We start from the raw sequence: 72,089 nt of genomic DNA on the forward strand, positions 1-72,089 counted from the left end.
TGTCAGTAGCACCCCTGCCAGGCACAGGTACTGTATTCGTGGCCAGAGACGGTGATCTGTATAGCCTCCCAGGTACAGTCTGTGGCTGTCCCACAAATACCCGTATATGGAGGCCACATGGTGGAACTGTGTGCATGCAGACCCACACACACATAATCCAGACACCTAGGGCTAACACATACCCACACACATTACATCAACATTGGCCCATTGCAGTATTCTTGCCCCCCACACACACACACACACATACATGCCGATTGGATGGTTCACTGTAGACCTCTGGAAAACCACAAACACACCCTGTGCATATGATGAAACCTGTGCTACCACCTGTCATCTGTAACATTGATGCAGGAACAGGCTACCATGGTGCTGATGCACAGGGTGTCTTTATAGCAGTATAGCAATGTTAGCATGTTGTCAGCAGTAGAGTGTAATGATATGCTTGAAGGTGTAGCTGAGCAGACACGATGCATTAAAGCTATGATTGTCATTGTAGTGTTGTTCACACCAGTGTTAGTTCCAATAGTGTATTGTCCACCCACGTGCCACTTGGCTGATGTGTGCAGTATTGGCAGCATGTGTTAGAGAGTGGACAGTATGTGTGGGATGTGTGTAGCACAGATTTGCAGGTGTACAGTTGTGAACATGGTGGAGGTGCACTGTCTGCATGTACATGCATAGTGGACACATGGGCAGGGTGACATGCTCTGTATTACACAGTAACACTCCCTAGTTTCTATTGGTGGCCATTATGCATTGTACTACACACATTTTGGAACCTGACTACACATGTGTGTATGACATGGTTTGACACTGTGCTGTGGGTGATACTGTTACTATCTGTCATTGTTTTGCGTTCTGGTAGTATACATAACTTCAACAGCCTGACCATAAACAATCGTTAGATGATGTCTTGACAACTGACACACAGATGTAGGACACACAGCAACATTTGGATCCTTCAGGTACTATACTATGCCAGTAACCAGTGGTATTCACCTGCACCCATTACTGAGACCACTCCTGTTTGGCATATAGCTCTCTTAGGTACAAGCAATCCCAGTAGGGATATGTCCGTCCACGTCTGATAATGCATACTGTGGCCTATAATGCATTCTCCAGGTGACACACACATCCTCCACAAGGGTATCATACAGACAGATACCTGTTGTCAAACCCATGCTGTAAAGCTATAAGCCAAACTAAGCATAGTCATCTACCTTTACGGAACATAGTATCCCCACAGTACCACATAGGTAGTAGCCACCAACATGATGAATAGGTACCGATGTGTACATGAAACCTAGTGTTACGTCATCTCTCCTTTGATAATTACATTTCCTAAGGTATTTTGAAATCCCTTGGTGGATCACATAAGCAATAAGGGGTCTGCATGCATATCCACAAAGGTTGTTGTACACCTATAATGAATAGTCATCATTGACAGACTTTGCTGTGTTTGAACAGGTCTGACATATACTTCGGTCATAAACCCTCACTCACACAATTCAATAGAAACCGTAATGAGTGTGTGTGACATGGATGACCTAGGCCAGGGATCACTGCAGTGGCTGGCCTTGTCACAAGCATACAGATGTGACCTAAGGTCTGGGAAGCAGCAGCACAGTATGGCAAAGATGACAGCTGTGTTCTTGGATAAAGCAGGGTTCCCACACATGCAATAATTGAGGTAACATGTACGTATATGTATTTGCCACACCACTACCTCACATGTGCAATGCATACTGATATGTCATACAGTAGTAAAAGCAAAACCCACAACACATTGCCCAACAGTGTCACACACATACAGCACACACACTCACCAAGTGCAGGATTCAAACCCCTACCTATTTTATGATACTAGAAGAATATGCATTAACATGATGCACTATACACATTACTGGGAGGATTGTTTTCCACAGGTATATTTGTAGGATGGTGACATCATCAGACTTGACAAAGATAAGTATACCACTTGTAAGGTGTTCTACTACTCTACAAAAAGGTTGCTTCTCTCCAAAGTCGTTACACACACAGTTGTCAAGTGCAGGATTCAAACCCCTACTTAATTACTTCATGATACTGGAAAAGTACGCATTAACATGATGCGCTATACACGTTACTGGGAGTTCTCTTTTCCACAGGTATATTTGTAGGATGGTGACATCATCACACTTTACATAGATATGCATGCCACTTTTAAGGTCTTCTACTCCTCTCCAAAAAGGTTGCTTCTCTACAAGGTCATTACACACAAACACACACTTGTCAAGTGCAGGATTCAACCCCCTATCTAACTACTTCAAGATACTAGAGAAATACGCATTAACATGTCATGCTATACACATTACTGGGAGCTCTCTTTTCAACAGGTATATTTGTAGGATGGTGACATCATCAGACTTGACAATGATTAGAATACAACTTTTAAGGTGTTTTACTACATTCAAAAAAGGTTGCTCTTTCCCAAGGAGACCACACACAAACACACACTTGTCAAGTGCAGGATTCAAACCCCTATTTAACTACTTTACGATACTACAGGAGTACACATTCACACGACATGCTATGCACATTACTGTGAGCTCTTTTTTCCACAGGTATATTTGTAGGATGGTGACATCATCAGACTATACAAAGTGGGTTACATTAGGTGACATTAGGTGGGCTACATAGAAGGAATGTCTAAACACTTTGGCCATGTGACCATCAAAGGGGAGTTTGCTATCTACCTGTATCCACAGGGCCATAATGACTTTCTCCGTACATACTGGATTACCACCTATGTGGTAATTTGTGTGCACATTGTTTTACCCAAAGGTGATGACTATGCATTCATTGGCATTCAGCTTGAGGGCATTGTTTTCACATCAGGTATCAGTCTCTGTAAGACACTTCTGGAGGATGTCTGTGTCAGCCATAGAGTCGATTATGGACCACAGTTAGCAGTCATCTGCAAACCTGTTCAGCCATACAACTCCCATGCTTGCCTGTACCTCTGAGCAGTATCTACTGAACAGGTGGGGTCCCAGGACCAAGACCTGTGGGATGTCATTTGTGACTGGCTTAGAGTCGGACATAGCACCCACAACTCTGAACATGTGTGTTTGATCTGTGAGCCACTTGGCCACCCATCCTGTGGCATAGCTGTTAATGTTCAAGCTGATACGCTTGTCCATGATGACAGAGTGGGGAATGGTGTAGAAAGTCCTTATTGAGGTCCAGGTGGGCTGTGTGGACTACTTTCACCTCCATCTATGTCCTTGATAACTGTTTGAAATAAGTTAACTAGGTGTAGGAGACAGGATCTGCCTTTAACAAGGCTAAGATGTGTAGAGTCCAGTGTCTGGAGGTCTCCAATGTCTCTGTTTATGGGTTCCATAACAATTTGCTCAATAGCTTTGTAGACCAGGCTGAGTAGACATATAGAGCAATGGTTTCCAAGTTCTGTTGTGGCACCCCCTTTGTGGAGCTGGATGACTGTTAGTGTATGCCATTATTTGGGTACATAGCCTGTGGTACGCTTGAGTTTGGACAGTGGATGTAGGTGAGGGTGTAGTTCCTTTTGGGTCTAGTGTAAGACGCAGCCTGCGACACCATCCAGTCCCATTGATGCTGTGTTCTTAGCTTTGAAGAGGGCTGTCTTTACCTGCATGTCCATGACGTCTGGGGCTCAGCATCCTTCTCTGATGGACACAGGGCCATTTGGGGGTGATGGGGGGAAGTTTACACTGAACTTGTCCTCCTGGATGTGGGCAATGAAAGTTGATTCAGTGTATTTCTTTCCATTTTTCAGTAGCTGACAGCATATTTGGAAGTTGACACCTACATGTCTGGTATAGCTACGGAAGGCTTTGTGGTTGTTATTCTTACATTCCTTGGCTATTTGTCTTTAGAAACAGTCCTTGGATTATTTTATGAATGATCATTGTTTCTTCCTAATAATGATCAGTGATGTCTTTCCTTTAGTGAAGTTGGCTGTATCATGTGTTCGTGTCCTCCTTCTGTTGTCTAGCTTATTTATGGGCAGCAACCACCTGATTTTTGTCTTATTTTTGGAGGAGTGCATCTTGGATTTATTTGTGTTGTCTCGTTCCATGCATCCCTGTAGATGCTCATAGGATGCACTTGTAAATTATTCGGCAGATTGTATACCATTATCCTATAGCAAGTGGTCTTTGGAACATTACAATTTGGTCATGGGAAGTGTGCAGTTTGCTTTGGAATATATCTTTACAGTGGTTTCATTGATTGGGTGGGGGGTGGGATGTGAATGTCCAGTGTGATTACTTTATGATCTGATATTACCAGCGAGGGGTTTATTTCTGTTGTGGAACACTGGTACCCCATGTTGGTGATGATCATGTCCAGTATGTTGTCACCTCTAGTGGGCATGGTGACCAGCTGTTCCAGGGTGTTAGAGTTTATAAACTCTAACTGGGCAAAGGACATTGTACACTAGTAATTCTCCCACTCAATGTTTGGGTAATTTTAATCCCCTCATATAATGGTGTTTGACAGGACCTTTGTATTTTCCACTGTTTTCAGGAATACTGAGTGAGGTTCCTGAGACAAGGTACATGATCTGTAGCAGGCTACAATCTCATGAGCAGCTTTGCCCAATGTTAGTTGCACTTGCATGGTCAACAAGGCCTCATACAGTGCCACTAACCTGAAGGTGTGGGTATCCATAAGGTAAATGGGTACACCCCTTCCTTTTGTATTTCACTCATGGTTTTGGGTCCGAAGGTCAGAGGAATTATGAGTGTTTTACATGGAGCATGTCCAACAGCTCTGTGCTTGACGTAGCTTTGTATGTTAGGCAGTGAACACCTCTGAGTAGGCGATATGCAAGGGAGTATGTATGGAGCATTTTGAGATGGTCTGTGTATGGCATGTATTTCAGGCTGCTAATGCTCTTTGTGAGGTATTGCTGCAGGCTTTCTAGTTGTTTTGGTTGTCTTGTGAGGTACTTAGCAAAAGTGGTGTTGTAATCTATTATAGTTCTAGTGAGTGACGAGTAGAGGGGAACAACGTCCTCTTCTGTTCTGCATGAGACACATTTTGTGATGAGGTGTGCCACATAGGAGGGTTTCCTGACTACTGTGGGAATGTGATTATCACAGTTGTGTCCACTGTCCACCTGTGACCCAAGGTCTCTTGTCACACTTTCATTGTGAAGTATACTACCACCCATGTTGTAGTTCTTGGCTATAGAGTTTTTAACAAAGGGGATGACAATGCACCTTTTGGCATGGAGCTAGAGCCCATGGCTTTGACAACAGCCATCTGTCTCAGTGAGGCCCTTTTGTAGGATGTCCACATCTTTAGTGTTTACAATTATGGCTCCTAGTTTGCAGTCCTCTGGAAACTTCAGTAGCCACAGATCTTCCATGTTAAATTTTACTTCAGGGAAGTAGATGCTACACAGCCTTGGATGTTATCTGGTCCCATGGCTGCTGTGATACTGGCTTTGGAGAGTGTTATTTACCTGTGCAGCCGTGATGACAGCAACTTTGCAGTCTTCCATTATAGAGATGTGCTCTTTCATGGGTGAGAGGGGGGTAAAGTTAACACTGATCCTATCTGCCAGGATGTTGGCAATATCAGTTGGCTCTGTACATTTAGTGCCATTGAGCTGTAACTCAGAACAGATCTGAGTGTAGCCATGACATGGACCTGTCTGTTGGGCAGAGATCTCCTGAGTAGACAGTATGCAACAGAGTACAGATTGGGTTACATTCAGTCTTGTTGCATGGGGCAACTATATGAGGCCAGTAATCCTCTTGTTAAGGTACTTCAGTGGTCTTTCTGGCTGCTGAACATGCCTATTCAGATTCATCACAACTGTGTTGTGGTACTCTCTCACGGGTCTGATGACCGCTGAGTAGTGGGAACCTCCTTTGACCTACATGCACAGACCTTGGCAGTTTGTGTGAACACATAGCATGATTTTCTGACCACTTTGTGTATGTGTTTCTGGAAGTAGAGATGACTATCCACATTTGTCCATAGCTCCCTTATTATCACATCCGTATTTAGCCTAAGTGTGTGAGCATGCCCATTATGAACTTTCAGTATGTTGCTGCCTGACATTTGCTTTGTTTCTTTAAGTGTGTGAGCATGCCCAGTATGACCTTTCAGTATGTTGTTGCCTGACATTTGCTTCGTTTATTAAAGTGTGTGGGCATGCCCAGTATAACCTTTCAGTGTGATGCTGAATGAAATCCACTACATTTGTTGGAGTGTGTGAGCACACCCAGTATAGGCATTTATATTATATGTGTATGGCAAATCAAGTTGTATTTTTACAGCAGGGCTCACCTTTGTGTCATAGATCAACAGAGATCATGCTGTGCCTGCAGGGCTTCCATGAGACACTTTGCATAGACTTATCAACATTTCTACATACAGGGGGGACAGCTATTCTTTGTACATTTCTACCTGGGGACACACCTGATTGTTACTGTGGGTGTACATAGGATGAGGGTTTCACCTGACACTTATACACATTTGCTATGCCTGCACTGCTATGTACAATACACCATTTCAGTCTGTACTGTTGCCTATCGTACTGGCTTGAGGCATACTACTGTGCTACAGATCCTAGTGTCCAATGTCACGTATATTAGATTGCAACTTCATAGCCTACGCAACCCACATCACACCGCCTGGCCTGATGTTCTCTGTCTGCATAAGCCTGTGGGGGAGGTTACCCATATGCCTCTTTAGGGGCATGATACAGCATTTCTTTGTGTTTGCATTAGTGTACAATTGTCCTGCTATGTCAGTGCCACTGAAATGCTATCATGGCTTAGTGGTTCAGTACTGTGACTATAGTGCACAGTATCCTGGGTTCAAGCCCTGTCACTGATTTTTATTTTCATGCTGGGCAGACCAGACTGCTTAAGGAACAGTAAAGCAAATATGAGCATGTTTACCTGACTTTGCTCAACTTTGCACGACTTTGCCCAACCTTGCCCAACATTGCTCAACATTGCCCAAAAATTGCGCTAGTTAACACGGGCAATTTTGTTTACATATAGTAAATATTGGTAAATGCTGGTTAGCACTGCTTTATATTGCTTAAAACATGGCAATCATGCCTCAGGTGGTGCTGCAGGGCTACCTATGTTGGATGCACATACTACACTCCCTATACATGTTTGGAAACAGGCAGTGTCAAGTCAAGCATCCCTTTTATTTTATGTGCGAGTCAGAGAGAGGTATCATTTCCAGGGTTCCTACTGAGCCAGTGTATGTGCTATGCATTGCCTCTTTGCCAAGGCCAAGGCATACTGGGCACACCTCCTTCTGCCTACTGGGGCAGGCTCAGGTTGTTCCTCCTCTGAGTCACGCTGTGGCTGTGCAGGCCTTGGCAATGGTGGGGGGCTGTTTGGCCCTGTCCCATGCTGTTCCTGCTGCAGCTGTTTTCGCAGGAACATATTGTGTAGCATGGCACACACCATGACAATTTGGGTACATGTAGTTGGTGAGTCCTGCAAGGCTCCACCAGATGTGTCCAGGCACTGGAACTGTGACATGAGCATCCCGAACACACGCTCAATTACATTTCTTGTTTGTGCGTGTACCTCATTATGGAGTTCTTGTTCAGGTGTGTGTGCATTTCTGATGTGTGCTATCAGCCACGGCTCCAGTGTATATCCAGCATCCCCCACTAGCTGACCGTCAGGGATGTCCCCATTGGCAAATGTCTGGTACAGCTATATCAGATGCCAGATATGGGAATCATGGTAGCTTCCAGGGCAGCCAGCACACACATTCAGTATTATGCCCTGGGCATCGCACACGACCTGCCAGTTGATGGAGTGGAAGCCCTTGCGGTTGATGTAGGCCGTACCCCGCTCACCGGCTGGTGATTTGATGTGTATGTTGGTGCAGTCAATTGCACCCACTACCTCAGGGTATTCCGCTATTTGCTGGAAGAGACACATATTGCTGGCCAGTAGCTCACAGGAATTGGGGAAATATACATGATCACCGACATGTGCTGACATGGCATTCAGGAACTGGTGCAGTACCCTGGATGCTGATGCCTGTGAAATCCCCATCATATCACCAGTTGGTCTCTGGAAGGTACCTGTTGTTAGTATTCTTAGGCCAATGCATACCTTGGTTTCCACTGGGATGGGTTCCCCTCTGTTGGTTCTGTGTGTGAGGCGTGGCCTGCACAGCTCAACTATTTGCTGCAGGAGGTGTCTGTCCACTCTATAACGCTCCACTATCTCCAGCTCATGTAGCCCTTGGTGGGTTACCCAGGGTCTGTACACTCTTCTCCGTCTCCTCACTGTGGGTTGCTCAGCAGCATTTGCAATGGCACTACCCTCAGCATCTTGCACATGTTGCCTTATAATAGCAATGGCAGCCCCTAATATTTTTTTGTCTCAGTTAAGCTTTTTAAGTTTTCACTTCTCTTTGTAGACTGCAGTGTTGCAGTGTTTCTGAGAAAAACATGGGGGAATGTTGTTTGCAGAGTTTTAAGTGCTGGGCTGGGCTAGGCTAATGTACTGCCTGTGTAACTGGCTGATTCTGATTGATTTCACCTGGCAGCTCTGCTAGTTCTCCTTGGTTTACTTCCTACTACTTATTTTCCTTCCATTTCCCTTTCTGTTTCCACAGGGGGCAGCATCGTGCAAACAAGCGCAATCACGCACACACGCTCGCACACAGGCTTACACAGACTTATATGGGCTTACACAGGCTTAGGCGGGTGCACATGCACGCACACAGGCTTAAACAGCCTTACACAGGCTTACACGGGTGCACACAGACTTAGACGGGTTTACAGGTTCGCACACAGTGTAAGCATCTTTGCAAGAAACTTTAGTGATTGCCACGGCGTACACCTTCAGTTTCTGGGTTTCAGTTCAGACAACTGTAGACACGCCTCTTCCAGTCGTGAGTAACTCACAGCAAACACATGCCACTCTGCTCCAATAAGCTTACAGTCTTTGATACATACCCCCCTCATGATGTCACCTATCTTCTACTCTGTTACTTCCCTAATCCTACTCTTACACTCTAGGGACATGGTTCACATTGCAGGGAAAACTGGGATTCACTATCCTTATACTCATTTGCATAGGATTGCCTACTAATGCTTGGTTACATCTCTCAGACTGAGCTTCCCCCCTTAGCAACCACTACTCAGTAGCCATGTTGTCTTCAGCCTGCCATTCACCTGCATGGCAGATGAATATATTTAATAAAATGCCTATTTTTAGATTTTTTTCCCTGGTTTTTAGAGTGCCGCACATTTGCGGAGAGCTGCGCTACACTTAAACATCGGAGATCCGGAGGAAAAAATGTTTTTTATTATTTTGCAGCACATAATAATGCCAATGGCCTTATATTTGGCCATTGGCATGCTTTGTCAACTGGTTGCATCCTTTATTTGGAGCTGTCATAGCTCTGTTTTTCTATTTGCAGAACGGTACTCACTTACCAATGGAGTACATTTCTGCAAATAACACTACTCTTACTTGGACAGGTTAGTGTTTCCTGGATCGCAAATTTACCTCATTTGCATAGCTTTCAGCAGCAAATGAGGTAATTTGCATATCCTAACACCTGTCCGTGCAAGAGTCGTTTTAGGAGCTCTCATGCATGCCCCTGCCGGCTGTACCTGGATTGCTCAGCAGACATATTGGCTGTCTGGAGTCTTACTCTACTCTTAGACTCCGTGCAAGCCTTCATGAATCTGGCCCGTTATCTTTGCAGTTTCCTCACACTCTGTACAAACTCACTTGGTAACTGATAGCTATTCATTTAAAATATCAGTTTAAATATTAAATGTGCCCTTGAAATGCTATTGATATTTTGACAAAATATAATCTGAACTGTAAAATGAATGACTTGAAAGAAGTGACGTAATGCATGAATTTCAAAGACAGTTCTTGACACTACAGTAAAAGAAAAAAATATATATTTACAATGAAGTATTGAAATGTTTTAGTCTTCCAGATAAAATAGCTTACTGTCAACATTATGCGATATCAGAAAGTTTGAAGAGATAGGAAATTACTATTCTTTGTCTTTATAATGATTATTAGACAGATGTTAGACTCTGCTTTGTTTAATGAATTGTGGCATATGTTTATGAGGAAAAGTGGATTCAATTACTCACATTGGACTACACATTCTTGGAAACTCAACTGAAATGTCCCCAAATTACTTGTGAATTTAAATGAAACTGCCTGATTTATAAGCATAATTTACTTTAACAACCTGAATCCATAAGCTATCTGCTCTATATATGCTACATTATATATGTCACTTGCATATGACAGTCTCTAGAACACACAAAAAATACATATTATTTTTGCAACATGCTACGTTTGCACTTACCATAAATTCTAAACTTACTCAATTGACAACTGACAATTTATTTATTTGAAACATCAGTCTAAATATTAATTGTGCCCTTGAAATATTATTGCTGTTTTGACAAAACAAAACCTGAACTGAAAAAGGAATGATTTGAAGAAGTGAAGTATTGTACAGATTTCAAAGACAGCTATTGACACTACAATATAAGTAGAAATATATACATGCAAGGAAAATTTGAAATGCTTTATACTTTTAGTTAAAATAGCTTATTGTTAACTTTTTGCTTTATCAGAAAATTTAAAGAGTTATGAAATTATTTCTAATTTGTCTTTATGTTTATTAAAGTGATGTTAGTCATTGACTTGTTTAATGGATTGCAAGTTATGTACAAGATGGACTACTGAATGCTATTTCTGTTTACCTATGTTTGCTGAATTTCTTTTATTAGGACTGATTTAAAACAAGGGAAAGAAAGGGAAGGGAAATATCTGTTATTTGTCAAGGGAGGAGAGGCGTAAGAGTATTCTAACTGCTCCAAGAACTGTCTAAGATGCTCTAAATACTATTTGATTAATACTTACCTAAGGTAAGTCTTATTACCATATAGGTACCTTCACATTCTTTCTAGACCTGATGTGATTACCCATTCTGGAAACAGAAGGTGCCCTATGCAGGATGGGATTTGTCAGGGTGATCATAGTTCATTCTTAGACTCTGCTTTGTAAATCTATAAATATATAAAAGCACTGTACACTAGAATGTAGGGCGCCTCTACTCAGAGTCAGGATACCACTGATAAGCCATGTCTTTTCATAAGTGTAAGTTGAAGTTGGTGAGCTGAAGAGTGGGAAAGTAAAGGAAGACAGTACAACTACAGTAAATTCATATTTCATTGGTAATCACTCATTGTCTCCTGAAGAATCCTTTTAGTCAAATTATTTTAGTAATAATCTGTTTATTGTTGGCTTATTTAGTGTATGCTCCCCTGTTGCATTTAATTTATCAAAAATGACATATCTGACATGTTTGGGATCTCTTAAGGGTAAATAAATATTGGATATTTTCTAAGTCAACATAACAATTGTTTACACTACTAACATTCAATCCTGATATATAAAATACTATAGAACAATAATATAATAATATAGAATGTCATATCTCTTTTAAGAAAATTCTCCATATAATAATTTAACATATGGAGCTCAGATTATATTGTTGGTTAAAGGTATGACTGATAATCCAATAGATCTATCTTTATCTATTGGATTAGAATGACTTTCATTCCATGTTTAATGGAAAATTCATATTTACTTGTATTTGATACTTTAGAATGAATGTTTTATAGAAGTACTTTTTTAAAGCTTGACCATAATTTTACCCTACTTGTATTTAAAGAAGAAAGAACATTAAATTTCACTCCCAAGTTTACACACATAAAAATAACATTCAATGTTATCAGATAATATGGTATAATTATTATAATCAAAATAAAAAAAGAAGCAAAAAGTTTCTTCCAACAATAACTTGAAATGGATTTAACATTCTTATCATTAAATACTAATGACTTAAATAATGCAAATAAAAGATCAAACTTACAAAAATATTTAAATCTAAATAAGGCACAAGTAGTATTTCTCCAGGAAACACATTTTAAGACTAATGATAGCTTTATTTGGAACCCTAAGGACTATACAGTCTTAGCTCAATCCTCCTATAGAACAAAGGCAAAAGGAGTATCAATTCTCTGGAAGAAAAACATAATCACTCCAAACGTTATTTATAAATATGAAGACAAAGGAGGTCTACTAGCTTTTGTTATAATTAAATTTAATAACAGAATATGGACCTTAGCTAATCTATATTGGTTCCCAGGAATTGGAGCAGGAATGGTTAAAAACACCTAGATTTTATTTCCAACAATTATAAATTAAATCTTATACTGGGAGGAGACTTTAATTGTACCTTAAAAGCTTCTGAAACCACCAAAAAGTGTCTTTTTGCATAGCAACTATTTCAAAATCCTTAAAAAATGGATTGATTCATTTAATTTAATAGGCACTTTTAAAGTAAAAGATGATACATCCTTATTATTTTCCCATAAAGACCATAGATTTGGAACACAAACCAGAACAAATTATTCTTAGTCCAAGATTTACAATCAAAAATCCTCAACTTCTCAATAGTTCCATGCCCTTTCTCAGATCATGACTCTCTGATAATGAAGCTCCAAATAGAGTTTAACCCTTTAATCCTCTCAACTAGAATTCCATCATATATCATGAAAATTAAAAAATTCACACCCTGGATGTTGTCAGAACTACAATTATTTCTTGAAGTTAATAATACAACAGAAATCAGTAGAGTCATGGTTTGGGACTCATTAAAAGTGTATTTATTTGGTAAGACCCTTAGCTGGTACAAAAACAAAGTTATAGAGTGGGAAACTGAATCATTAGACTTGCAAACCAGACTCTTGACAGCAAAATCTAAAAAAAAAATCAGAATTGTCCAGACGTCAAAAAAGAAATAGAGGAGTTAAATAAAAAATATAATGAAATTCTAACACACAAAACTTATCTAGCCTTGGAAAAATTAAAAATAAACTAATTAGCCACCTCCCCCAGATATCTACATAACTTATCTACAAGAATTAAAATACAATCTAAAGCAAATAACATTGGTAGTATATATCATGAAAAGAAAGGTAAAAAAGCATCAGATATAGGAGACATCCTTGAAGCATTTCAGTTCCATTATATGGAACACTTCAAAGAAGAAGATTTAGATACCAACCAAATAAACTTAGATACAAACCTTATCAATATAAAAAAAAATTCCCAAAAACTTAAAACTAGACCTACAAAAACCTATATCCTACAAAGAAATTGTCGACAAGATAAAAGAAAGTAAATCTAACAAAGCTCCAGAGATAAATGGTATAATTAAGGAAATTTACAATCTTTTCCCTTCAACAGTAATCTCCCTTTTTCATAAAACTTTGCTAGAAGTCCAGTCAGAAGCAAAAATACCACCCTCATGCAAAATATTATCTCATAACACCAATATAAAAGATAATAAACCATCAGACCTTTGCACCTCATACAGATCTATATCATTACTGAATAATGATTACAGAGTATTAATGTCAATCCTAGCTAACAGAAAGACAATTAATAATGATCAAACTGGATTTTTATATAACAGGCACACACATGATAATATTAAAAGGATACATACTCTTATAGATTATATGAATAAAGAAGATAGAGAAATACTTGTAATCAGATTAGACATAGAAAAAGCCTTTGATTCCCTCAACTGGGAATATCTATTTAAAACTTTAGCATTATTTGAATTTCCTCCTCCCTTCATCTTATTACTAAAAACATATATATTAATAACTTAGCCTACATTAAATTAGGTCCTTTCACCTCAGAATCTAGCCATATAATGAAAGGTACTAAACAAGGATGCCATTTTCTCCTATTTTATTTGCTTTGGCTACAGACATACTTGCAGAAATAATATGCAATAATCCAAGAATAAAAGGAATGGAAGTCTATGACCAGTACATATCTAAAATAATGCTTTTGCTGGTGATATTTTATTAACCATATCAAACTGCAAAGAGTCATTAGGAGAGCTAGAAGAAGTAATGGAGAAATTTTATAAGATTTCAGGTTTACACTTTAATAGATCAAAATCAAAATTTCTATTTTTAAATAAGAAAAAAGAGCTACAAGTTACAGGTAAATCCATCACAGGAAAACAAGGACTTGCACTAAATTATTTATGAATAGTGTTATGCAAAAATATAAACAAAACAATATTAATAAATTATAAAAACATTATTGAAGCAATAAAAATATATATAGAAAAGTGGAATAAAATTATATTAACTGTTGAAGACAGATAGCAATTAATAAAAATGGTTTTATTGCCATAAATACTACATGTAGCATTAGCAATACAGGTAATTCTTGAAAGATGCATTCATAAAGAAATAAACTCATGTTTAATAAAATTTTTATGGTATCCCAAAGCATAGAGTAGCTCTAACTCATCACATTAGACCCAGGAAACAAGGAAGATTGAACTTCCGAGAAATATAAACATATAAAAGCATCTGTGCTTAAAATTACAATAGACTGGGCAAACCCAAATTATTTTGCCAACTGGAAAGAATTAACAATGGCTATATTAACAAATGAATTTAATGTGTTAAAAAAATTTTAATAGTAGACAAATCAAACAAACCCTGGTACATACTATGCATAAGTATACAATATAATATAACAAAACCTTCTAAAACAACACTGATTAATCATTACATCAGTTCCTTTAGGAAACTTATCAATGCAAACATAGATCTAAAACTTTGGTTTGACCTTTTAACTCCATTTACCATCACTAAGAACTTCCCTCACAAAATATATAGGGAAACGATAACCTCCAGGGAACAAAATGGATTCTTATGCTGGTTTCAATGTGTAAATAAATTAAATGTTTTAGATATACATATGATAAAAACTGCTTACAATATTCCAACATAGGACTGATTAACCTTACAAAGCATTCTAATGTACACTCAAGATTTATGCAGATTAATTAATAATTCCTCATTTAAAGATATTCCAAATCTAATAAGTTTTATGTATGAATGCATATATAATAGTTGTGAAAAGAAAATTTCCATTTCAAATCTATATAAAGAGTTAATAACTTATAAAACAATTCCCAAACCATCATACTGGCAGTTCTTAACAAAAGGTCAGTCACTGCAGTTAACAGAAGAAATCAAAACTAACATCTTACTATCAGTTAATTATACCTCTAACACACAGTACTGGAAAAATATTTAACTAGAAATACTTACATAGAGCATTTTTAACACCAGATAGAATTAAAATTATCAGTAGTACTACTACTACACATGGTTTTTACTGGAGGTGTGAAAAGTCAGATAAAGCAGACTGGATTCATATTTTTTATGAATATAATAAAATTAAATCATATTGGAATGGAATCAATCATTTTTTACAAACTCTATTTAATGAATCCTTTACCTTAACTAAAGTATTGATTATACTAAATGTAAATGAAGGGCCCTACCTGAATAAGACAAATATGTATTTGTTATGGACAATACTTGCTATATCTAGGAAATGCATAGCCAGAAGGTGGAATTCAAATACACCCCCAACCTTGGAAGGATTCTACACTTTACTGAAGACAACTGCATCGATGGAAATAAAAATCAAAGAACTACGAATCTATCCCAGGCCATTGGTAAATAATCCTTGGAAGAAAGTTATATCTTTGTTGGACACTCTGCAATAATCAATATTGTATCTCTAATAACTGATCTGTTAATTCTATATTTAATAATATACAGTGTATATAACTGAAAGTCAGGCTATTGTAAATATTCAATATAGTTGTTTAAAATGATGTTTAAAAATATTATGTAAATATTATTTTAATTGAAAATAAAAAAAAATGTTTCAGGAAAGAATGTTTTTTAAAAATGTTATGTTAAAAAATATTTATGGCAACAATGAACAGACAGATGTAAAGGGGTATAATAAGCCTAGCAACTTTATTCCACAAACCAATGTGACACTTGATGTATTTTTAAAGGTGTGTGAGGCAGATGTCATTGCTCAGTTTAATAAACCTAGACACCACTTTCACAATTTGAGCTGAGAAGAAAGACAGGCTCTTAAAACACTATGGTCTGAGCCAGCACTGGTACTTAGTACAGCTGATAAAGGGTTGTTATGAACAGATTGGACTATCTTTTGAAGATGTACAATATGTTGAGTGATGTGACTACATATAAACTGATTAATCAAATCAGAGTTAAAAAATGCTAAAAGATATCAAAGATGTGTTATATGAATTATTAGTAACACATACAATAAATGAATCTCTCAATTAATATTTTCAAGTTGCTCATCCAGTGATACCCATCATCAAAGGCCTTCCGAAGATCCACAAGGCCATTCAAAATCCACCTTCATGACCTATTGTAGCAGGTGATGGATGGGTAACAGAACCTTTATCTATCTTTATAGAAAAGGAATTGAAGAAGTCTATTCCTTTTGTCTCTAGTGTCTTAAAGGACACTAAAGACTTTCTGGAAAGTTTGTGAGCCTGTATAGCTATGCAGAAAGATTTGAAACATATATACATGGCACCATTGGATGTAAATAGCCTATTTACTGTTATACTGAATGACTATGGTGTTTCAGCAATAAAGACATTCCTGCTTGAGATGATGATTTTTTTTCCAAAGAAAAGGTTGACCTGCTACTTCAGTTGCTGTACATTGTTTTGGAGAATAACATCTTTTTATTTGAGAACAATATATATTGGCAAAAATGGGAAGTTGCCATGGACACTCCCTGTGCTAACACCTATGCTAATTTGGTTTTAACCTATTAGGAAAACAAATATGTCCTCAATACTAACAAGTTCAGTCAACATATCTGCTTTCATAAAAGGATTGTGGATGATGTCTTTATTCTTTGGTATGGGTCAGTAGATAAACTACATGATTTCGTGCAGAACTTGGAAAGTGCTACTGACTTGTTACTATGTTACCCTGGAATTAAATGAAAATGAGGCCATTAATACCACCATCCATCATAAAAACTGCAAAAAGAGCAATTTATTGTCTAGGGATAGTATGCATCCCAGGCATATTTATCACAACATCATAAAAGGACAATTACTTCAGTACTCAAGGTTACACATAAGAGACACAGACTATATGCAAGTCACACATGAATTACAACAACAATTCGTACAAAGACGCTATAGTCCACGTGATTTTCAGAAATAGCTCATTGAAGTTAATAGACAAAGGAACAGTAAGGGTAGACCATATTACTTGGTTCAGAATCAACTGTCAATAATCCAGAAGTGGTCAAGTTATCTAATAATAACCCCAATCCTATCACTTTTACTTATTCAAGTGATATACATCATATTTGTAAAATTGTAAAACACAATCAGAATATGCTAGTTTATGTGGCATAGTAGGAAAGATTCCAACTTTTTCATTAAAAAATAATAGAAGTTTGAAGGAATTATTAAGTATAGGACAATGACCACCTTACACGTTAAAAACAAGTAAATTTGGTACTTTTTCCTGTAAGAACTGCACCATGTGCAAATATATACAGGCAACATAGATATTTGTACATCCAGTTACCCTAAAAGAATATAAATTGAATTTCTTTGCGGACTGTAGAAAACACAATGTTATTATGTTGCTTGCTGTCGATTGTGTCCCAGTTTTTTAGTAGGCAATACCAATAGGCAGTTAAAAGAATGTGTCTCTAAACATATTAGTGGCATTTGCCTATTGGATAGAAAAAGCCCTTTGTTCAAGCATATACAACTTTATCCACAGCATATGTTTCATTTAATAATAATAATAATAATAATAATAATAAAAGTTGCATCAATGAACATCAGAAGAGGTGACATTGTTTTAGAGACTGAATGTAAGGAATTACAATGGATTGCTGATCTTCGAGCTGATAAGCCTCCTTGTTTGAATACATGCCTACCCTTGAAACATATTTTAATGAAACGGAGACTGAGATGAGGAATATATGCAACATGTTCTTATGCTTCTGGAAAATGCACATCTATTTATCATTGCCATTATTTACATCATCTAAGGAACCTGCTAACATATTTATTTGTTTAGAGGTTCATATACAATTCTGGTTTTATTTCTGAGTTACTTTATATTATTTTTACACATTTTTGCAGTTAGAAGTGTGCCTGAGTACATTCTGTGCATCAATATGTAGTTTAACGCATTCTAGGGTGCATAAGGATATGCTAGTTTTATCAGTTTTCTGTAAACGTTTTCACATATTAGTTGATGATTGATAGTTAAACACTTAGATGTTCATTACATATATAAATGTATAAGTTATAGCTTTGAGAGAATCATATTTTTAGTCATGTAGTCCCTGTACAACCATTCTCCCTTATGTGTGATTAACGTTTGTTGTGTAGGCTATTTTCACTGGTTACTTGTTTAGAGTATTTGATTGATCTATATCTCTCTCACAATTGCCTCTCTAATGTTTGCCTGGTGTTGGAAGGGGGAACGACAGCTCCCATTGGCTCCATAGAATGTTAATTTGATTTGATATTGTAAGCAATAGCTATACCTGATTGGTCGTGTTATAGCTATATTGTTTTGTAAATTTAGATGTCCATGTTTTTATTCACAATATTATGTAATGGGGTTCTGTGCCTTTGTTTGACTGTAAACCAAAAGATTGGTTTTAAATAATGATACTCTAACTATCACAGCCATAACGTGTGCCGCTCATCTCATTTAAGCTCACTGTGTCACTATATTATTTTTAGCAATTGTTTTTTATATTTGTCACGTGTATTTAAGTTCATTTTAGAGAAATAATGTTTCAAGTATGAGATGGGTGGTTCACTCCTCCACTGTGAAGATTGGACGAGGAATGTTAATGACTTTGATTACTGGTAGAGACAAAGGAATGTTGCATTGGAGAAATGTATTGCTAGTGTGTTATTTTGGCATGTTTGCTTATTTGGTTTGATCATGAAGCCAGTGGTTACATTGGACTGGCTAATTGCCTTCTTATTTGGATGTTCATATCAATGGATGCATTTTACACTTTTACACTCTTATATTTTTACTTTTGCGTACGACGTAGGGAGATCTTGTGATATGGCCATTATTTTCATGGCTTATTTACTATCTGACTGTGTAAGTGTCAGTTGCATTTGATTGGCCATGCTGTTTTTTGATTCAGATGTTTGTTTATGTCTATACCATTATGCGGGAAAGTTCTATGTCTGTGATTGACTGGGGTCAAGAATTGTTTTTGAGGTGGTGATTGTTCATTGTAGTTGAAACGCATATTGCTCACTCTATTTTATTAATAGAGTGTCAATTTAAGAGCATATTTATTTTATATTTACCTATGCTCAGTGACATTATGTGTCTTTGGTAACAAACAGACCATCTTATTGCCTCAAAGTTTTACGTGGATGATTAGATATGAAATGTTAAGGCTTCTATTGATTGGTAGCAACAATGACACATTCTATTGGATAATATTGCTGGTTTGTTATCTTTACTCACTTTGTTTGTTTGATTTGACTGCATTAGATTAAGTGAAGATGAGTTTAACATATTTGTAAAGTGCGTGGTTCATTCTATTTAGTTTACAGAATGGCAGTTAAAACATCAGTGTCACTTAATATTTATTGATATTTTTTTGAGTGGAAACCTTTTTGAGAATGACAATGTATGTTATAGGTTATGGACGGCCGGCTTATTACTTCATTGGTTAAAAGATTTGCATGGTAATTGGCTGATTAAAGGTAAGGCTTTTGCTGATTGGTAGGTGGAAATAAATATTTTATTGGATATTATGCTATTAATGCATTATTTTTATTTGTTTTTGATTATAGTGGCTTTCAACAATTAGCTGAATGCTCTCATATAATGATTGGAAGATGATTGGTGTTACAGATTTTAACATTTAATTGAATCAGAATGTTTATATACTTATTTTTAGAAAGATTTTCTATACTGATAGGCCATGTTTTTGGTGCTAATTATGACAAATTTTATTGGATGTTTGATATTTTAAATGTGAGTTTCTGTGTATTTGTTAGTTGATCTAAAGAAGAGTTTTGTAAACCTGAAAGCACTCATCTCTATTTTCATTAAAGTTTATTCATGTTTTTAGCTGTGGCAGCTTTGGCACTTTATTCATTATACCTCCTTTGCTATACATTTAAGTGCCTGGCCTTGTTGACCATGTCACTAGCTTTGTTTTGGATTTATATATATATATATATATATATATATATATATATATATATATATATATATATATATATATATATATATATATATATATATATATATATATATATATATATATATATATATATATATCATCATCATCATCAGCCCCCTTTTTCCCATTTTTTCTACATGGGGTCAGGATATTGTGTTAACTGTCGCCAACTTTCTCGATTCAGTGCCACACTCCTGCCTTCTTCAACACCCACGCCTGACTGTTGCAGATCTTCTTTCACACAATCCATCCACCTCTTTATGGAATGTCCTCGATTTTACTCTTACCTACTTCATGTCTGTCCCAAATCTTCCTCACAAGATTGGCTAATTAGAAAAGGCCACACTCCCAGAATGCCTCATGTCTGATTCAAAGATGATCCACTGAAGTGATCGTACAGATCATATATAATCACAACAGTGGTCCTTTCTCTGAATCAGAAAGGACTGCTACCAGTGGTGGCAACCTATGGTAGGTCTTACCACTGGCGGCTGCCTTTTTTGAATCCCAAATGAGTGTAGCCAGGGTTTTCTGATTTGTACTCAAACTTTAAATGTGCTTCCCCTTCCCACTCACCTTCAAACTTTAGAAATGCAACATATTTTCAGCTAATGCTCCCTACAGCCATTCAAACTACTGTTATAGAGGAGCATTTATATATCAAAGCAGATTGTGTACAGGTATATATATATATATATATATATATATATATATATATATATATATATCATATCATACTGATTGCTGCTTAGAAAAAAATGTAATCAAATTAATATTCAACAGTGGCCAAAGGAACCAAGGCAGCTCCAAGAGTAGATTGTCTCTGTAATAAGAAACACATAGCATGGGAATGCAGGGCTAAGCTTCTTAAGACCCTTACAGATCAGTGGCCTAGTAATTACCTGTCAACCAACAGATGTAAAATACATAGTGAAATAAACTAAATGTATGTTCATTTAGAAGTTCAGGAATTATCTATCTGACAGGCAGCAGTCTGTCCAATGGCAAGGTATACTTTCCCCTCAACTTCCAACTTCCATGGGTGTACAACAAGGCTCAATACTAGACGCCTTTTCTTTTCTATTTTCACCAACAAGTTACATACCACAACCAAGCAGGCCTCACTTATTCAGTATGCAGATGATTTCACTCTAATCTGCTCAGCCCCTTCCCTCCCATCCCTTCAACAACTCACCCAGGAATCCTTTAGCTCTGTAGAAAAATGGATTACTGGCATCCAACTCATCCTGAACTCCAACAAGACTAAGTTATTGTTATTTACCCCCAAAAAATCAAAAACTACTCCTCTTTCCTTTACTATCACTTCCAGAAGTGGTAACACCATTTCCCCTTCAACCCACACCAAACTCCTGGGCATCGAAATTGACAAAAACCTTCACTTCGATGTCCATATATCCCAATCTATCAAAAAGGTTCACAAAAAATGGGTGCACTCTATAGGCTCAAAAGCTTCCTCTCAGATCAAGCTAGAATCACCCTAGCACAAACTCATCTATTGTCCACACTAATGTATGCAGCACCTATTCTTACCCATATCAGAAAAAACGACCTAGATAAACTTGACTCATGCTATAATAAGACTGCCAAGTTTGCTAACATCTCCTCCTTCAGAACACATGACTGTATAGCTCTTAGGGACCTACAATGGTTAGAATTTCCACAACTTCTCAATTTCCACCAACTAGTCATTACTTACAACATTCTAAAATATCCTGATAAACCCCATCACTAGGGCAACTACTAACTCAATACACAGCAAATCGCCCCCCTCCGCTCTAATGGCAAATCACTCCTCAGTATCTCTAGAGCTAATAATACCACAGGAAAAGCATTATTCTCCCACACAGTTGCTAAAAACTGGAATACTCTCCACCTTCAATAACAGCAAGCTCCTCTACCTCACACTTCAAAACACCCTAAAAGCACACCTACTGAACACCTGGTTATATCAATGTATTACATAAAAATAAATGCTTCCTTCCTCTCACTTTCCATTGACCATGATGTCTTCTTATTACTTCACTGTAATGCTCTACAGTACTAACAGTTAAGCTATCGTTAGTCAGTAGCTCATCAACCATGATCACTGCTGACATATATTCTGCGTGTATTCATATTTCTAGCCTGAAAATGTGAATAATGTTGCCTTAATATGTCTTGTCTGTCTAAAAATCCCTACATGTAAATATCTATTATGTCTTGTCTGTCTATAAATTCCCACATGTAAAGATCTACTGGTGTTCTTCACTGCTAGCTTGTTCTTATAATTCTGTTTAACAAATACAGTATTGTTATAATTCTGAATAAAACATGTATTATTGTTATAATTCTGTATAAAACATGTATTATTGTTATAATTGTGGAGCTTTTCTCCCCGGGCCTCTGCTGTAAATGGACCTAGTCCAGTAGGACTTTCCCGGTAAACAAATGTAAAATAAATAAATAAATAAATAATGACAACCCTGACATATTTCAGCAGCTGAAAAGCTAGTTCATACAGTCTTTTTAAATATATATTTTGGGATTTGCATACATTTTCTTTCACATGAATATTGTATTATGACGATATGTAACAAAATTATTTAAATATTCAAACTGTACCTTAAATTAATCAGTTAAAGATCACAGTTTACTGAAAGATATCATGACTCATATAACTGACTAGTATGACAAATGTAAATTATTATTACTTATAATAATACCAAGCTTCTCAATATCACCATTGATGAAGAACTAAAGTTTGATACCCACATCCTCATTGCAATTAAGAAAACCCACCAGAAGTTAGGTCTCCTCTACCGGCACCACCACTTCCTCACCCCCTCTACTCAACAAACCCTGGCATCCACCTTCCTGATCCCCTCCCTTTTGTACGGTGCCCTTCTGTTCTCCAATCTCCATACTTGCCTACAAACCATACTTGAAAACTGCTACCACAAAATCTGCAAATTTGCAACCAATTCTAAGAACTAATCCCACCACTGCCACTCCCTCCTCACTCTGAAATGGCTTGAACTACCCATCTATCTCAACTACCTACAACTTGCAATAGCCCACAAGCTCATCTTTAAGCCTTCAGACTGCCCGTCTCTCGCCACCTCCTTAAAAACCTATATACCCAACTGCTCACTCAGATCATTAAACCAAAATATCCTCCAGGTGCACAAACCATCATGTCCAGCAGGCCAGCTACTAATGTCCTTCTCCTTAGCTAAAAAGTGGAACTCTCTCCCCCTCACCTACACAACCTATCTAACCATACAAAATTCAAATCTCAGCTTTTCTTCAATCTGTCATCTAAATGGGAATGCTCATGTCACACTCCAACATAAACCTCTCTAATCCACCTCTCCGCCTCTCTTATTACTCTCCACTGTAGCCAACTCATTTTTTTCTCTCTCTTAGAAGGTGTTTGTGAAACCTTTCCACCCTGTAATACCCTCTGCGTCTTCGCCTAGCCTGGATGCCTACACCCAAAATAAATATAACAAACTCCTCGGCTTCAACCCGTGTATGGGAATAGAACTACGCCTCTCTTAGAAGGTGTTTGTGAAACCTTTCCATCCTGTAATACCCTCTGCGTCTTCGTCTAGCCTGGATGCCTACACCCAAAATAAATATAACAAACTCCTCGGCTTCAACCCGTGTATGGGAATAGAACTACACCTCTCTTAGAAGGTGTTTGTGAAACATTTCCACCCTGTAATACCCTCTGCATCTTCGCCTAGCCTGGATGCCTACACCCAAAATAAATATAACAAACTCCTTGGCTTCAACCCGTGTATGGGAATAGAACTACGCCTCTCTTAGAAGGTGTTTGTGAAAGTATGTACTATTGTTGCTAAATGTCTGTACTATTATAGATACCTAATAGCCTGACTAGGTGTTCAGTATGCTCCCCTGCCTGGAATTCCAGCAGCCTACCTACTTATTTACTTACTTCTAACTTCAGTTCCCTTTCTCCCTCACCTCAACCCAGTTAGAGATCTCCCTCGGTGGATTCACAGGTGCTCTTCCCCATTTGTCCACCAGGTGGCACCCTCTCCCTACTATTCTCAGTTCCCTACTCCGTTGTACTCTTTCTCTCTCTTAGATTATACAAACCCTACCTTCCCTTTGTTCTTCTCTCAATACTTGATTCTAAACTTTGTAGTCCTCTCTATTCTGCTTAATCCCCTGTCCCCAGTACTTACCTTCTGCATTTCAAAAGCTCACTGATAGGTTCCTGCCCTCTTCCTGCTCTCTTCCTGCCTTCCTGGCTCTGCCCGCTCCGTTCGCCCTGCGGGCTCACTCCGCTCCCCTACCCTAACCCCAATTCCCACCCACCCCCAGGGCATCTACATTTATTCCCCCTATCTCTCCCTCCCCCCTCCTCCAACCAATCCAAACTCTCCCCTGACCATCCCCTTCCACTCTCTAACCACTCCCCCTATTTCTGTTCAAACTCCCGTTCTCCTCCACTTACTTACCAACCTCTACCATCATGATGTCCCCTCCTCCCAAAATCCTTCCACTGTCTTGCTTTCTTCTCCTACTTATATCTCTATACCACATCACTTGCTATACTCATGTCCACCTACTCCCTCCTCCTCCTCCTACGCAGCAACACAACCCTATCATTCATTACCACAACATATCCGCCTCATTAATTCCTTACTACCCAATACTCTTCATGAAAATTAAACATTTCCCAACTGCGAATGTAAACCTTAAATATAAACCACACATCTACCTGCCCCTTCCATCAAAATATAAAACTAATAAGCACCTCCCCCATGCGACTATCATTCACTTAGCAGGAGATATTCACCCCAACCCAGGTCCTACATTCCATCCAAAAAATTCTCCCAACAAATATAAGACATCCTCCAACAAACAACTCAAGTTCCTCACCATCAATGCCCAAAGCATAAAAAATAAACTATCCCTCTTCCATGCCTGGCTCAACCATAACTCCCCTGATATAGCAGCTATAACTGAAACCTGGCTAAAACCTCATATTAATGACTCTGAATTCCTACCCCAGCATTCCATTCTCTACGGTCCGATCGACCTAATAAAAGAGGTGGTGGTGTTGCTCTAATCTACTCCAACCTCTTGTCCATTACTCCCTACCCAAACCCTATTCCATCATTTAATAACACTGAACTGGTTATTGGCCTTCTAAATATGAACAGCCATAAAAGTATCTGCATCATCTGTCTCTACATCCCTCCAGGCAACAATACTAATACTCTAGAAGACATCCTCTCCTGGACTTCTTCTAATATTAATCTAGAAACCTTCATTTTGGGTGATGTAAATATCGATTGGGGCAAAATCTCTAACCAAAATCCCTCAATAACCATTAACCTATTTAATTTCTCCCAACTCATTAACTCCATAACCAGACCAAACAAAGCAAATCCTCCTGGCTCCATACTTGATTGGATTCTCGTATCTCATCCAAATAAAGTTATAAAATCTGACACTTCTCCAGACCCCTTAGGAGACCACCTCCCTGCCTATGCTATACGAGCTACCTCCTCCCCTCCCCTCTCCCACCACTACACTCATACTCGGAACCTCTCTAACTTTAACCCTACTTCCTTCTCTGACTCACTTAAACTCTCCAACTGGAAACCTCTAAAACTATTACCACTAGATGAAGCTGTCCACTACTTTAATTCAACATTCTTAGCCATCCTTAACTCACAAGCCCCAACTAGACTTATAAGAGTTAAAGCTAAAACATCCCCATTGGCTCACCAAAAATACAAAAAGGTTAATGCTCCAAAGAGACAAAATCTGGAAAACTTACCATAAACACAAACAACCTGAAATACTCCTTAAATGTAAGCAGTTAAGAAACCTAACCAAAAAAACAAATCATTAAAGACAAGAAGTCTTACTACATCCAACTTCAAGAAAACCATGCTAGAAACCCAAAACAATTCTGGAATTCCATCAATTCACTCCTCAGACCAGGTACTAAAAATAACCCCTGTCCAGACACCAGCAAAACCGACCCCGAATTTGCTTCTCTATTTAATTCCTTCTTCACCTCTACCATTGCTGAGCTAACTAAAACATTTCCCAACAATCACCTCTCCCCTGCCACTACTCAGTCTTCATTAAACTGTTCTTACCCCCCCTCTTTCAAACTGCAACCAGTATCTACCGACCAAATAAAGAAACTCCTTCAAAAACTAAAACCTTGCTCCAATGCCCCCGATAACATCCCATCTGCCTTCCTAAAAATTGCTTCTGACTATTGCTCTTCCTATCAGCATCCTAATTAATAGATCATTACTTGAATCCTACGTTCCCTTACTATGGCATAGCGCTTACATCCTACCCCTCCACAAAGGTGGCAAGAACTGTTCTGTCTCAAATTTCCGCCCTATAGCCATTCTCTCCCCTATATCCAAAATTCTAGAAAAATGTATCCACCTACAACTCCTGCCATTCCTTACTAAGCACCACCTTCTCTCTCCTACCCAACACGGTTTCCGCCCAGGTCATAGCACAAATACTGCCCTCCTCTCCTTTCTACACTCAGTCAACTCTGCCCGTGACTCCGGTAATTTAGTATCCACTGTCCTACTAGACTTATCTAAAGCTTTTGATACCATCTCTCACACCCACCTTCTAAATCACCTATCTAACCTCAACCTTTGCCCTGAATCCCTTTCCTGGTTCTCCAGCTACCTTTCTAACAGATCCCAAGCTGTAAAATGGGGCCAAGCCACCTCGACTTTTCTTCCGACCCCTACAGGAGTTCCTCAGGGTTCCATACTTGGCCCACTACTATTCAATATCTTCATAAATGATTTCTACAAAGCCATCCCTAACACAAAAATTGTACAATATGCTGACGACTCTACTTTGATATGCTCTGCCCCCAACCTAACAGACCTCCAAGCCCTAACTCAAAGTGCCTTCTCTACCACTGAAAACTGGATGTTACAAAATCACCTCTCCCTAAACGCCAACAAAACTAAAATACTCCTTTTCTCTCCATCTAAATCCTCCTCCCTTGACAAAAACTCATTTCAAATTTCCAGCCTCAACAACTCCTCCATCGAGATCGTACCCTCCACCAAACTTCTTGGTGTCACAATCGACGATCAACTAAAATTTAATTCCCACATCCTACTAAACATCAAAAAAACACATATAAAACTGGGTCTACTGTATAGAAACAATCACTTGCTCTCTCCTCATTCTAGACTAACCCTTGCTTCCACCTTCCTCCTTCCAACCCTCCTATACGGTGCCCCCCTGCTTACTAATCTCTCATCCTCTCTTACCACCAAACTAGAGTTATGCTATAACAAAGTTGCTAGATTTGCAACTAACGCCAAATCTTCTTCACATCACTGCTCCTCCCTTCACTCCCTTAACTGGCTTGAACCTCCCAATCAACTTAACCTCCTCCAACTCACCACAGCCTTCAAGCTGTTTCAAAACCCCTCTAACTGCCCTGCTCTTTCTTACATTCTATTCCCCTATACCCCCCTAGACCACTTAGATCTTCTCAACAAAACCTAATCACTGTTAATAAACCCCAGCGCCCTGCTGGCCAGCTTCTCTTATCCTTTACCCTTGCTAAAAAATGGAATGCCCTGCCTTTGTCACTTAGGATATGTACCAACATAAATAACTTCAAAAACCAGCTTCATTCCTACCTTTTTCAAAACAGAATTTGCAACTGCACTCTTCTGCCTATAAACCCTAAGCTTTCTACTCCATTCACCCCAGACTAACCTCCTCCTACTCTGCTTCTTATTCCTTTCTAAAGTATTACACTTAGTGAACAACATATTACACTTAGTGAACTACATAGTAAAACATGTATTACTCATGTGATGCCTTTCGTACCAAAGTAAAAATTGAAATTGTTGTATTTCTTTCTGTTGTAACTACCAGTTTTTTTTTAGTTATTCAGACTACCCATTAACTTTCCATGTTAATTGATTTCATTTTAGTAAACATAATATTTGAATTGCTGAAATTCCTTGTTTTGGAGCTTTTCTCCCCAGGCCTCCACTGAAAATGGGCTACCAATGCCCAGTGGACCCCCCGGTAATCAAACTGAAATAAATAATAAATAAATAAATTAACTTCTGCTTTTTTTCCATATCTTAACTTTCGATCCCCTTCCAGAGTCCAATTCCCCTCTCTACTATCCATCTTACTATGCCTCCTTGCTCATATATTATACTATTCTCCCCTCACAATAAATTTTCACATAATCCTGACAGGACCTAGCAGCTGTATGCTCTACAAATGCCCTTGCTAAGTACTCTGACAAAATGTTTTTATATTCTGAAAATTTTCAGTCTAACTGCCATGAACTATTAGTCACTGTCAATATGTACACCATGATCTTTACAAATTGTTTATTCTTATGTGAATATGTCTTTTTCTGTACATATTATTGTGTGTTTTGTTTTTGCAATTTCATATTCATTTAAACTGTAATTATTGTAACGGTAAAATATGGAGCTTTTCTCCCCGGGCCTTCACTGAAAACGGGCTCTTTATTAGCCCAGTAGACTACCCCAGTCCTCAAACTTAAATAAAAAATAATCAAATTTAAATAAAAAATAATAAAAAAAAATAATATTGTATTGATAAGTTTCTTTTGTGGTACAGAACATACACAAAAAGCATCATCAATCAAACTAAAGATGATAGAAAACTAGATATATAGATAGATAGATAGATAGATAGATAGATAGATAGATAGATAGATAGATATAAGATTTACTCTGTGTTAAAGTAAGTGGTTTTAATGGAAAATTATTAATATTCTGAGACTCATCGGTGCAAATCCCAGAACAGGGAGACCAAATGACCAAAAATGTGCACTCTTGGACTTACTTCATATAAGTTACCAAAGTATGGGAGCTTGCCTCCAACAATGAGGTTGAGGGGGCTTGCACTCCTGCATAAAAAATTAAATAAGAAAATAAATGTTCAATATCTGCTGTACTCTTGCGGTTTCAGTCTTTTTTTAGATCATTTTGGGGCTCACTGTTATAAGTCTCAATATTTCAATATGAAGACAGTTTTGCTTTAAGGGGTGAGAGTATGTGTGTAAGTATTTGTTGGCTACCGTTAGATTAAGGACTAGGTAAGGGGATCAGAGTGTGCGGGTGTGTGTTGTATGTTCTATATCTGAGTGCCTTGTGTAGTGATACTGCAAAGGAAAGACACTTTCATAACTTAAGCCCTCTGCCCATCTTAATAATATATGCTAACTCAAAGCCTAAACATTACCTCATACAAAAAAATACTATTCAGAAAACTTTGGTGTAGTGGTATTGTTGTTTTTGGCTTATTTTATTTTTTATGCTTTTTTAATCATCTTTACTGAATGATCACTTTGACATAGGCAATCATACATTTATATACATGCAATCAAACCATATTGACATATTATAAGTTACAAACATTACACATCGCCTACAATCTTCTGTACAGTCATTGTCAATCCTGCACTATATAGTTCATTCAGTTCCTGCCTTCTATTAAACCTCAATCCTCCACTAAAATATTATTCTGCATATGTTTTCTCCTACCATTTCCTAAATATTCCACCTCCATTTCTTTTATATCTGTTACTGTAATATGGTTGGTTTAAACTTTAATTTCAATTTTCTAATATTTTTTTTTGGCAGACACCAGAATTAAACTTAGCAAGGACTTACTATGGCTATGCTATTTATGTCCTGTATCCGAGCTCAAAAAATAATTTCCGCAGTTATACCAATTTGCTCACCCACCATTTCTGACAGAGTGGTCTGTAGGAAATTTTTAAAGCCAATCATCTTATTACACTCCCCAAAAATTATGTTCCCAATTATCTCTTTCTTCCCTATCACACCTCAGTCATTTGCAATATGAGAGAGTGCTTTACTTTTGTAATCAGCAGCTGTTTGATCGTTTTTAAATATTAGATGCTATGGTACCACTAAGAAATGTTGACTTTCTGAAAGCTGACATTTCAGAAGAATGAAAAAAGAAATGCATTTTTTTCATCTCTGAACTTTTATATACAAACTTAATGACTGCAATAGCTTGAAGAAGGAAGACATCTACCTGAAAACTGAATAAGAGCCAGAGCACAATTAAAAATTGCACTAAGCTTTCAGGGTTATCTGTTTATCTTTTTTTTTCAGCAGGTTACTGACACTGGAGTCATTTTTACCTTAAAGATGTGTAGAGAAGGCAGATGGCATAGACCATTTCTGTGTTTCATAAAAAAAAGCAATTACAGGCACTATGATTCTAAAGTTTGAAAAGTACTGGTTCAAGTCTCATCTGCCCCCTCACTGTGCTCTGTTTCAGTCAAAAATCACTCAAGGTTTAAACTTGCTAAAACTGTTAAAGGCAGCATTCTAGTGTAGAATTCAGCCAGCAATTTAGGCTGGTTGCTTACTGTTCAAATGTATGATCCTCTTGGCTGCTGGCTATTTGACTCGCTGTTACTATAAGCCCAGCTACTAGTGTTTTCTACCCTGCCCTGGTGACACATATGCCACTATGGTATTACTTCTTAAAAAAAAAAAAAAAAGAGTAATTCATGACTGTCGATTGTTGCCGATAAGTTATTCCAACAAAGTACTTTTTGTTGCGTCTGTTTTAAATTCTTTTAATTAAGAATAAAAACTTAGCATAATAGGAATCTGCTTAATCAGAATGAAAATCCATGACATACATAAATTCAACTTTTGCTGGCTCACTCATGCAAAAAAAAAAAAAGCATGCACCTACACACACGTGCACACACACACACACACACACACACACACACACACACACACACACACACACACACACACACACACACACACACACACACACACAGATATCTCAGATAGATGACAAGGTAGTGATTGACTTCCATCTCTTGCAGCCACTCAGTTATCCATTTATGCACATCTGTCTCTGTCGCTCTCTCTTTCTCTCACTCTCTGTCTCCATCTCTCCCTTTCTCTTTTTCTATGTCTCACTCTTTCTCAACTTCTCTCTCTCTCTCACACTATCTGTCTCTCCCTCTCACTCTCTTTTGATGGCTTTAGTTAAGTCAAGGAATTGATTAAATTAACAGGCGGTTGAACATTAAGTTACTCATTAGTGCAGAAGGTTTTATAAACAGTCAGACAAGTCATATGTACAAAGACAAAGAAACATGGAACATGATAGCTGGTTGGGAAGAACTCAGCTCAAACCCTGTATCAGCAACACGAATCAATGAAGGCAGTCCTAGGTGTAGTGTAAGTTCCACCAATAATTCCACAACCAGCTCAAACCAAATGTAGTTTATTCCAAAAATCAGCAAGCAGACAATTAGACAGGATTAAGTGCTTTCGTCTCCTATCCGGAGACCTCTTCAGAATCAATATTAAAAGGAGGCAGCGCTTTTATAACACTACCACTCACAATGTTAATCACCAATTAAACAATTAATTAATTTAATAATGAACAATTAAGAAACAATTAAGAAATCCCTATCTTAAAGATATATCTCATCCTATATACATAGTGGTATATATTGAACAAAATGCCTCACAGTAGATACCGATTACTAATCAACTAGGTTAAGACAATATGTATAAGTATTAAAATATATATGTAATATAAATATATGAATGTATAAATGTATTATAAATATTTTAAACATTAAAATGCTTAAAATGTATAAAAGATATATGCAATAGTATAAGTGAATAAAAAAAATATATATATACAGTTGTATAAGTGAAAATTGTATACAATTATGTATAAATAAGTAAATATACATGTGTGTATGTATAAAAATGTATAGGAAATAGAATGGTATATATAAAAAATGTAAAAAATATATGTAAAAATCTTTGAACTATTATATACATGAAAATAGAAATAATGTCAAATGTATGAATAAATGAATAGGTATACATTGCTAGTGTTTTATACCTTTATGTGCTTTTTTGGGGTCTTGTGCCAGTAATTTTAAGGCTGGTGCTATGGATATATTATCATTAAGACCCTTCCCACTACACGCATCTAATTTTAACTGCCATACCATCTCTCTGTATGCCAGTTTTGTTTCCCAGTCACCTCCTCTATCTAGGGGTTCCACTGTCTCCAATACCCAAAACTTGAAATTAGCATTTGGGCATACAAGTGAATGTCTATATAATGCATTGTTCTCGTTTTTACGGTTAATATCCCTTATATGTTCATATATCCATTTCCGTAAGTGCCTTTCAGTTTTTCCTATGTAGTAGTACCAGCAAAATTTACAATAGGCTAGATATACTACCCCCTTAGTGTAGCAACTACTATATGTCTTAGCCTTTAATATTGTTCTTAAACTAGGAAGTTTTAGGATTTTCTCTCCTGCGATAAAAGGACATTGGGGACATCTATTACATCGAAATGTGCCCCTTTTGTTATTAATGTTGTTGTAACTTTTATCAGAGTGTCTTTCTTTACCCTTTTCCAATATGTTTTTCAAATTTTCATTTCTCCTATAACTATACGTTAGTGTGTTCTTAAAGACCGTCACTCTAGTAGGCATGGATCTAAACATGTCCCATATGTCATTAATACATCTTTTAAGCCATCCAATATTGTTATAATAAGTTAGTGTCAAATATGGAGTTACCTTAATATCTCCAATGTTCCTTTCACCACTATTTTCTATATTGCTTGCTTGTATGGTATCCTCCAAATCAGAACCGAGTAACGGGGTATATCTAGTACTTCTTCTATCTATCACACACTTTTTTATATTATCAGTTAATTCTCGTGGGTACCCCCTTTCGTAAAACATATTTTCTAAAAAGTCTAACTCTTTTAAAAATATATCCTGCTCTGTGGTCATCCTAGAAACCCGAATCATTTGTCCCCCTTTACCACATTCTTCTTTAGTTGAACAGGATGATCGCTATCAAAATGAAGATATGCGTTGGAAAAGTTCTTTTTCCGATAAATAGTGGACTTATATCTTTTAGCTATCTCATCCTTATATAGTTTCACATCAAGATAATGAATTTCATCTTTGTGTATTTCATGAGTAAAACTAAGGAAGGAGATACTATTATTAATGTAGTCAACAAATTAATTAATAATATGTTCCGGGCCTATCCATAAAATAAATATATCATCCAGGAATCTATAGTAACTATGGATATATTGGTGGTATTCTGATACAAAAACATAATATCTTTCCCAATATAACATAATGATGTTAGCATACATGGGAGCACAAGCTGACCCCATCGCTACACCTTCGATCTGATGAAAATAGTCACCCTGGAAGAATATATAATTGTTCCTGAGTATCAATTCCATGTTTTCTAATATGATCCTAAATTCATCTGGTTGTAAAAAGTCCATTTCGATAAGTATTTTTTCAAACCAGTCCAACCCAATAGAATGGGGTATAACAGTAAATAAATCTTTAACATCAATAGTAATAAAAATGGCGCTATCATTGTAAGTCACTTTACTAATCTTCCTTAGAAAATCCCATGAATCAATTAATATATGCTGGTATTTCAAATGGTATCCCTTTAATTTTGTGTCAATATATATTGCAAGAGGTTGTGTTTTAGAACCTTGTGCTGACACAATGGGTCTCATAAGAGGGTCATGTAAACATTTATGTATTTTGGGTTTACCAAAATTGCAGGAATAACAGGCTTTTTGACTTTTAAGAACTCATACAATTCTGTATCAATGAGTCCTTGTAACAAATTATCGTCCAAAAAATAGTCAATTTTCTGATATGAGATGTTTATTTCATTTTTTGAAATAATGGTATAACTATTGCTGCTATTTAAAATATCAAGCATTCTTCTAGTGTAGTCCCACTGGTCCATTAAGACGATGCCCCCACCCTTGTCGTGTTTCATCACCCTGATTTTACCATTCTCTCTAAGCTCTTTAATGAGCTGAATTTCATCATGTGTTAAATTACTATCTTGTCTCATTATTTAGGAGGTCGTTACTTCTAATATGTTTTGTAAGAACATTTTCAAAACTCAAAATATCGTGATGCAGTGGTGGGTTATAGATACTGCGTCTTTGTAAATTCCCTGGTTCACTAAAAAGTCCCGTATCCTTAAAAATGACAGAAAAATTCAACTTCCTGGTGAATAATTTGATGTCCAGTAAAATACTATCTATACTAGGTGTCTTGTGAGGCACAAAAAGCGCATAAAGGTATAAAACACTAGCAATGTATACCTATTAATTTATTCATACATTTGACATTATTTCTATTTTCATGTATATAATAGTTCAAATATTTTTGCATATATTTTTTACATTTTTTATATATACCATTCTATTTCCTATACATTTTTTATACATACACACATGTATATTTACTTATTTATACATAATTGTATGCAATTTTCACTTATACAACTGTATATATATATATATATATATATATATATATATATATATATATATTTTTTTTATTCACTTATACTATTGCATATATCTTTTATACATTTTAAGCATTTTAATATTTAAAATATTTATAATGCATTTATACATTCATATATTTATATTACATATATATTTTAATACTTATACATATTGTCTTAACCTAGTTGATTAGTATTAGGTATCTATTGTGAGGCATTTTGTTCAATATATACCACTGTGTATATAGGATGAGATATATCTTTAAGATAGGGATTTCTTAATTGTTTCTTAATTGTTCATTATTTAATTAATTAATTGTTTTATTGGTAATTAACATTGTGAATGGTAGTGTTATAAAAGCGCTGCCTCCTTTTAATATTGATTCTGAAGAGGTCACCGGATAGGAGACAAAAGCGCTTAATCCTGTCTAATTGTCTGCTTGCTGATTTTTGGAATAAACTACATTTGGTTCGAGCTGGTTGTGGAATTATTGGTGGAACTTACACTACACCTAGGACTGCCTTCATTGATTCATGTTGCTGATATAGGGTTTGAGTTCAACTTTACTTTTTATTTAAGAACTCAGCTCACACAAAACGGAACCAGCTCCCTGAGTGCTAACCCATTCTGTCCCAGTCTTCATCACCTGCTAGTCAGTAGTTACCTACCAGCTTGACTCCTGGTGGTTCAGTAATACTTCAGGAAACTGTAAGGCTGTATAGCTACCAGTCCATTGCAAAAGAGTTGGGAGGCTTACTTGCACACATACACATGATTAAAAGCTAAATCCAGTGCCTATAAAAGAAATGGGACTATAATTTATGTAGATTGAGCATTTAGCTCTGAGCAGAAAAAACATCTCTGCAGTCTGTAATTATCAATTTAGCTGGCCTGTGTAAATAAGATATTCCTTCTTAGATTCCCATAACCAGTTAGATTTAGTCAGAAAGGTTATTCATCATTGGTTGGAAGTACCAGACAGTGCTTGCTTTAGTTGAAAAAATAGAATAGTAACACTGAAGATAACAAAAAATATTATTTTTCATTTTATCAATAGATTGATAGTTGGGAAGATACACAATAAAGTAAGCAAACATTCAATTTCACTTAGGTCAAAAAAGTAAAATGAAGCAACTCAAGTTAGAAATTATTATTGGAGGGGTCTCACCTTGTAAAACTTTGCTGGGTTTGTGTGTATGATAATAAATTGAGCATTATGATGTTTATGACAATGAAGTGAACATCTTGACATGTGTGATGTAATTCGTATGACAAGTGAGAAAAACATATCACTTTCAAAGACAGATTTTCTACCTTTAAGAAAGCAAATTTACGATTTCATGAGGTATTAGAAACAAAAAGAAGGTTCTAATAGAACAATTGCTGTCTGTTACCTTAGCCTTGGTACAGAGCAGCCATTAACAGAATTTGCCCAAAAGTAGATGAAAAAATAATTAGAAGTTTTTATCATGCTAAAAGATCATTACCTATTCCAGACCTGAAAGACTAAATTACATTAACTGAGAAAAATAGTATGTCTATGAGTTTAGCTTACTGCAGTGACAAACAAGCTCAAATATTCTCGTAATGTATTGCATGGCTAAGGTGAATGATCTTGTTTTTGTTGTTAACATTTCCATATTGATATATAGGTCAATAAACAAAAATACGACTTAAGGGGAGATAGATGTTATCAATATTTTAGAAATTAAAATATTCTGAAATAAAGCTATGGCACTTAAACCTATTAAACCTATTTTCTGGGAAGGCACAGAAATATTTCTTTAACATTAATGTATACGGTAGAAATGCCACTCCATGTCATAAACGGATAAAGCCTGGACTATGTCACAGCTGACTGAGTATGAATGGTGACTTGGACACCTATAGGAACTGGGCAGAGGGTGATGGGAGTGAGTGACTACTACGGGCTGTCTACTTCTTGAATGGAGGAGATGGATCTGCTTATGACATGGGTGACACCTAGCAGGAGCATAAAGCATCTACCCTGTGGCCTTATGTCCAGCAAGTCTGTGCTGCCATGTGCAGGATGCTTTGTCAGCTCTGGATTCTCCTTGGAGGGCAGCTATAGTGGAGCCACAGGAGGGGTGAGTGTCTGACTACTGGAGGGAGGGTAGTCCACCTGACAGGACCAGCAAAGTTGGCCCACTCCATACCACGTGGCTCTTACCACAAGCAGGTGAGCTGACTGCTGACTGAAGATGTCCAGTGAGGTATAAATGAGCCTAGAGGCTCACACAACAGCAGGATGAATGGACTGCTTAGATGCAGGTAGAGGAGTTATTTGCTGTGTCCTGTAGGGATGCAAGAATAAACAAATTAATTTAATGGAAATGATGTGCAAATCACTGACTAAAAGCATAAAAATTAGTTGCTTCCTGTTGTTGTATGGTCTCAGTAATGTATGACAGCAAACCTGAGGTATCCAGAGGAATGAAAGAATCTTAACTTATAAAGTGGTGCACTGTTGTGCAGATCAACAAGGGTTAGTCATTAGATTTGTGACTAAAGGAACAATAGCATGCAACATTGTGGAATGTTTGCTTTCCACCCTGTGTGTATTTTGTTTTAACTCTGATGTGAAGTGGTCATGTCTGCAGGCTGGGGAAGAAATTCTAGGGTTCAAGGTATTTTTGTTCTGTAAATACAAGAGTAACAAGGTGGTTACTACCACATACATATACTGTGGAAGCTCTTCTTCTAGACTATCTTCTCATTATTAGACACCTGGAGAATGTTTCAGAAAATTATACATAATGTGGAAAAGACAAAGCAGCTACAGTAATGAGATTGGTAGTATGGCCAAAAGTGAGATATTTTGTCAGCATTTTAAATAATATATTGTGATTATGTCCAGTCTGATACTGACATTCCAGCAAAATAATTTACACCAATTTCTTCATTTTAAGATATATTTAAGGTAAAATTGAAATCTATAAACAAGTCAGAATATATAATTTGTCCAAATATAGAAATAAGTGCAGTGAAATTGCATGTTCCATTACAGAGATCACCAGCTCATTTTACTTGCTTGGCCAAAATGGAGACTAAAATTAGGCTACAGGCATGGATGTGAGCAGAAAAAAACATTCAAGTGTGAATTAGAAAGTGTGTTGATCTGAATTTATAAACAACAGAGTACTTTACTGAAACCAGTGATTGCAGCTTAATTGACTTTCTTCAGAGTTTATGGAAAAGCGAAGAAAAGTGATTATTTTCTTACTGCATATGCTTACTGAAACAAAGATACACCCCCCAGATGGACAGAGCTCGAGGCATACCACTCAGCTGTCCAGATTTTCAAACAGAATGACCAGGTTTTTGCATTATATTTTGATCTTTTCCTCATAAAACTTATTTTTTTATCAAATTATTGAGGATTCTAATGACCAACTTATGACAGACATTTAAGTTTCAGATTTCATATCCCTCTCGGAAAATGTACTCTAATGCAAGCACTGTTATTCTAGTAACTTTCTAAGTTTATAAGAGCAGTTTTAAAAATCTGACAATAATTATAGTCCATTTTCCTCCCATTATTTTTGACTTTGTCCAGAATTCTTGAGCTAAGAGGTTGAGACATAAGTCTCAAGATATTTATAAAAACACTAACTGAAAAATGCCATTTACCTTTAGAGTGCACTGATACATAGGTTCATAGGTGGTTAATGGTCTATTTGCCCAAAGGTCTTTATAAGTCTAGCTGTGTAACCCAATATAATATTAGAGAAACCCAATATAAAGGATATTGTTTAAACTCAAGATCTTAGTTAGCAACAACTGCCCATATCTAGGAGGGTCATAGATGAAATGTCAGGCAGGAATTTATGGTTTCCCATCCAGTCATCCATGCTACACTTAAATAGCGTCAAAGAGGGGCTTTGTTTGATGTGAATTGGTATCCTATTCCAGAGGAATGCTAACCTCTGAGAGACATATCTGTCACTCCAGCAGGTCCTATTTACTTTGCAGGCCAGGTTAAGGTCCCTAGAGCGGGTGACGTTTGTCCGATTTAATTTGAGGATGTGAAGCATTTCTATTAGGTTTGGATCTGAGATTGCTCTGTAGGCCAAGCACAAGTCTCCTCTAAGTAATCTGTACTCTACTGAGTACAGTGACAGTGACTTCAGTCTGTCAATGTATGACGTGCTGGAGACCCCAAATTTTCTTGGTTAGAAATCTCTGAGGACTTTCAAGTTGCTGCAGGTGCCTGGTAAGGTACATAACAAAGGGAGCATTGTACTCAATTATTGGCCTAATGAGAGTTGAGTACAGGGATGTTATGACCTCTTTCACTCTTGAGGCTCTTGCTAATGAGGTGCGTGATGTAGAATGCCTTCCTTACTACAGTAGACACATGGTGGTCAAATTTTAAGCTGCAGTCAACTTGTGTTCCCAAGTCTCTCACTACCAAGTTGTTAGTTAGGGTATTATTATTTATGTGATAGTCTGCAGGGATATTATTTTTACTGAAGGAGATGATAATGCATGTTTTTGCACTGAGTTTGAGTCCATGGCTTTGTCACCAATCATTTGTTTGTGTAAGTACCTCTTGAAGTATATTGATATTGTTTGGGGATTCAATTAGTGCACCTAATTTACAGTTGTCAGCAAACATAGATAGCTACAGCCCCTCTGTTTTGGCCTGAACTTCTGAGAAGTATATTCCAAATAATAGGGGGCCTGGCACTGACCACTGTAGAACCCCACTGGTGACAGGTCTCCTGGTTGAGGTGAAGCCCCTAGCTTTGACATAGTGTGGTCTGTCAGTGAGCCAGTTAACAACCCATCTGATGACATAAGAGTTGATATTCAACTGGGAGAATTTATCAAAGATGACTGAATGTGGGATTGTGTCGAAGGCCTTGGCTAAGTCAAGGTAGGCTCTATGCACAGATTTGCCTTTGTCTATGGCTCTGGTAATGTTTTTGAAGAGGTCCACCAGGTTTAACAGGCATGATCTGCCTTTAACAAAACCAAACTGTGTCAGATAAAGGGTTTGGAGATCACCTATATCCTTATTTATAAGGTCCATGATGATTCATTCCATGCCCTTACAGATAAGACTGGTTAAGCGTATGGGTCTTTAGTTTCCAGGGTCTGTTGCTGTACCCCCTTTATGAAGGGGCTTGATGGTTGCTGTTCTCCATTCAACAGGGACAAAACCAGTACTCAGGCTGTGGTTTAAGAGAGTACCTAATGGAGTTGCTAACTCATGTTTAGACCATTTAAAACGCAACCCAAGATGACATCTGGTCCATACAGGCTGTGTTTTTGCCTTGGAGAGAGCATTAGTGACTTGCTCTTTGAAGATGTAAGGTGGGAGAGATGTAGAAGCAATGTCCAAACCTGTCAACAAATATGTTAGCTATTTTCACAGGATCAGTGTGTGTGATGCCATCCAAAGCTAGTTTAGCACAAGTCTGAGTCCTAACTTTTAGATTACGGGTATAGCTGAAGAATGTCTTATAGTTGCTATTTTTTTTTTTCAAAGTTGCCCTTAGAGGATTTTACAAGTTGTCTTATTTATTTTTTCAAGCAGAGGAGGATGTTCTTTCAGTGCTGGGACCTCTCTTTTTTATTCTTAGACAGCAACTTTTTTGTCTTGCTGTATAATGTATTAATGCTAGATGTCCACCAAGGAGGCTTGTTTTTTCTTGAGGATCTTGTTTTGATCCTTTCAGGTACAGCTGTATCAATACATTTGTGTAAGTGTTTGTGTATACCTTAGTATAGTTGTCAATGCCATCTGCATGAAAATGAGCTTGAAAATTATTTATGCCACTCCTTCGGAGGGTATAATTAGCTTTTTTGAAAATTTTTAGCCTGATTTCACCTAAGAGGGGTTCAGGTGTTGTAGCTACTTCAAATGTAACTGATTTGTGATCAGATTTAATCAGTGAGGGTCCTATACCTATGGTGATGCAATGGTCACCCATGCTGGTGAGGACCAGGCAAAGAATTTTGAGCCCCTTGTGGGGATGCATACTATTTGTTCCATGGTATTAGTGCTAACAAGTCCAGGAACCTTTGTGGAAGCATGTTGGTACTCGTATAAGTTTCCCAGTCAATGGAGCGATATTTAAAATCGCCCATGACTAGAGTGTTTGTAATTTGATTGACTCAGGTAGGTCCAAATAAGCAGTGTTGGTATCTTTGCTCATTGAAGGGTGCCTATAGCTAATGATGACTGGAAGGGGGAGTCTTACCCACATTTAGTTGAACTTGGAGTAATTCCATGGAGTTTTCCTGTCTAACTAGTCTAGTGGTGAGTTTATCTTTGATGAACATAGATACTTCTCCTTCGGTTCTCAGATGTTCATTTCATGATCTGAAAGAGTGGAAGGCATTATAGCCTTGCAAGACTGAGGTACTTTATGTGGCCCTGAACCAAGTTTCTGTGACTGCACAGACATCAATATCCTCCAGGACAGGAGAGTTTCCAGAGAGTGCAGTTTCTGATTTAAACTCCTACAGTGTAGCAGCAAAATCGTTAATTTATTTGTGAGTGATATTTTCACATTTGAAATTTTGTCCTTGAGACCTTGCCTAAAAAAGGCACTATGGGTGAGGAAAGTGCCTTAGCCAGTAACCAAAAGCCTAGAGATAACATTTGAAGACTGTCTCTGGCAAAGCAATGTGGTCTATCGGCCATGTCATCCCAGGCTGACAAGAACTGGATTCCCTTAGAATGACATCAGAAACTAATTGTTGAAGTCAGTGATTTTTTTGTTTATATTGTGGTATCATCCTAGATGAGGGCAGAATGTATGTATGTATATATATATATATATATATATATATATATATATATATATATGGGGACCTATCAGTTCCACGAAAAATCACTTACCCGAAGACGAGTTCACCGAGACCACATCGCTGACACAACGCATCACCAACAATGGTAAGTAGTGCGGAATGGGATGTATTCCCATTTCTGCAATGTGGTGCAATCTCAAAGTCAGTATATTTAAGTAGGGAGGTGTGGGGGGGGGCAGCCCTCCACATGGGGGATGCAAGGGGCCTTATTCCCTGCTATATACATGTTTCTTGTTTTTTATTTTATTGCGGAAACAGGATACATTCCGTTCTGCAGTACTTATACTTACCTGTGTCGGTGATGTTTTGTGTCGGTGATGTGGTCTCGGTGAACTCGTCTTCGGGTAAGTGATTTTTTGTGGATCTGATATGGATCCATATATATACATATATATATATAGAGAGAGAGAGAAAGAGAGAGAGAGAGAGAAAGAGAAAGAGAGAGCTTAATCATGTTTGTTTTCATATAGTCCAGTGAAGTAAAGTCTCAAGTCATTCACACCAACATGAACTGTGATGGAGTCATAATGGTACTTGTTGTTGACAGACTTGAGTGCATGTGTGATCTGATGGATCCTGGCACCAGATAGACATCTGACCCTAACCTTCTCATCCAGCCTTGTGAGTGGAACATCTCTATATCTCACAAAGGAGTCACCTATGATGAAAAAATTTGGTTTAGATGTGCTTTGCCTTAAGAGCTTATTTGGTGAGGCACTGGTGATTGCATTTTTGTGGGTATTGAGTGTTGTAGGTGATATATTAGTTGTAGCATGGTTGCATTTGGAAAGTATCTGCTGTTTCGGTAGGTTTCTGTTGAGTAGCTCCATGTATGGTGGTTTATTTGTTGAGTGCGTGATTTGCATAGGAGGTGTAGTATGTGAGCTGACAACCGTCAGTATTACTGATCTGTGCGCAAGAGAGCAAGGATTCCAGATTCATAGTGTAGCTGTATCTTTCACAAATTGTACTTGAGTGATTTAGGAGTAGATGGTTAGTGTACATGAGGCAGTCACTACATGGCCTCAGGATACCCATGTCAATCAGGCTGCTAGGAGAAATGGAGGAAAAGTGACCATCCATAATGCTAGGTTAATTCTTGTTTTCACAGTGGGGAGAGAACATGGAGAGGTGTGGTATAACTGGGTGCTCTAAATGGGGTCTATACTAATGGATTGCTCTATAAAATGTCTATACTAGTGGTGGTTCTCTAAATGGTATGAAACTATTGTAGATTTGGTGGTTTTGCAACTGTTTAAGAGGCATAAGGGCAGCTGAGGTGCTCTTTAAGCAGCTAAGCACAATTTAAGGACTTCTCGGCTAGATCACAGGCAGCTACAAAAGGAAAATTTATCTACTGAAGTTTTTGCATCTAAAACTGCCAGTGGTTACCACCACTGTGTGGTAGTGTGCAATGGTGAATAGAGCAGAACAGTGGCTGGTCACCTATCTCTGTGAGGCTGTGTTAAAAAAAGTGCAAACCTTCGCAAACATGGGGCTTATGGAGCAACAGTGAGCAAACTGAATTAAACAATTTAACCAATAAAAAAGCTCAGAACTGAGCCCTGTGCCAACACCCTTCATTTAGTTGAGTCCTCATTGCACTATCCTGTCACAAGGGTGCAGTCGGGCCCTCTCCAAGAAAGATAGCCTGGTTAAGTGCTCAATTTAACAAACAGAACCAGATTCAACAGGTCTGAATATAGTCTGTGCTGCAGCAGACAAAAGGTGCAACAAATCAGCAACAACAGTTATAAGAAATCAGCAATATAATAAAAATACATATGAAAAGTGCAATATACAGTATAAAATTGTACTTATGGTTAGCAGAGTGCAACAGATTCCTTGGATTGCACCAATGAATACACCAGAGCAGTGGCTGGTCACCTAACTCTGTGGAGCTGTGTTAAAACAGTGAGAAAACTGAATTAAGCAATTTAACCAATAAAAAGCTCAAAAAGGAGCCCTGTGCTAGCAACTTTCAATCAGATGAGTAGTAACTGCACTCTCCTGCAATAAGAGTGCAGGGGGGCTTCTCCAACAAAAGATAGTCTGATTTACTGCTCAATTTAACAAACAGAACCAGATTCAGCAGATCTAAATCTAGTCTATGCTACAGTAGACAAAAAGTGCAACAAATCCGCAATAACAGTTATAAAAAAATCAGCAATATTGCAAAAATACAGTCTAAAAGTGCAAAATCTAGTACACAATTGTACTTACAGTTATCAGAATGAAACAGATTCCTTGAATTGCTTGGATGAATACAGCAGAGCAGTGGTCTGCCTCTGTGAAGCTGTGTTAAAACAGTGAGAAAACTGAATAAAAGAATGCAACCAATACAAAAGCTCAAAACTGAGCCCCGTGCCAGCAGCCTTCAATCACACACACACACACACACACACACACACACACACACACACACACACACACACACACACACACACACACACACACACACACACACCTGGGAAAGGCTGTCACAGGTTTACTAGCTATGCCCATTTCTGCCCAGACTATACGTTAGTTTCTACTACCACCAGTCACTCCTTATCAGCTACTTTAAGGCCCGTAACAAAGGGTGGCAATTTTACTGTGTAATATTAATATTAATACAAATGGTAGTTTGACCAAGAGCAAGGCTATTAGGAGTGGCCCACACAGTGTCACCAAATAAATATGCAAGTACTCTCAAAACTTAAATATCTCTACATAGATCAGCCACAATGTAAGATTTAAATATATTTAATAATAAATAATAACAAAATCAGACAATAATAAATATACATTCACAGTGACATCAGAGTTCAAAACCACATAAAATATTTAAAATAGCATTGCAGGACAGTCTCAAATAAATAAAGAAAAACATTGAAACTAAGCTTTACTGTATTCCTGACTATATCTATGAGAATTATACTATTCCCTAGAATCTTACTTCATTAGAGCAAGGCAGATGTGGTGAATGGATATTCTAGTTGTTGTCAGGTCGAAGACAGAATAGAGAATACTCTGTCTCACTAAGAGACTTCTGAAATTAATATCTCAAATATTACTGCTGGGCTAGCTTGCAGAGTGACATAATCTCTTGTCATCTGACTCTAGTTCCCAGGCGAAACCCCACTGCTGGATGCTGGCAGTATTTAACATCTACCTGTGAAAATACATATACCTCAGATCTTTGGCAGATGCTGAAAGTCATAAAATAATTGCATTCCTTCATGCTTTCAAGATTAGTCATTAATTCACCCTAAAGACAATACAGAAATCTTCTCAGCACAGACTCTGTGTCTACGGACTAGCCTATAAAGTAATTTAATTTCAGCTATTTTCCTAAAATTTGATGGACTGAAGTTAACCTCCTGTATTCCAGTTTCCAGTGTAAAAATGTATACATTTAGACAGTTACAATAGGGCATGTACATTTCTGTTCTTTTCCAGTAGGGCACACTGTGGATCCATTTTAAACACAAGCATTTTGCAAATACCCTTTTTAACGCACATGTCTGTGCAAGTAGTTTGATGTATACATGACATACAGTTGTAATACATTTGTAACACACGCATCTTACACAAATCATTTCAATATTCACCAATGACATATAATTATTTACAAAATTCCAGCTAGCTGGGCTGGCAGTATGCCCTTTCATCACAACAGCAATGATACATAAAATGCTGAAACAAAAGTAATTTTGTTACTTCTTGAAATTATGTTTTATAATTGTGCAGGTAAGGCAAGAAGAAGTTGGAAACTATAGAAAAAAATCACTTTCTACTTCAAGGTAGATTAAGGAAAACAAGTCAGTGGTGAGCAGATACAGTATATACTGAAGGAAAAATCATAAGGAATTAAAGTTAGCAAATAACTTATGGTTTCAGAAATGTAAAATCTGGTAAAATGCAGATGGGAAACAATGGATGTTTGAACATAGATCTGGTGATATTGGTGGATGCTGTGTAAGAGCAAGTAGTGGAAGTGAGTGAGGTGTCAGACCTAGCTTTATGAAATAGTTCTCCTTAGCAAAGGGTAGATGCAATAAATGGAGTTACTCACAGAGGTAGTTATAACTAGGCGGTGCGTAGATTTTTGAATAAGGTGACACCAATGAAGATGCTAGAAGAATTAATTTGGGAACCATCATTTAGGTTTCCTGTCATTATCCAGCAGCCATAAGGAGTAAGAGTGAGAGAACATATAACATAATCACAGCAGGTAAATATCTCTGGGGTGAGGTCAGAAACAGAAGCTGCCCCCCGAGATTCATTCTGGAAAGTTCCTGTCTTAAGCTACTGCTACCTGTACATGAAGCTGAGTCTGTTCCTTGGCAGGATTGTGGCAGCTTCACAAAAAGATTCACAAGTTAAGGAGCACAGGATGTCTCTGTCCTGGTATAAGGTCATTGTGTGGCAACAGCAGATAGCACTTCTTGTGAAATGATGTTAGACAACTCTACCAAGAACAATAATTAGAAAAAAAAATCAGTGGATAGAATGAGACAACTTAAAGAGAGAACAGCTTTGACAAACTTCAGGAAATTACCTATAAAGCACTATGATATATGCATATGATTAATGCATCACTGAAGGTGTCTTGAAGCACTTTCTTGCTACTGCCCATATCGGGGCAGACTGTGATAACATTTTATGTTTTCAATTTCCCTCTGCCTTAAGGTGTTTATTCTATGGCCTTATCCACTGGGTATTAATGTTTAAATTCCTTACATGCAAAGTTATAAAGGAAGAAAGAGAAAATAACATTTTCTCACCATATAGTTAGAGTTCATAGCAGGTAATCTAAGTAAATAATTATAGTAGTAGCCATATGTAACATGAAAGGAAGAGAGAGACATTTATGTTAGTTTAAGACATCAGATAACTAGATGGGTTATCAGTGGTGCTACAGAACCTCTCAAGATAACTTAATTTATTCTTAGTTGTCATTTATTGACATATTTCTTCATTTTAGTAATTTGCTAGCAGTCCTTGTGTACAGACTACTCTATAAGATGCAAAACAATTTCTGATAAGGCTATGGTCTGAGTAAAATTGTGGTTGTTTGCTTCTAAGATTTGTTAAACAAAGGTTCCCATAATCATTGAGACGAAAAACTTGAGTTGTGTAAGCTGTATCTCTAAAAGCAGTAGCAGGCTTATTCCAGGCTGACAAAATTCAATAATGTCCATTAAAAACCTTGGGTATAAGCATGCATGCATAGGAATACCAGGCATTCATGACTGTAACAGGTAATGTTGCATTAAATTAATATTTACTTGTCCCATTTCCACTTTGAGTGGTCAAAAGCAAATGCAGCAAGGATCAGAATCCTCATATTGCATTTGCTGTAAAAATCTTGCTGAAAAACACATTTTAAAGTGTTTTTTTTGCAGTGGGGCAAGCCCCCTGCACCTTCCACACCCCCAGACTTATATATATCAATTCCACAGTTGCACCAACTGGAAAAGGGGTGACATTTTCCAGAAAAATGAATCACTTCTATGCTGACACAACTCACTGACAGTGATTTTGTATGGAGGAACTCCCATCTTTGGCAAGTTGAACACTGGGCAACCGCAGCTTGAGCATTCCATCTTTATCCATCATTAGAGTAATGGCATGTTTCACATTAGAAAATATACCATACTAATACTAACTTGCTGCACTTTTAAGTCACAGTAGGATAAATACACCTTAGTGTCTTAACAATTACAGATTTTAAGATATAGCAAAGTTGCTCAGTGTTAGGCTCTGTAGAACCCGATTAGTAATAAAACATTTAAGTACAGTAGGAGTAACCAGCCAAAACACAGTCTTGGGTGTTGGGTTAGGATATAATTAGAGTTTTAGATGCTCTAAAGGTAAAGTGAAAACATCAAAAGATGGAGGAATTCAGAAAGTGATACAGTTGACAGGGTATGGGAAGTCACGTGTCTGAGTGACTGAAAAATTCAGCATCTCAGTCTCTAGAGGTAGACTAAAATAACATTACCAAGTGTTCAGTCTTTTGTGTAACCTGCCAACACAGCTCCTATATGCAGTTAAACGGGTCTATATTAGAACACTGAACATTCAAAATGTCGAGTGTTCTAATATCGAACCCTACCAATCGAAAATACTAAACATCGAACATTCAGAACAGCAAATTTTTTCCTTGGGAAAAAATTCACTGTTCCAAAGCACATACACACAACACAAGCACACCAAACAAACAGCAATCCACACACATACACCTAAACTCTTACACCTAACCCTACACTAAACTATACACACACCACTAACTATCCACTTACCTTAACCCAAACCCTAACCCTAAGGTCAGTCACTATTGCACACTCACCTCACCTGCGCCCTAACCCTAACTCACCTAACCCATCCTAATCCTCACATCCACACAATCGCACACATACCTAACCCGCGCCGTAACCCTAACTCACTTAACCCACCCTAACCCTCATGTCCACACAATCGCACACATACCTAACCCGCACTCAATCGCACACTTACCTGAACCCGACCCGTAACTTTCCACCAGAGCACTGAAAATACCGAAACAACAGAAACGGACAACCAAATTCTTTCCCTAGGAAAGAATTCAGTGTTTTGTTTCTTCGATATTTTCAGCGTTTGCTGAAAACGGGTCGATATTAGAACACTCAACATTTTAAATGTTTAGTGTTCTAATATAGACTCAGTTAAACTGGAAAAGAACAGCTACAGACTAGGAGACAGTAAGGCTAATACAGTTCATAAAAATCCATGTTGTTTTTTAAAAACTGGAAAAAAAAACCTTCAGTACAAACTGTATGGTTCTCTGTCAATAAGTTTTTGGAAACATGATTTTCACCCACTGCATAAATCTTTGCTGTCTTTCTTCTAAAAATTTTAAACTGCATGGTCAGAAAAAATGAAAGTAAGACACTTATTCTCTCATAGGACTATAAATTTGTCTCTAACATTTTTGCATATGGAAAATACGCCTACTTATTTATACATTGTTCCATTGCTTTAGCCTACTCACGTAATTATCTATTACTGTTTGCAGTACAAGGTAGTAGCCAAGGCTCACTACAAGTAATTCACTACACACAGTAGGGAGATCATTTTTTTAATGAACCTGTTTTATGTAAACAGATGATTACTGTGAATAAAAAGATAAAGTCATAAAAAAGTTTTAATGCCTGCTGAGTTTTTTTATATTTCTTCTAGGAATAAATGCATGACATTCAATATGTAGAAATGACACTTTCTGACTGCCGAGCGAATAATTTTATTACACAACAAACGTCTAGCAGAATCAAAATTGCACCATTCCATTGCTACACAATCTGTCAGTTGCCTGAATTCTAGATTTCAAAAAAGTTCAGCATTCTGTTATACAGCAGCTAAAGCATATTGCAAACAATTCTTATTAACTAATACAGTAACAGGTGATTTATGAGGCAAGAAACATGACTGGCTGTAGATGACATGTGACAGTAAATGTCAAGCGTTTCTTTGCTATAAGGGAGAAAGGTAACTGGATGACAGTTATTCCAGCTTTCTGCTATTAAGAGAATATATTTCTTTCTGCATGCTGTCTTCCTTTATAGCACATAGCAAGGTTACAGTGAAGGTGCTAACTCTTCTGTCTTTAATAAAATGGAACCTTGTTTCTCTTAGAGGATGAACAGTTTATATTCATGCTTAAAGAACATTTCATTAAACTGGAAGTACAGTTAGGCATTACAACATGCCATATTTCATCACATGAAAGTGAAATACAGTTTCTCTATCAGAAGACAATATGAAAGTATTTTGAAACAGAACTTTTTAAAATTGCTTAAAAAGGGGCATTAAGGGTGTAAGGAATAAATATATTGTGGCTAAAATTGAGAATCCCTTAAAATGCATGTGTAACAATCTGTTTTAGGCATTAAAGCTCAGTTTAGGTCTATTTAATAATCATGCTAAAGAACACTTTCAAAAAACATGTTATCGGAAAATAACCTGAGAAACCTTAAGACGGGAAATATGTAACAGATTATTTATTTTTGTTTGTTTAATTTTCATTGCAGAATCACTCCCTTTTGCTTCTTTGTTAATTGAAATGCAGCCTCAAAGAAGGTAAATGATATAACTAATTTTTATTACATGAAAATATTGACAATGTGGAAAAAATCAACTTATTTTGAAACTCAGGGTTTTATAGCTTAAAAGTATAAACTACAGAACAAATGTATTCATGTTTCATCTTTGTCACATTGGCCTACACAAACAATGTTATAAAGAAATATGTCACAAACCCTTTTTTTTACAAGTAACTTACATGACTAGGGAGGATGTACTTTCAGCTCTTATCTATCTGTCAGGGTTGTACAACAGCTAGGAAGTTTATTTTGTAGAACTTATGCCAAAACTTCATTTCAGGTTGCTGGAAAAGTGATAAAAGTACAGTCACAAGATGGGTTGCCAACTGGCTCACTGACAGAACGCATAATGTGAAAGTAGCAGACTCCAAATCTGACTTCAGACCAATGACAAGTGGAGTAGCACAGGGTTCAGTCCTGGGTTCTCTCCTGTTTGGGATCTACTTCTCTGAAGTACAGGCTAACACAGAAGATCTTTGGTTAACGAAGTTTGCAGACGACTTCAAACTAGGAGCCATAATCGAAACTCCTAACAATGTGAACATCCTACAAAAGGGCCTCACTGAGACAGATGCCTGGTGTCAAAGCCATGGCCTCAAGCTCAATGCCAAAAAGTGCATTGTCATCCCTTTTGGTAAAAACTCTGTACCCATGAACTACCACATAGGCAGTAGTCTACTTAACACTGAAAGTGTCATAAGACACCTTGGGACATAGGTGGACAGTAGTTTCTACTTTGATAATCATATCACCACAGTGGTCAGGAAATCCTTCTACGTGGCACACCTCATCACAAAAGGTTTCTAATCCAGGAAAAAAGAGGTCATTGTTCACCTCTACTCATCACTCATTAGACCCATTATAGAGTACAATGCTCCTTTTAGTATGTACCTCACAAGACATCTACAACATCTGGAAAAGCAGCAGAAATACCTCATAAAGAGGATTACTGGCCTCAAACAGATGCCCTATGCAGACCATCTCAAAAAACTCCAGCTTTACTCCGTCGCATATCGCGTACTCAGAGGCAATCTCTGCCTAACATACAAAGCTATATCAAACCCAGAGCTGCTGGACATGCTCCACGTAAAGAAATCCCAATCCCTCCAAGCTACACACTCTAAGGACCTAAACCTTTTCACCACAATAAACAGAACATGCTGGAGGGATAGATTCCTGCCCCAGAGACTTCCTGTACTCTGGAACAAACTACCTATCTATATCAAACAAAGCTCCTCATTAGCACTCTTCAAGAAAAATCTTGATGATTGGATGAGAGATAGGAAATGCATCCTGGGGATCACTTCTGTGGCTCTGCTTGACAGGGGCAGAGGAAAATCATTTTCTTGGGTGGTGAAAGCCAGGGTACCTTTTTGGCTAGGCTTATGTAGGCCCTAGGGCCAATAGCCTAGTACCTACCTATGAAGCTAGAGCATCAATTATCTGAACTAATTGGGACCTAGGGTAGTTTCAATAATCAAACTGTTTGGATAATCAGACATATAATTGAACTAGATAAAAAACTTTTAAAAATGTTTTTGATGAACATTAAACATGAAAAATAAAACAAATTTACTGTAAGTGCAAAATGGTACAGTATATTATTGTAGTACAAGCTCAAAAAACATGCACAAGTGAATATGTATAACATTTACATATTCAGACTTTATGATTTTTTCCTACCCAAAAACTTTGGAAGGCCGTGTTCAGATAATTGATATTTTGGATAATCGACATTTGGATAATTGACTCTCTACTGTATACACAATTATGCCAGTACTTTTAAGACTAGATTGAGTCACACCTGAAAACTTATAAACAACTTTGCCAGATTTTCAGTCAAATGCAGGACTTGGCAAATACCCCATATGTAAGTTTGAGTATTAGTCCAAGCTTTACCTTTACATATCATTTTTATAGCCTTTACAGTGCTTCAGTCCATCATAATATATCCTTGATTGAATGATAAGTTAACTAAATCAGATAATGCAGGGATTATTTCGCACAGGTATTGAATGTGACACTATTTATCACAGGACAAATCTCTACTTGCAGCAAAAATATTGACCCATATAAACTGTTGTCTTCCGTTAGAAATAAACTAATTGATTAACAAAGTAGAACAAAATTCTATTTTATCTCATAAACCTTCATACAAAACCATTTATAGATCGTCTAGAGTAAGACTGAGGCAATGGCTATTTATGTGGATAAAGTTTTACAGAATGGTGTTGGCAAAAGTGTTTCATATATCAAACATACTTCTGACTTTAAGCATAAAATTAAGAATGTCAGATTTGCTTGTTACGCTAGACATTCAGTCATTATGCACTGTCAGTTTAAATGATATAGGAATGGAAATTGTTAGAACTGAGCTAATTAATTTTGAGCTTATATCTTTTGAAAAAGTTGATTTGATTATGGAAATGTTAGACATTATTCTCACAACTTTTTTGAATGTAGTTCTAATTATTATCAACAAATTAATGGTGTTAAGAAACCACAATAAATACATGAGGTGGTGTGACCAATAAGGCTCAAAAGTTCCCAAAACAGGTACAAAAAGTTTTAATAAAACATAGATAAAAGGTTAAGCGCTTTCATCAATCAGACTTCATCAAAAAGGTTAAGCGCTTTCATCAATCAGACTTCATCAAAAAGGTTAAGCGCTTTCATCAATCAGACTTCATCAGAACTATGAATACAATAATCAGTACATTTGAATACTAAAATACAAGTATCATGTGATCACCTAAAAATAATTTATTAAAAGGGAATTACCCTATTCATACTTACATAGCTTTCTTCTTTAAAACTGGCATTATAGATGTATTATCATTTATCCCTGGCTCAGTTGTTGCGTTTAATCTTAATTGCCATTTGAGTTCACTCTCTTTGATTTTGTTTTCCCAGTACCCTCTCCTCAAGGCTTTAATAATTCTTTCCAAAATGCTAAATGTAAAATTGCTACCTTGGCAAGGTCCTTTGACATGTCTATACTAAGCATTGTTGTTATCACAATTCTTTATCACATACATATGTTCATAAATGTGCTCCTGGAGGCTGCTGTTAGTTTTCCCCACATAAAAAAGTTGCAAATTTTAAAAATGGCAACATAAACTACACCAACAGTACCACAATTCCCTGTACTTAAAAATACTCTCCGTGGGGGTTCTCCAATTACAATATTATTAACTTGACAAATATATTTACAGAACTTACACATACCATACTTTTCCATCCCCCCTGTCTTGTTGTAGTCAGAATGACTTTTAATCAGATATTCAAGAAGATTTTTCAAATCATTGCATATCTTAAAAACAAATCTCGTTCCCCCCCCCCCCCAGAAGTTCAATAAGTTCTTTGTTACCCCTAAAATGGTCCAATTTTTTGTCATGATGTCCTTTATGAGGTCACTCTTACTGTCAGCTTGGATAAACATGGAATGGGAATAAGTTTCATTAGTTTGATCCCTGAACTTATCAATCCCACCACTAGAACTCAAAAGGGAGAGGTGTATCTTGTACCCCAGTCCTGCAAGAATTTCTCCCCAGTTTCAAGAAGAAGTGTCTTCTGATACCCTCTTTCTAAAAACATACTAGTTAGGTTACTAAATTCTAGTTTAAACATTGTTAAATAGGAGCACATTCTGGCAGCTCTTGCCATTTGGCCTTTTACTATGTTCTTTTTAATGTATAGAGGGTGTTGACTGGTATAGTCCAAGTGACTATTTAAGAAAGTAGGCTTCCTGTAAAGTTTGGAACCAAATTTACCTTCTGCTTTAATTATAAAAATAGTCACATCTAGATAGTCAACAGATTCATCTCAGTGGGTATGTGTAAACTTCAGAAAATAATTCATATTATTGATGAAATAGACAAAGTCGTCTCTCCTGCTGTCTTTCTTTTTCCATAAAATAAAAAATATCATCCAAAAACCTGAGATATATAGACCATAAATGGTCATATCCCTTGGAAAATATACATTTGTTCTCCCATGCAAACATGATGAGGTTGGCATAGGTGGGGACGCAATTGGTGCCCATAACTACCCATCTCACTTGTCTAAAAACTTCCCCCCCAAAGGCCATATAGTTGTTCTTTAATATGATCTGCATAGCTTCTACCAAGAAGTTGGACAAACTAGGTTTGAGATTTATTTTTAAGTTCTACTATAGCATCCCTAAACAATTCCAACCCTTCGTCATGGTGGATAGATGAAAAAAAAGATCAACAACATCAATTGTAGAAAAACATACCTCATCATTATAAAACTCTTGTTTGATTTTAGTGAGAAAATCCCAAGAGTCTTTTAGCACATAATCCACAGGTTTTAATGTTTGTTGGACCAACCTATGTATAAAGACTGCCAAAGCATGTGTAATACTATTCTTAACTGCTACTATCACCCTATAAGGGGGTTTATAAACATTTTTGTGGGTTTTCGGTATACCAAACACTGTGGGTATGGTAAGATGGTCATTCATGAGGTATCCATAAGCCTCTTCGTTAATAACCTCTTGCTATAGGGAATCTTTCAGGAAAAGTTTCACTTTCCTTTGTGCTATTGTAACCTGATTCAAGGAAACTGTTTCATACTTCTCAGTGTCATACAAGATAACATGTCGTGTTCATAAGCTACTTTATTGACCATCACCATCCCACCCCATCAGGTTTCATGACATGCAAAGAATCATTCTGTCGAAGTTCCTTAAATAGGGATGCCTCCTCCCCATTTATGTTGCAAAACTTCTTATTAGAGTTTTGTAATTGCTGGTAAATATCGTTGGTACAAATGTTTTCATAGTTTGAAATTACAGGGTGTAAGGGTGGATTAAAAAAAACTTCTTCTTCTAACAATGTCATTGTTCTGGTAAGTACTGTTACTGTCCCTAAAAATCCCTAAAAAATAACTGAAAGTTCAATTTCCTTACGTATAGCTTCAGTTCAATAAGGCTATCACCCAAGTCATTGTTTCTAGAGGGAACAAATGTAAGCCCCTTCCTGAACAATGAAAAATGTGTTTGAGTTAAATTAGTGTCAGTATAGTTGAAAATATTGTACCCATCATAACTCAGCATCTTCCCATCAAATGTACTAATAATCTTAGTCCCGTACATTAATTCTCTTGGTGATTGTTCATATTCTTTTTCCAACCCACTCTGTTCTCCCTGTTGTTCATATTCTGTTGCCCATGGGATTGTCCTAAAAAAATATTGTGTTTATTTTTATTCTTATTTTGAATCCTTTCTGACCTCCTAAGTCCAATATCTTCATTGTCAAAAATGTCCTCATCATGTTGGGAACTGCGACTGGGGGTCCTCCAGTACCTACCCTGAGGCTGTTTATGGAATCCCCCTGCCACCCCAGCCATCCCTTGTTGGTAGTCTGAACCCCCATTGAGGTCATGGTTTTGCTCATTACCTCCTTAATATTGCTTTGGCAAAGGGTATGCTACGTTGCTTTGGTATTCAAACGCATCAATATCATTTTTTTTCTTTTTCTTTTTAAATTATTTTTCGTATTGTTTTCTACCCTATCAAACAAATTATCATACTTTTCAGCATACAGTTCTAAAAGCCATCATCTAGTATTTCATTATTAAGTACATTGGCTTTATCTAACAAAGCAGTGATCTTATTTCCTTTCAGTCTAACAATAAATTGCATTAATTCAATACCATAACAAGAATTGTGGTGGTGTTGGTATAGTTTATATTGCCGTTTGTATAATTTGCAACTTTTTCATGTGGAGGAGAACTACCAGAAGCCTTCGGAAGCACATTTATGAACATATGTATGCAATAAAGAATTGCGATAACAACAATGCTTTGTACAGACACATCAAAGGACCTTGCCAAGGTAGCAATTTTACATTTGGCATTTTTGAAAGAATTATTAAAGACATGAGGGATAGGTACTGGGAGAACAAAGTCGAAGAGAGTGAACTGAAATGGCAATTAAGATTAAAAGCAACAAATGAGCCAGGGATAATTGATAGTACATCTATAATGCCAGTTTTAAAGAAGAAAGCTATGTATGTATGAATAGAGTAATTCCCTTTTAAGAAATTATTTTTATGTGATCACATGATACTTGCATTTTAGTATTTAAATGTACTGATTATTGTATTCATGGTTATGATGAAGTCTGACAAAAGTGCTTAACCTTTTATCTATGCTTTATTAAAACTTTTTGTACCTGTTTTGGGGACTTTTGAGCCTTATTTGTCACACCACCTTGTGGATTTATTGTGGTTTCTTGGTATCTATATTATCATCATTCAGCACACAGTTGTTCCTCAGTTTAAATTAATGGTGTTGCCATGGGTGTGGCAATGGCATCCAGTTATGCCAATGTCTTCATGAATGGTTGGGAGAAGACTCATATTTTTGGTAGTACTTATTTCAAGAATATCATCATTTATAAATGCTTTACTGATGATATTGTTTTTATTTGGAGGGGAGAAATAAGTGCATTGAATGTCTTCTTACTGTATGGTAATAATGTTTGTACACATCTAAGATTTACATCAAAATTTAATAAACAAAGTTTTTTAGATGTTGTTCTGTATAAAGAAGTTGACAAATTATCTACTGGGACTTTGAAGAACGACATTAAAATAATACATATGTAAGTTGTGATAGTATGCATCTAAAAAAAAATCAAATATTATCAAAGGTCAGCTAACCTGGATAGATACGCTTACTAAAGATGATTCTGATTTTTTCACTGAAAGCATTTCACATCATTAATTATTTTTTGATAATATTGTTGTTTTCTGACTAATTATTTCCAAATCATTACAGATTGGGGGTTAGAAAATAATGTCCTCGTGTCCTACTCTCTGAGGTTGGGAGGTATAAAGGTTTGTAACAGTGACAACCATGTATACAGCTTAACATATATTACACCATAGTAATGCAGAGCATAGAGTGCAGGTATTAATGTATTGCTTTTTCCTTTTTATCACAGGTGAACAGGGAGGTTGGTCTTTGTCCCCTACACCACCTGATGTCAGTATCTTTTCAGACTCTGATAATGATGGTGGCCAAATTGAGGCACAGCTGAGGGTTGCAGGGGCTGAATCTGTCACAGAGGTTTACATCACTTGTCCTCCCTCATCACCATATATACCCAGTATGCCTACACATACCCAGTCTCCTGAGGCCACAGATATTAGACAGTCAAAAGGTGGGGACATTGAACTGGGAAGTCTGGCTACTGTGGCTGCATTGGCTGTCAACACTGGCCATAGCCAAACTGTTGGCAAAGTTCCACACAGGCAGATTGATAGGGGTGCTCAGAGGAGGCCTGCTGTCACTCCATCACCTATTGCAAATGTCTCATCATGTGTCACTTGGTGTATGTTTAGGGCCATCGTGGAGGCACAGACATGTTCAGAAAGGAACTTTGGATGAATGGTCAGGCCTATGGATGCAGCACAGTCTGACATCTGTGATTGCCTAAACTGTGTTGTTGATACCCAGGATCAGTTGACTGACACAGTGGAAAGATATAGGTCTGAAACAGATCGTAGACTATCTGTCATGAAATGCATATTGTTTGTGATGGAATATCCGATTGGAGTTGAGCATCAGTCTTGGGGGTGTAGGTCAGCAACTACATCTACTGAAAGTCAATGTGGCCATGCCCAATCACAATCCCATAATGGCAGTACATCCAATGCTCCAGAGGGGAGTGTGATTTCCACATCAAGATGTAGCAGGTCATAGGGTCATAGTCCTGGGCATTCCCATGAAGGACGCATGCCCAGCAGACATCAGTCACCTTCAGGTAGTAGCACAGCATCTGAATCTGGGCATGAAGGTGCCAGTGTAACTCCTGGCAGAGCCAATTCTCATGATAAGGGGTGGAGATGATGAACTGTCAGCTGTACCATTCATGGCTCAGAGCTGTACAACATGATAACACATAGGGCTAGCACTGAGCTTGGCTGTGTTCATGGAGACACTCACACGTGAATGTCACATTAAGGGCACGTACAGACACACACACACATTTCCATGGTCCATATTGCATGCTTCCCTTGCTTACTCACACACACACTTGCCAACCTATTGGGTCAGCCTAGGCCTTCTGCACCCCCACACAACACACTGTGCATGTGATAACTGTGCCACATCCCTGTCATCTTTCTCATTGATATAGGGAAATTATGATGTGTGTCTGATGCACAAGGTAACCATTTACATTAGTATGAATTCCTTTCATCACTTGGTGCTGTCGACATGCTACTTGTACTGGTCATTTACAGATATTGTACTTTGCTATTTATACCATGTATAGCATAATAATTTGTCTATGTTAAAGTGGATGCTGTTGTAAGGGCTGTGGAGTCACACAGTGAAATGTGTCTCATGGAAATATGTATGTTTCTCTTTCAGGATTGTATAGTACACACCTATGGGTAGACATCTACAATGAACCCATCAATGTCAGACATTGAGGAGTGTGTGTCAACACAGAAGACAAATGTCATCAGAGTGGTAGTACAGCATCGGTTCATAGGTGTTTACTAGGCTAATGACCACCAGGGCCTTTTTAATTATAGCCATACGTCCCAAATCTCTGACAAGTTCTGATACCCTTGATAAGTTTAAGCAGTGGTTTGGGAGATGAAACATTTACAAGCAGAGACCTGGGAGATGAAGCATTTACAGGTTCTCTGTGTCCACTAGAGACATAGATGCCAAACCAGGGTTATATTTCCTGTTCCCCTTCCTATTGTCCAAGTTGCACTTGAATTAGGTTATGGAGAAACTCTACCTCACATGGATGATGAGCCTGTTCCATAGATGGGGTACGCTCTGGGATACATACCTCTCTCAAACAGGTCCTATTTATATCACAGGCACAATTTAAGTCTTTAGAATGGGTAATTCTGGTGCTGTTTGTTTTGTGAATATGCAGGAGGTTTGTCAGAGTGAGGTCTGACAATGCTCTATATGCCAGGCATAGATCTCACCTCAAAATCCTGTAAGAGACAGAATACAGGGGTAGGGTCTTGAGGCGGTCTGCCTAGGATATGTTACTTATGTTCTGTATCTTTTTAGTGAGGAACCTCTGTGGACATTCCAATTATTGGATATGTCTGATTAGGTACATACTAAAGGGGCCATTGTACTCAGTGATAGGTCTGATGAATGCCAATTACAGTGGAACAATAACTTCCTTAGACTTAGATGCCATACATTTGTTTATAAGTTGTGCAACATAGAATGATTTCCTACTACTGTAGACACGTGATGGTCAAAGGCTAGATTACTATCTATGTGTGTCCTAATTACTGGGTCAACTCAAAGAGGTGTGTTGTCGATATGATAGTTACCAGGGGTGAATGACTTCCCAAAGGTTACTTTTATGCATTTCTTTGCATTTAGGTTTAGTTCATGGCTCTGACACCAGTTGTTTGTCTGTGTCAGCCCCTCCTGGAGAACATTTGTGTTAGTGTGGGATTCAATGATAGCTCCTAAATTGCAATCATCTGCAAATTTAGTCAGCCAAAGAGCACTGACATTGGCCTTGACTTCAGATAAGTAAATGCCAAAAAGGAATGGTTCAAGGACTGATTCCTGAGAGACTCCACTTGTGACTGCCCTCTTTGTAGAAGTGGATTCCTAAATTCTAACTTCCTGGGCTGTGTCTGTGAGCCAGTTGCCTATCCACTGGGTGACATATGAGTTTGCACCAACCCTGCTGAGTTTGTGAACAATGCTTGAGTGGGGTATTGTTTCAAATGCCTTGGCCAGGTCAATCTAGGCAGTGTGAACCATTTTTCACTCATCCATTGCTTTGGTTACCTTCTCAAAGAAGTCCACCAGGTTGAGTAGGCATGATCTGCCCATGATGAAACCAAACTGGGTTTGGTCCAGTGTCTGGACTATATCTCCACTGATCACTTTCCTGATAATTGTTTCCATGGCTTTACATATAGGACTAGTGAGACTTATGGGCCTGTAGTTTCTGGCATCTGTAGATAACCCACCTTTGTGAGGAGGGGTATTTGTTGCTGTTCTCCATTCATGAGACAGGAAACTTGTTTGGAGGCTACAGTTAAATAATAGTTCCAGAAGCCCTGATAGGTCATGTTTCAGATAGGTCATGTTAGAAGGCACCCTGTGATACTATATGGCTGCATTGATGCAGACTTCTTGGTGTTATAGAGAGCATTAAGGACCTGTTCCCTACTGATAGTAGGGGGAGTTATATTTGACGCTATTTGCTGAGGGAAGGTTGAGGGGGAGAGAGGGGTAAGGTTGGAGGTGAATTTATCAATCAGGATGTTTGCTATATTTTCTGGTTCATTACAGGAGGCTCCATTTAAAATGAACTCTGCACACAATTGTGTTTTGCCTTTGAGGTTGCAGCCATAGCTAAATAATGGCTTGTAGTTGTCCTTGCCTGGGAGGCCAAAATTACCTCAAATTTCCCTTTAGTAAATTTTATTTGTGCTCTGAGTTGTTTGCTTAGTTTGAGAGTGATTTTATCATGCTGGGTTCTGCACCTGCTAAGTTTTGCCATGATTTTCTTCCTTGTGTTATACAACCTATTGATTTTGTGATTCTGCAAAGGAACCAAAAAACAAACAAAGAAACTAATTAAAATGACAAAAAAGGCTGACACCGGTAGTTGTTTAAAAAACTTTGTTAGCACTTTTGTCAAGTTACAATACACTTAACTTCTTCAGACAATTAATTGAATGTTAAAGACAGTTTAAAAAGATATTTCATAGTCACATCATCTAACACACATCACGTGTTTACATTAATCTCATTATATCATCCCCTTAAGACCATAAGCAGTATTGTTTCAAACATTGTAAAACTAAGTGTTAAACATACATTTTCCTATACATGTATATATTTTTCTACATTTATGTATATATTTGTGTATATATTCCTAAATATTTCTATAAAAGATATATTGAATTAAATTAAATTTACATACAGAATTTACAAAAATATACCAAAAATAAATAAAAAAAAATATATGAAATATATTAAATATATTAAACCCTAGTCCATCCTGATAATAATATTATTATTTCATCTTTTGAGGCTGTTTAATTTCAAAACACATGCTAGAGAGCATACATCATTTAGCCCTGGCCTCATGTAAGCCCCAGTCCTTAGCTGCCAGATCAATTCCTTTTCTTCAAGTCTTAATGCCAATGGGCCACCCCTGATGTCAAAATCGACTTGGTCAATTACTCTAAATGGAAAAGAATGACCAGGATAATTTGTCGCATGCCTGGCCAATGCATTCTCCATCTTAGCTTTCCTAATATTGTATACATGCTCGTATACTCTCTCTCTTAGTTTTCGCTTAGTCTTGCCGATATAAAAACCTGCGCAAGACTGGCATGAGGTAAGGTAAACAACCCTAGTAGAATTACAATTGCATCTTGCTTTACTCATAAAGTTGTTCCCTAAAATGCTAAAGCTATTCCCTGTTTGCATAAACCTACAATAGGCGCAGGCTTCGCATTTATACATACCAGGGGCACGCACTGGTTTTGGTGGTTGTGATTCTAACAAACTCTTCAAATTTTTGCCCCTCTTATACACCACAATTGGCGCCTGTCCCAATTTTACAAGCTGTTCATCTACAGGGAAAATACTCCAATTTTTCTGCAGGATCCATTTAATGCACTCAGCGTCTGCATTAAACATAGTTATAAATGCGTGGCAGTAATCGGCTGGCATGGTATTCTCTCTTCCTGTGAGTTGCCCTTGACCATCTATACCTCACATTGAGTCATTGGTCCCTAAAATTCTCTAAAATGACTGTTTTCTCTCTTATTTTGAATGTCTACTGCCAGATTAGTTAACAAATTCGGCAGATACCCCCTACTTGAAAACATCTGTACTAGAATGTGGCACTCCTCCTTAAAGTCCAAAATTGTAGTTCACATCCTTGCAGCCCTGACCAATTGTTCTTTGACTACGGACCTTTTTTGATGTGTTGGATGGGCAGTGCTGTAATGGAGGAAGGAATTAGAGCAGGTATCCTTATGGTGAATTTTGGCTAAATAGCACTTATTTACCTTAACTTTTCTCAGTTCAACATCCATGAACGATATTTTTTGGGTATGAAATGCATAGGAAAGTGCTAAAAAAAATCTGTGGTGTTATTACAATGCACCATAGACTCCTCAAAGATGTTCTGTCTACCATATACAAATCAGAAAAATATCATCTAAAAATCTGGTATAGTAGTAAATCTCTGCCTTATAATTGTTGAACAAATTGGTCCTCCCAAAAAGCCATGACTAAATTGGTGAAACTGCCCCCCACCAGGGAACCCATCGCCACTCCTGTATTTTATAAATAGTACTGACCATTGAATAAAATGAAATTGTTAGACAAGATTAAGTCTAAAAGTTCTGCAATTAGGCATATTTCAGAGGTAGATGCACCCCTTTCCACCAATAATAAACGGAGCCATTCAATACCCATATCATGGGGAATGACCGTATATAGATCTTTCACTTCTATTGTGGCGAAATGATAGTCAAGTTGGAAGACAAAATTATTAACAGCTTCTAGGAAGGACCAAGAGTCCTTGCAAATGAATGGTTCTTTTTGCACATATTTCTTCAATAGCCCATCGACATATTTCGCTAATGCATATGTCATTAAATCTCTACCATCCACAATTGCATGGAGAGGTGGGTTGGCTAAAGATTTATGAATTTTCGGTACTCCGAAAATTATGGGAATTTTTGGTGAAAGCATTGTTAGGTAACTGAATAAAGTTAAATCTATTCTACCTTCAATAAATAGGTCATTGATGGACACTTGTATATGTTTATTTGCCTGGTTCCCTTCATTTAAGGAAACCAGAGTATATGTGTCTGAATTTAGCATAATTTCCATTCTATGGATGTAATTTGCTGAATTGAAGAATACTAAACCACCACCTTTATCTGCTTTAGCAACTTTAATATCAGCTTTCCTTAGGTCATCAAGCAATAACCATTAATCCATTGTTATATTTTTTATATTACTGTTTACATTATTTGGATGCTAATTTACATTAAAGTTATTGCTTGCTAAATTTTTTAAATCGATCTCACACATCTTTTCAAACACATCCAGAACTGGGTGCAGTGGTCAGTTGTAAACACTAGGCACTCTGTATTCCACATTAGCACTCATACTGTTAGTTAATGATAAACTCAGACTTAATTTACGTAGGTACATTTTAAGATTAATCAATACCCTACATAAGTCCATCCTCTTCGTTGGAACAAATGTAAGTCCTTTAGAAAGAACATTAACTAAATTAGGTTCAACTTGATAATCCAAATAATTAAAAATCTTATAACTGCTTTCAGCATTAGTAATAGCAGAAGGAAATCCACTGATGTTATGTTCATATGGATCAAGTATGTCATCAATAAAGTTTTAATTGGACATATTCAGTACCTCTAGATTTTCAAGAGTTATCTCCTGCAGGCCCTACCACTTGTTGTTTGCTCTCCAGACATTGCGCCCTTTGTTCTGGTTCTGGGCACCCCAGTTCTGGTTCTGCCCTTGGTGAAAATTTCCTGCATTTACTTGGATGTCACAGTTTATAGCAACATGTGTTTGAGAAGTGCCCTGTTCGATTCAATAATCATTTGCTTCTCCTTATTTCAACACCATTTGATGTATTTTCACCCCTATAGCTCTCATTTATACTCATTTGTTTACATTGCACCATAAGAGGAGGACGGTTGTCTAACTCTACTTGTATCTTTAAGATTTTTAATTATTCGGATTATCAAGTTGAACCTAATTTAGTTAATGTTCTTTCTAAAGGACTTACATTTGTTCCAACGAAGAGGATGGACTTATGTAGGCTATTGAACGATCTTAAAATGTACCTACGTAAATTAAATCTGAGTTTATCATTAACTAACAGTATGAGTGCTAATGTGGAATACAGAGTGCCTAGTGTTTACAACCGACCACTACACTCAGTTTTGGATGAGTTTGAAAAGATGTGTGAGATCGATTTTCAGAAATTTAGCAAGCAATAACTTTAATGTAAATTAGCGTCCAAATAATGTAAACAGTAAAATATAACAAGGGATGAATGGTTATTGCTTGAAGACCTAAGGAAAGCTGATATTAGAGTTGCTAAAGTAGATAAAGATGGTGGTTTAGTATTCTTCAGTTCAGCAAATTACATCAATAGAATGGAAAGTATGCTAAATTCAGACACATATACTCTGGTTTCATTAAATGAAGTGAACCAGGCATATAAATGTATAAAAGTGTTCATCAATGACTTATTTATTGAAGGTAGAATAGATTTAACTTTATTCAATTACCTAACAATGCTTTCACCAAAAATTCCCATAATTTTCGGAGTACCAAAAATTCATAAATCTTTAGCCAACCCACCTCTCCGTCCATTTGTGGACGGTAGAAATTCAATGACATATGTATTAGCAAAATATGTAGATAGGTTGTTGAAGAAATATATGCAAAAAGAACCATTCATTTGCAAGGACTGTTGGTCCTTCCTAGAAGCTGTTAATAATTTGGCCTTCCAACCCGACTATCATTTTGCCACAATAGACGTGAAAGATCTATATACGGTCATTCCCCGTGATATGGGTATTGAATGGCTCAGTTTATTATTGGTGAAAAGGGGTGCATCTGCTCTGAAATAGGCCTAATTGTAGAACTTTTAGACATAATCTTGTCTAACAATTTCTTTTTATTCAACGATCAGTACTATTTACAAAATACAAGAGTGGTGATGGGGTCCCCAGTAGGGGGCAGTTTCGCCAGTTTAGTCATTGCTTTTTGGGATGACCAATTTGTGCATAGTATAACCAACAATTATAAGGCAGAGATTTACTACTATACCAGATTTTTAGATGATATTTTTCTGATTTTTAAGGGTGGACAGAACATCTTTGAGGAGTTTATGGTGTATTGTAATAACACCACAGATCTTTTTAGCATTTACCTATGCATTTCATACCCAAAAAATATCATTCCTGGATGATGAACTGAGAAAAGATAAGGTAAATAAATGCTATTTAGCCAAAATTCACCATAAGGATACCTACTCGAATACTTCCTCCATTACAGCAGTGCCCATTCAAGACATTAAAAAAGGTCCATAGTCAAAGACAATTGGTCAGGGCTGCAAGGATGTGCACTACAATGTTTGACTTTAAGGAGGAGTAAAAAATTTCTAGTACAGATGTTTTTGTGTAGGGGGTATCTGCATGATTTGTTAACTAATCTGGCAGTAGAAGTACAAAATAAGAGAGAAAACGGTCATTTTAGAGCAATTTTAGGGACTGATGACTCAATGCGAGGAGTAGATGGTCAAGGGCAACTCATATGAAGGGAGAATACCATGCCAGCTGATTACCGCTGCACATTTATAACTATGTTTAATGCAGACGCTGAGGATCCTGCAGAAAAATTGGAGTATTTTCCTTATGGATGTATAAATGCGAAGCCTGTGCCTATTGTAGGTTTATGCAAACAGGGAATCACTTTAGCATTTTAGGGAACAACTTTATGAGTAAAGCAAGATACAATTGTAATTCTACTTGGGTCATTTACCTTGCCTCATGCCAGTCTTGCACGGGTTTTTATATCAGCAAGCCTGAGCGAAAACTAAGATAGAGAGTATACGAGCATGTATACAATATTAGGAAAGCTAGGATGGAAAATGCATTGTACAGGCACACGACAAATTATCCTGGTCATTCTTTTCCATTTAGAGTAATTGACCAAGTGGATTTTGACATCAGGGGTGGCCCATTGGGATTAAGACTTGAAGAAAAGGAATTGATCTGGTAGCTAAGGACTGGGGCTTACATGAGGCCAGGGCTAAATGATGTATGCTCTCTAGCATGTGTTTTGAAATTAAAGAGCCTCAAAAGATGAAATAATAATATTATTATTAGGATGGACTAGGGTTTAATATATTTCATATATTTTTTAATATTTATTTTTGGTATATTTTCGTAATTTCTGTATGTAAATGTAATTTAATTAAATATATCTTTTATATAAATATTTAGGAATATATACACAAATATATACATAAATGTAGAAAAATATATACATATATAAGATAATGTATGTTTAAGACTTAGTTTACAATGTTTGAAACAATACTGCTTATGGTCTTCAGGGGGTGATATAATAAGATTAATGTAATCATGTGATGTGTGTTAGATCATGTGACTATGAAATGTCTTTTTAAACTGTCTTTAACATTCAATTAATTTTCTGAAGAAGGTAAGTGTATTGTAACTTGATGAAAGCGCTAACAAAGTTTTTTAAGCAACTACCGGTGTCAGCCTTTTTTGTCATTTTAATGATTTTGTGATTCCACCAGGGTGGCTTGTTTTTTGAGTTAGTTTTGTACTTCTTCCTGGTGGGTACAGATGCCTCTATGCAGCTATTGACATACTTGTACAGGGTGTCTGTGAACAGTTCTGCATAGGCAGCAGTATTCTCAGGTTTTATGGGGGCTTGAAATGTTATCACTTAATAGCAGGAGGTTAGCCTTATGTTCCTGAATATTCCAAGTTTAGCTGGGTTCCAGGTTTTATTTTTACTTTAAAGGAGGCCATTTTGTGGTCTGACTTTACCAGTGAAAACATTACAGTAGAGGGTATGCATCACTCTCCCATATTAGTGAGGACCAGATCCAGTATGGTCACACCCTTGGTTGGTGTATTAACTATCTGGTCCAGGGAATTTGTGTTTACAAAATCCAGGAATCTCTATGCCTGTACAGTTGGTGTCTTATAGGATTCCCAGTTAATAGTGGGGTAATTAAATTCACCCGTGAATATGATATTGGGCTGGATGTTTAGTGTTTCTAATAAATTTAATTGCATGGTATGGGTTTCCTGATTCATAGAGGGGTGCCTATAGCTTGCAAGGAAGTAATATTGGATTTTGCCCATGGTGATTTGAACTCAAGTGCATTGTGTTGTTTGACCAGCCTTGAAGTATATTTATTTTTGATGTAAATAGAGTCACCTGCACCTTTAGTCCTTGCCTGAGAAGAAGCTGGTCTGTGTGGAAGGCATTATAACCTTTCACTGTTGGTGTGCTCTCTGCAGCTTTAAATCATGTCTCAGTGACTGCACAGACATCAGCATTTTGTAGGGTGAATAGACTTTCGATGGAGTAGAGTTTTTTTGTTTAGACTCCTATGATTGGGCCGTAATATTTTGTTGGGTTTGATTTGCTATGCCAGTTTGGCATTTCCTAAAAAAAGGCACTATGGGGAAGACAATGAATTAGCTAATATTCAAAAGCCTAGAGGGGAGAGATGCAGACCATCCCTGGAAAAACAGCATGGTCTATTGACCATCTCCTTCCATGCTGACAAATATTGCACCCCCTTAGAATGACACCAGAAACTAAGCTAATTATTAAAGTCAATCATCTTTTATTCATATTATGGCATCATTCTTGTAGATGGTAAAATGCTGCTCAGTGTTAGACTCATACCAGACTGACTGGCAAATGCCTGGTATAGTTGTGACAAATGTCAGATGTGGGAGTCATAATAGCTTCCAGGGCTGCCAGCACACACATTCATGATAATGCCCTGGGCATTGCATACAACCTGGCAGATGATGGAGGGGAAGCCCTTGCAGTTTATGTAAACCCTACCCTGTTCACTGGGTGGTGCTTTGATGTGGATGTGCATGCAGTCTATCACACCCAGTACCTCCGTGTATTCTACTACATGGTGGAAGAGATGCATATTGCTGGTCCTCTCCTCACAGGTGTTTGGGAAGGAAATGTGCTCACCGGCATGTGGTAGCATGGCATCCAGGAAATGGTGGAGTACCCTGGATGCAGATGTCCGTGACACCCCCATCATATCCCCAGTAGGTCTTTGGAAAGTATATGTAGCTAGTATTCTTAAGGGTACACATACCTTGGTATCCACTGGTATGGGTTTCCCTCTGTTGGCTCTTTGTCTGAGTTGAGGCTACCACAGCTCAATGATTGGCTGAACTATGTCTCTGTCCACCCTGTAGTGCTCTACTATCTTCAGATCATGTAGCCCCTGGTAGGTTACCCTAGGTATGAACACTCTTCTCCTACTCCTCAGTCTGGGGTAGTTGTCAGCATTATTTTCCTCACCACCCTCAGCCTCTAGCACTACTGATAGATCAAAGCAATGGCAGCCCCTAACATTTTTTGGCTAAAATTCCCCCGCATGTGTATACCAATGGTGCAGAGTTTGGGGGGAAAAACAGACTGACAGGTTTTTGCATAGTTTATACTGCTGTGCTGCAGATGCTGCCTGTATGATTGGCTGAATATGATGCAGTCCACCTGCCAGCTATGTTATTTGTACTTGATTGCTTTTATTCTACTATTTCCCTTTTTATTTTTATTTTCTTCCATTCCAATTTCTGCCCCTTTTAAGCCCAGAGATGCACTGTGCAAACCCAGTGCCCAAATGTAAACAGTTCTGCTATTTCCATTTTTTTTTGTTTTTGTTTTAGACCCGGTGCATGCTGCTCAAACCCATTTAGCTAAAGTAAACACTTTGAAGTAGAAATAGCCCACCCCTGTACACAAACATGCTCTTCATTTCATGGAATAAGTCAATAGAGTCTCAAACACACCCCCTTGCTTACTGTGGTTAGCTAAGCTCAAATGCGAGCTGTGGTGCTCCATTGTTTTTACACCAAGCATGAAACACACCCTTTTCATGTTAGCTGCTTCACCTGCTTACACCACTGCCTTATAGCTCCTATATGGTTAGGTGTAGGCAGAGAATGGTCTCCCCTTTTTAATTCAGTAAAATTTGCTCATTTGCATACCCCACTGCCTTAGTCCCTGGTTACACCACTACACCACAGCTTTCCTCCTTAGCAACCAGTGATGCCTGTTATTGTTTTGTTTCTGCATGCCATAGACTATAGTGGCAAAATGCAGATTTCACTTAAAATTGCCTTTTCACATTTTTTTTTTTTTGGCATGATTCCATTTGCACGCTACTGCCCTATGCTTAAATGGCCGATATCAGCCAAAAAAATAATATTTTATTTTTATGATTTTTCAACACTTTTCCATGCCAATGGCCATATATTTGGCCATTGTCATGCCTAAGGATTATAATACATGCTTTACTTTGAGTTGTCATGCCTCCATTTTGATTTTTGCAGAAATGTATTTGGCTAGTAGCCGAATAAATTTCTGCACCTCACACTATTCCTGCATGGATGTCTGCCTGCTTACTGAATTGCTAATTCACCTCATTTGCATTGTTTTCACTAGGAAATGAGGTAATTAGCATTATTCAGTTGTGTTCATATGCAATTGTGCTGCCAGGCTCGTGCACATCCCCAGGGTTGTTTGCTGGATCGCTCAGCAGCCATATTCCATGCAGGAGTGGCTGCACTTTTCTTACACTCCATGTAAGCTTTATTGAATCCCGGGGAATGATGTGAGAAAAGTTTACAAAAGTTTCTTCATTTTAGGCTCTGTTTAAGAAACGGATGAATTGTTTCTATTAAATACTGTTGAGATGTAAAGTTGCATTGCAGCAGTTGTTTCGGAATTCTTGACTGAATTGTGAAATGTGAGAATGTGCATATTCATAAAGGATATTTGGCTACTCAAGAAATACCATAGGAGTTGTGAATAATTCATTATTAATTATTTCTTTTTTTCCCCTTATGTACTTCAAAGAAAATGGCTTGTGATAAAAAGATAACAAAAACTTTTATTTCAGTATTCAGTAAGCGCTTTTGTGTTATTCAAAGAGTACTTCAAATTGAATGTAATAGAATAAAAACAGCATATTTAAACCCTTTACAAGTCACATGACACAATTAATTAGTGCTTCAATCTCTTTCTCTTTAAAAAAACTTTGAAATTTTCTTTTGTCATTTAAACCTGGAAGGCAGCAGGCATCTAATATAACCTGCTAACACAACCCCCACTGATTTCCAGGTGCCTTCGCTCCTAAAGAACAACATAAAAATATCACAAAACCAGCGTAGGTAAGGCTTCAGTTTCAAAAACAGTACATTTAATCAAACACAAGCGCATTCACCAATAGCTTCATCAGGTGTAATATCAAACACATAAAACCACATCAGTTTAAATACAAAATTAAAATCACATAACATAATACTTTACAAACTTAAAGGAACTTGACATATATAAAAAATAATATATATATGTATATGTTATTTTCACAAAATTGCAACATACATACCTCTATTTATATAAAATCTATTGAGCACAGCCACAGAAATAATATTAAAGATATATATTCTACTTAGTTATTTCTTATGTAATGGTCTAGATTTCAAGGTAGGTCTCAAATATATACAGTCATTTAATCCATGGCCAGCATTAGCCCTCAGTCTTGTAATCCATTGAGCTTCAATTTCTTCTATTTTCAACCTAGTGTCTCCTCCCCTTTTATTTTCAAAGTTCATTCCTATAACCATAAAACTGAAACTATGCGTAACATCAATGTTGGCAACATGTTTTGCCAGAGCATTAAACATACTCCTCTTACCTACATGGTATAGGTGTTCCCTAATCCTCTCTTTCAACATTTTGTCGGTTTTTCCGACATAAAATTTGGTGCAGACTTTGCACACAGTCAAATATACCACATGCATGCTAGTGCAAGTGGCCCTAATGTTAAATTTAAACAATTCACCTGTGTCTGGGTGCAAAAAACTGGTACTACTATTGATATATGAACAAAAAGAACATTTCCTACGAGGCATGGTACTTCCTTGTATAGCAGGTTTATTATTGTCTCTTGGAGTACACAAGCTTCTCCTAAGTGACATTTTATTTCTGAAAACAAATTGTGGAGCAGAATCTCTAAATCTGCTAACTTGTTCGTTCGTTGTCAATATGTTCCAATTTTTCTTAATGATACCAGTGTACTGGTTAATATTACTCGAATATGAGAAAGACATCCTTAGTTTGTTATTCCGCCTGGTGTAGGAATTATTTATGTCTTGTATTGGTTCAGACTAATAAGGTTTGGCTCTAGTAGTTCTCATATCCAAATCATTTGATATACCTCTATGTACCATACCTCTTTCATATCTCCTATTTATTAACTCCATACCAATGGTACATATCTGTTCTTGGAAATCTATATTGCTAACATTGAGCCTAGAAGCCCTGTAGAACTGACTTTGGACAACATTTCTGAAAATATACTGCGGATGCATACTTTGCCTGTTGAGTAGATGGTTAACTCGACATGTTTTTCTATAAAGTTTAGTACTCAACATATTACTATCATCTTTATACACAGTTACATCTAAGAAATCAGTACTTGCTTCTGACCATTGTGCTGTAAATGTCAGAAAATTCATGCTATTGTTTAAATAACGTACAAATTCTGTCAGCATATCAGATGTATCCCCCCATAACAAGAATAGGTCAGCCAGAAACCTCCTAAAAAATAAAATGTGGGTATTAAATAGACCTCCTATAAGATATTCACTTTCCCATGTGGCCATCACTGCATTGGCATAGCTATTAGCGCATGGAGTGCCCATCGCTATGCCATTAACTTGCCAATAGATAGTTTCTCTAAATATAAACACATTGTTTTCTAGTACCAAGCATAGTATGCCCCAATTGGTGCACTGAACCCATTTCTATATATATTGAGAAGATACTGAGACCCGTTCTGAATAGTTCAGAATACATATTAAGGAATACTGAACATTTTCTTAAGGATCTCTACCTTTACACCTCAAAGAAAGGACTAGGGAAATGGGTCTTACTAGTTACATTGGATGTTGTTTCACTATTTATGACTATTCCAAATGAGCTAGGTATAGAATATGCTATAAAATATATGGAAGTGAATTCATGTGTCAATGGCAATAAACCTCAGATTAGAGAACTACTGCAAGGGCTTCCCCTCCATCAACTGCCAGGTTGTGTGCAATGCCCAGGGCATTATCATGAATGCGTGTGCTGGCAGCCCTGGAAGGTATTATGTCTCCCACATCTGACATTTGTCACAACTATACCAGGCATTTGCCAGTGGGGGCATCCCATATGGCCATCTGGTGGGGGATGCTGGCTATTCACTGGAGCTGTGGATGATGACACCCATCTGAAATGCACAGCCACCCAATCAAAAATGCCATTATGAGGCACATGCACAAACCAGGATCATTATAGAGCGTGTGTTTGGAATGCTCAAGTCACGTTTCCGGTGCCTTGACATATCTGGTGAAGCCTTGCAGTACTCTCCAGCCACATGGTCATACATGTTCATAGTATGTGCCATGCTACACAATATGATCCTGTGGAAACAACTGCAGACATAACAGCAAGGGGAAGGGCCACACAGCCCCCCACCATTGTCAAGGTCCCCACAGGCATAAAGGGACTCGGAGGAGAAAGCCCCTGAGCCTGC

Source organism: Protopterus annectens, chromosome 10.part0 (assembly GCF_019279795.1).
Source record: "Protopterus annectens isolate FY-2018-M chromosome 10.part0, PAN1.0, whole genome shotgun sequence".
Taxonomy (NCBI): domain Eukaryota; kingdom Metazoa; phylum Chordata; order Ceratodontiformes; family Protopteridae; genus Protopterus; species Protopterus annectens.